The sequence below is a fragment of the Tyto alba genome, unplaced genomic scaffold (genome assembly GCF_018691265.1).
Source record: "Tyto alba isolate M040663 unplaced genomic scaffold, T.alba_DEE_v4.0 Super-Scaffold_6, whole genome shotgun sequence".
NCBI lineage: Eukaryota > Metazoa > Chordata > Aves > Strigiformes > Tytonidae > Tyto > Tyto alba.
In genome coordinates, this window is record NW_024881327.1 from 34,872,994 (window position 1) to 34,945,082 (window position 72,089).

Consider the following 72,089-nt stretch of genomic DNA (forward strand, 5'->3'; position numbering starts at 1 on the left):
AATTCTTGACTGAATCTTTGCAAGCAGTGATATTTCTAGAATTGAAAAATAAGATAAGTATCACTGAGAAATTTCTTGAATTCTGAGATTACATTTCTTATTTTAAGTTTCAGAACTCCTGAAAATCTGGGGAGTTAATTTTTCATCCATTGAAATGGCATTTTAAGAAAATCTATGTCACATTATCTGTTTAGAGACCTAGAAAAGCATGTGTATGGTGAAGCCAGCTCATTCCTAATCCCTATAGTACAGGTGGAAAGAGCATTGAGCCTGCTTTTCATTCACTTTTCCCCTTCTCTTTGCAAAGAGGAATAGTCAGCTTGAAATAGGGGATTTACCTTTCATTCTTAATACATGTATTTTCACATCCACTCGGAGATTAGCCAAAATATCAAAAGCACAAAAAAGCATTGAAGAACTTCTGAGGAAATAGTCATAAATATTGGGAAGCCCATACTCCCTCCCCTTCTTCCTTCTCAGCAAACCTCTTTGGAAACTTGCATTCTAGATCGCTACCTCAATATGGAAAATACCATGAAATCTAATAAAGATCCACAGAAAATAAAGACTGTTACAGAAATTACTGCAGAACAATAGATTTAAATATGACCCTGTTTAAAAAAATATTTCTTTCATTGATAGAAAGCATGTTACGTGTTGCTGACTATAAATTAAATATAATAAAAATTTATTTTCTCATCTTTTTCATGTAGTAGTGTCATTAACATCTGTAGGACAACCTAAATGGGTAAGGTAAGTTATATTTTTCCCCAATTTGATTTCTTCTCTCACTTCTTTTAATGCAGACACCTTTGAAGACTTTGTATAATCACTTCAAAAATTTAAACAGAACCTCAAGAGAGGTTGTGTAATTTTCAGTTCACTGAACCAGAGAATAGTCTCTCAAAGCTGTTTCAGTGTTGTCATTACTTCCACTTACAAAAGAAACAGTGACGAGTCAAAGTCGGAAACTAGAATAAATAAGCAAATACCTTCATAAAGGAAAGCTTTCAGAAAGTGCCGATTCAACATTTTTCTGTGTTCTAAAAAGTTTTACCTGTGATAGACAACTGGAACTTTAATTCCAATATCTGAAATACACTGCATGTCTTTCAATATATTTCTTCACTTTGGCACAATAATAAACAGACAATCTGATAAATCAGGCCTAAACTGCAGTTTCCAAGACTACATAAATTAATGATGTATCTAAGGAATCTGTAGGTTTGATGACTACTTGTGTGTATGCTTCCAAATAGGAATAAAACCAGACATTTTTTCCTTAGAGGATAAGGTCTTTTGAAATCTGTGTTTGACTGACCTGAAGGCTGCACGCATCCTGAAGGATGGTTTCACAACAGTTACATTAAAGAGGAGTTTATGTTTCAAGGAAATTATACTTTGACCACAAATTACTGACAAGCTGCAGTTATATTTGACTAAATCAAATTTGAAGCATCTTATTTTCTGTAGATGAGAAATCCTTGGAAATAGTTTGTGCAAGAAAAAAAAAAAAAAAAAAAAAAAAAAAAACCTCTTTGAATTATATATCCTATGAAAGTTTTACAATATTCTGTGTTTTTCTTTTTGCTGTGCACATTGTGAATGAGCGTTATTTCATATATTAATTCAAAGTAACTAATCAGGACTTTAAATCCAATGCTGTTATAAACCTGCATATACACATATATGTGTGTGTGTATACTCACATAACAAGCACTGCCCGTATGTTACGTGGAAATTTATGAAGTACTTTAAAGGTGTGAGGCTCATTCATGTTAGTGAATTCAGTGAAAATTCATTACACTAACAAATACAGCAAAGAATTAATTTAAGAAAACTTCTGACAGTACTCGTATTATCTTTCGGAAGATTTTCCTAGAAGTTTGTTTCCTTTTGTTAGAAATTCTTATTAATAACCACAGTATCTCTAAAATGCTTAACTAACATTTTTATAAGTCACATAGAATTTTACTTCTACATCAAACTTAGATCTATGATAGTAGTTATTAGATAAGCAAACTAAAATCTCTGAGGTATTAAAAGACCATAACATGAGGGAAATTGTCAACACATAAACTTCACCTAGTCCATCAGGGAGCCACCAAGCCAGACGGGGGCTGGACCACTTGCCCTGTAAGAAGAGGCTGAGGGAGGCAGGTTTGTTTAGCCTGGAGAAGAGACAGCTTTGGAAGGACCTAAGAGCAGCTCCCTAGCACCTATGTCAAGGTCATTGAGAATATAAAGACAGGTTTTTCATGGTGGTTCATGACAGGAAGATAAGTGGCAACAGGTGTAAGGTAAAATAAGAGTGGTTCAGTCAGGATATAAGAAAAAAAAATGTTATGAGGATATTTAATATTAGAACTGATTTCAATCAGTGTTGGCATCTCTTTTTTGGAGGTTTTCAAGGCATGGATAAAGTCATGTGAAACCTGGGCTGAACTCATTTGATGCTGCTTTGAGCAGATGATTGGATTAGAGACCTCCCAAGGGACCTTTTGAAATCGGGTATACCCTAACTATTCTGCTCCACAACTTGGTGTACCTGACAGTGCAATTTAAAATGTATTTTTTTTTTATCAGACTCATATAGAGTATGTAAGTGGAAGATCATTCTCTTCTCTTTTAGTAATTCTTACAAGCAAATGTAATGTTTTCTCATCCTCTCATTGCATGTGGGTATTTTAGATAACCTTTTTCCTAGTGTATTAATTATTCTATTACTGATCTTTAATTTCATTTTATTATGTCATACTAATATTTCAAATATTTATTCACCCTTTTCTGTTGTTTTTCCCATTGCTGTACAACAGTTGCTTAAATGAAGTTTCTCTTAAAATAAGGACTTGAAGTAAGAAGTTATCAACATAGGTTACCAGTGAAGGTACATTATTGCCTCTTTTGGGAGCTATACCATGGAAACATATTCATACTGAAAAAGGAAATAAATAGCAAAATGGGAAATTTTGCTAGTGAGTCAAAGCAATTGAGGTTAAAAAAAAGATAAACATTGGCTGCAAGTAGCTATACAAAGTTGTTTTATAGGAATGGTTATTCAGTAAAGAAGAACATGAATAATTTCAATAGATTGAAAACAATACACATAGTCAAAAAGATAACTGCTATACCTACCTTGTGAGGTAAATTATCTGATTCCACTCAATAAAGGCATCTTACATTAATATGAGCTGCTGTTTAAAAATATCACATTCATGTCAATAACAATAAAAATGAGAGGGAGAATATAAAGTATTATTAGCAAAAGATTTTAGAAACCCCACAATATTTAATTACATTGCCGTATAAGCTCATGGTACATCCACATCTTGAGTGCCTCATGCTGTTCTAATCATCCTATCTCAGAAAGGTACACCCTGTGAAAGTACACAGAAAGATGACAAGGATGATCAAAGACATGGAATGGTTTTCATACAAGAAAAGACAATAAACTAAGACCCTTCAGCCTGCAAAACAGACAGCGGAGATATATATGGTAGAGTTGCACAGCATTGTGAAGGGGTATGAAGAAATTGGTTAAGGAACAATTAGTCACTCTCTTTTAGATTCCAGGAAATAAGAGCATTCAATGAAATAATCAGGCAAAAGGACAAACCTTTCCACACACAGTAAAATTAAATTGTGGATCTCATTACTATCAATTGCTGTGGAGACCAAAAGTGTAAGTAGGTTCAATCTGTGATTAAGTAATTTAGTGAAAAGTCTACCAAGCTCTCTCAAATACAAGGAAGCAGATGCAACCTCTCAGTCAGGAAAAATGGCTAAGACATTACCCTGTCTATACATTGGTTCTCAAAACACCTTCTTACTGCTGCTGTGTTCTGTATTATCTTAGATATCCCTTCAGTGCCTTCATTTTGTTTAACTGTGTTTCTTTTCAAATACTATACTCAATAATATAAATCCAGCACTGGAAAACTCAGTACTATTGCTCTTGTTGTACTCTTGTGTGTGGGCTTGAAATCACTTTGACTATTTAAAACAGCTTGAATAATTTTAATACTGATTTTGGATATTGGTTATAGGTTTCTCATTGCCTTCAGCCCTTTCTCATTTCAGTATTCAAGGTTTCAAGGTACCTGTCCAAGTGCTTGTAGTAGAGTTCAGAGGTGTGTTGTTATATAGAATAATAAAAACACAGGGCTAGAAAATCTGCATAATAAATTTTAGTTCATCTCTTGTCACCAACAATAACTAAATAATTTCTGAGAGATGTTTGTAGTAAGGCTGTTAGAGGTACTGTATGAGGCTGCTTGGATGGGAAAGGTTGTCCCTGGATAAGGTTGAAAGGGACTGAAAATAAAAATGGATACATTTGTATTCCACCAATGTATCACTGAAACATTAGGAAGAAAGAAAAGATAGTTGAGATATAAAGCACAAGACACACAAAAATAGAGGTTTAGTGTTTCCAGTTCTCAGAGAAGGAAAGGATTTCATTTAACTTTTTATCTTCTAGTTGGATAATATTTATCAGAAACTACTTTTTTTTTTTTTTTTTCAGGTAACAGAATAGCAAAAGGTGTCAAGACTTTGCAGCTGCCTGGTGTAAACCTTCTCTTTAATATTTCATGGTTAACACTCAAAAGCAAAATTAATGTGTTTTTCTGCTAATGCTTTGAGATGGATTTACATACATTGTCACCTTGTTGGAATGATCATATAAAGGTCTATCACATTGAACAATAAACCTTGACAAGTGTTTGACACCAAACTTAACCTGTAATCAAGTTTAATGAAATAAGGTTATCAGTGCTGCCTATGAGCATTTATGCCATCTGTGGGGGTATAAAGCTACATTGGAATACATGTGTGTTAACAGCAGCCTACAACTAGGAGCAGGTACTTGGAAAAAACATAGGATTACAGGATAATTCAGTTTGGGAGGTACCTCAGGAGGTCTCTAGACCAACCTGCAATGAGAGCAGGACCAGTTCTAAGGTCAGACCAAGTTTTTCAGGGTTTGATCTAGTTGGGTCTTGAGAACCCCCAAGGATGGTGTCGTGGTTTGGGCCGGATCGGCAACCAACCACAACGCAGCTGGTCACCCTCCCTTCCCCCTCCCCACCTGGGAATGGGGGAGGAAATTAGAGGGGTGAAGGGAGACTCACAGGCTGAGATAAGAACAGTTTAATAATGGCAATAAAACGAGAACAATGACGATGATGGGGAAAAAAAAAAGAAATATATAAACAGGCAACGTACAGTGTAATTGCTCACCACCCACAAACCAACACCCAGCCCGTTCCCGGCCAGCGGCCCCGAGATACCAAGATCCCGCAATCGCAATCCCAGAAGCGAGAGAGAGCTCCTCCCCAACCACCCCTCCTCTATATAGTGAGTATGACGTGCCATGATATGGAATATTTCATTGGCCAATTAGGGTCTGGTGCTCTGGCCGTGCTCCCTCCCTGCTCCCTGTGCCCCTGCGCACGGGCAGGACATGGGGAGTCGGAGAGTCCTTGAAGTCTCGGTAGCAGCTGAAAACATCAGTGTGCCATCAGCATTCTTCCCATACCAAACCCAAAGCTAAATCCAAAACACAGCACTCATCTACTCCCTGAAAAGGAATATTAATTATATTTCAGCCCAAACCAGGACAGATGGAGACTGCACAACCTCTCTGGGAAGCCTCTTCCACTGCCAAAATGTCTCCTTTTGGAGAAAAAGGCTCTCCCTACATCCAGTCTAAAGTTCTCTCTTTTTATTTCGCATCCAACTTATCTCATATTCTTACCTGATGAATCATGTTAATGTAAACTGCAGTTGACATGTAAATAATGGAAAATCAGCTAAGAGTTTATCTGAATTTATAAAAGCATTTACCAAGGTTCCTTGTCAAATACTGCTAGAGACACTGAGAAAGTAAAAGACACAACATTAACACTTAGTTAATCTGTTGATACTCTTGGAACAGGTTATAAAGTGTGTATGAGACAAAAAGGAACTGGACAAATTTATGGAAACACATCAAGGGTTATTTTACATGACAATATTATCTCTATGCCTAAAATATTATCTCTTGTGCCTAAACCACAGATTATTGAATGCTCAGGGAGGTAAAACATCATCACGTGTTTATTCTGGTTTTGAACTCTTCTCTAATTTTCCATTTTTGGCTATTGTTGGAGACAGGATATTGAGTTGGTGTACAGCAAAACAGTCATATAACTATGAAATCATGACATTCTCTGTTTCATTACTGGGTACTGATCATCTGATCATTCTCAGTTAGTTCCTGGGATAAGCTTCAGAATAAACAAGAAGATTATCTTTCCTACAGGAGCAATAATACTTGGGGATATGGAGGGATAGACTAAGCCTGGAATTGCCTCTAATTACACCCCTTTTTCCTTCCTACCTTCCTAATAATTTCTTCTCCTTCAGCTCAGTCTTCACTCTCAAACAATCCACACCCTGACATGCCACACCCTATGTCATGCAGCTCATATTTATAGCATCATGCTATAAATTATCTAATTACATTAACTGTAATTACATTATAATTATATAAGAATCATTACATTATTCTGAATATTATGTTCACAGACCCAATACACATGACCCAGAGAAGATCTAATCAAATGCTAGACCATGTGGATGCGGTATGCTCTTCCTGGTGCAGCTATCCCTGAGTGGAGGTAAACTACACCGGCCCACTTGGCCTGCAGGGAAGGGATCACTTTCAGTCATGGACACATTAACAGTCCAAATGTATCCCATATGGATCTTTAGGCTAGCTCAGGAGAGTAATTTTGATCCTCTTTACATGAGTGTAATCTGGAATTACAAAATGCACAATGTGTGCACAAGCAGGAAGGCATCTGGCATCACCTACATGTGCTTGTTTGCTTGTTTTTTTCTTAACACTTCTGCTAATATCACATTAATCTCTACATCAGGCTTGCTTCCAAGTCCCAGGATATGTTTTGTGCTTGCATATACCATAGAACTACTATCTATGACAACCATGAAAGAGAATGAAAATAATGGTTATTCCAAATATCAGACAAAACAAGGAATTTTGTCAGCAGTGGAAAGATATTTTTGCTCGCCTTCACCAAAGTTTCTTTTATATTTGTGAGAGCCACTTGTCACTTCACTGTTACTGAAGAATCCTTAGGAATGCTTAGCAAAAGTGTCTTTATGCACACAAACTCAACCAGGAAATGAATGTTAATTAAAAGCACTTAAAAATTGCTTTGTACAACAAAAGCATTTCCTTTGCCATGTTACAGCCCTTGATATTGAAAAACACACACAGAAATGACACAGACACTTCAATTAGCACTGAAAGCTTTTCTCAATTGTTAGAAAAAGGGTATTGGTTTACAGATTTGCATCACATGTTTAAATGTCAGAAGCATAACTCTGAACTCAAAAAAATTACAAACAATTTTCCGCTAATGTGTAAACTATGCAAGTGACACAGGGTTTAGATACTCATGTTATTTCTTTTCTTTTTTTTCCTTACCAAGCACTTTCTATTACCACTTTCAACATTATCAGAGCTTATAAAGTGGTGTTTAGCTTGCTGTTGTTGTCATAAAAGAAATGGCTGCTGCAATCTTATGTATATGTGTAAATTTTATGTATATTTATACTGCAAGTGGAGGATCTAAATCAATACAAATTCAGAATTAATTTCATTTTATTTCTCTGTCAAATTACTGCTATAAGAAAAGCAACTGTGGTACAACCCAGCTAAATTAAAATGTCTTTTCTCTGCCTTTTCAACTACTTTTACAATGGTAAAAGCAGATTTTTCATTTTCTTTTCTTTTTTCCTTTGGTCATATCTAAGTTTTCTAGTTGGTTTCAACAGATTCAAGATTTATCTTTTGCTCTGCAACCAAGCCCCGCTATCTGAGGGGTCTCTGGAACATTATCATTCCAGTCTGTACTATCATAGACTGATGCATATTGAAAGAGTAATCTGTCGCTTTGAGAGTTGTGAGAAGGAATGATTCTCAGTCAGTGAAATGGACCCATTTTTGAGAAAGTAAGCTGTGTCACATATAGGTTGAGTCTCTAAGGGGTTAACAGTTTCTTGGCATGGTCAGAAACAGTCTTTGGGGCAGCCTTGTATAGGCTGGGGGCAGCCCTGACTCTACTGCTTCTTGTTCTAGGAATCTGAACCAAACAAGTTAGAGAACTTCTCCCAAGATAAATAAAAAGTTTAAAAACCACAGAGAAGACACCTCCCTGGAAAGAGTTTTCCTTTCTCCTGCCTCAAGCAAGACCTCTTCTGGTAATGTCAAATCTTCATTCTATGTTAACATGCCATGAGAATCTGCTCTGATCCAGAAAGATTATCAGGAAATAAAATGTTTCTCCCAAGGTAATCCACTTGTTTGAAGGGTAAATGAGGCTTACACCATCCCTCCCACATGAACTTTTATGTAGAGGGTGGCTATACAATGTCACCAGCATCTTGCTGGTCTTAGAGCTCACCAGTATGACCAGAGACCATGTACACTGGGTCACTCACATTTTTAATATGCCACCCTGTGTTCCTTTTGGAATAGCTATATTGTACACCAAAACAGTAAAATAGAAATCATTTAAAGAGGATGATTTAAACAGGAAATCTGGAAAGCCAGAGTGGAAAAACATATCTGTAGAAAGCAAACTAAATCTGTCAAACACTGGCAAAATGACATCTCAGAAAGAAATTGAGAGCAAGACCTCACTGTAGAACAGAATTGTTCTTCAGAGGGCTCCACAGAAAACATTAGGAACCCTGTTTGAATATAGCCTCCCAGTATTTGTTAAGACACCACTTCCTGCAGCTCCAGCCCAGGACCCCCCTGCCCAGCTTCTGGAGCGCAGCCCTCTGCCCCCGGTGTCTGCCCAGCCTGAGGGACGTGGCTGCCGCTTTCCTGTTTGCAGGTTCAACCTGTAGCGAAGCTGCACATGTGTCCCAGAGACAGACAGACAGACACACACACACAGAGACACACACACAGAGGCACACACAGAGGACACCGACATGGCTGGTCACACAGGCTGCCACAGACAAGGCGCTGCCTTCAACAGCACCTACGTACAAGACTCACATAAAACACAAGCCCAGACAGCCAAGTGTCCTCCTCCTCTTTAGCTAGCAGAGACAGGAGGTCACTACTGAAAGCACACACTCAACACTCACTAGGTTCACAAGGACACACACCTATGGATTCCCCAGTACTGGCACAGACCCTCTGTCCATCCAACACCCCTGCCCAGGTCCTCAGTCTTCTTACCTGATGCACAAGTCTCCCACTCACTGCCTGGCTTGGCGCTTACTTGCAAACAGACACGTGCACTTATGTGCTTATTCACAGGCACTCACACTCATGGCTTCCCCAAGCACCAACCCAAACCCTCTCCCTGCCAGATATCCCTGCCTGGGCCCAGGGCCTCTTACTTGCCGAATAATCCAGCTTGAGTTTTGCTAGTGAATGGTGCACACCCACACACATAGTTTAGGGGCGATACAGACACTTGCTCCCCCAGCAGCCAGCACCAAACAGCAGCTGGTTTTCAGGAGAGACACCATTCCTGTCCCAGTGGCTGAGACCAAGACCCCCATTCACTCCAGTGGGTGGCACAGAGACCCCACTGGCTCCAGTAGCTGATTCTACAGGCCAGGGGTGCCGACACCCCCACTCTGACTCCAGCTGCTGGCCCCAAATCCACTCACCCTCGTCCCCCTCGAAGCTGGCATCTAGTCCTTGCATCACTCACATACAGTGAGAGTACACAGAGAGATCATGAGGAAAGGATTTAGTCAGAAGATCAGGCAAAGTGTGGTGATCAGGTGCAGGGCTCAGTCAGATGAGCATACTGACCAGCTCTGTTTTACAAGGGACTGACCCCTTTCATACCTGTTTTTATTCCCCCCTTTTTTCTTTCTGATCCCCTTCCCCCTGAACATTCCTCCAGCAGTTTGTGCAGAACCACCAATGCCCTGCAACATCCTGAACTCTCAGGTTTGCAACCCTATCAGTTGCAAAGTCCCAATTTGACTACAGTTTCCTGATAGCCCATCAATTAGTGTGAATGACCAGATTTGTTTCTTGTCTTTGTTCCATTAGGTTTGTCTGTCATGTTTATGTCTCTGTATGTTTTGTTTATTGCTCCCCCCTTCTCCTTTTCATTGCATTTGACAAGGTCCTAGATCAGATAATCACACTGACATAAGCATTCCCATATTCCACATACCCTCACCAATTAATGTGACTGTCCAGATTTAGTTCTCCTTTATGCCTCCTTTATCATTTGTTGGCCACATTTGTGTCTCTGTATGTTCTTGCTCATGACTTCCTTCTTTTCTCATTACCTTTTTTTGCACTAAAAAGGTGATTAGACACCATTTAAGGAGCAGACTATCTCTTCCACATACCCTTAGAGTACTCAGTATTTTTAAGGAAATTTATAGCCACAAACATAAAGTCATTCCTGCACAAAAACTGATAGTGGATTTTACAACAGGAAGATGTCTACCATGTCTACATTAATTTGAGTTCATCATAGACTAGCTACATTTACATTCTGTAGAAGGAATTAGGCATTTCTAGGGTGTGATTTACCTGGTTTCAGAGAATCACTCCCTAAAAATGCCTAACTCTCTCCCTTGAATAAAGATGTCTTTGTAGAGTCAGATGAATCTTCAGGGTGTGGGTGGAATTCATAAGGACTGGCTAGATTGGATAACTGAAATGTATTAAATTGTGTTTTAATAAAAATAATACAAAGTTCTTCATCTAGGACCATAGAAGGCAGCCCACAAGCACAAAGTGGAAGTCTGGACTTTAGAGAATATTAATACAAAGAAATACGTCCTAACCTCTCATAAGACTGTGGCAGCAAAAGAACTAATGAGGACTACAAATGTGAAAAATTAAATAGTGCTTTTTACTATCTTTCATCTCTTCAATATTTGCTACAGAAACTGATATTGGACCAGTACACTCATTTCTGCTGTGCACGTATTTTAAAGGATGTGGAGGCAAGGACAGAAAACCAGTCAGAGAAGTGCCACAAAAACTAATGGAGAAATGGAAAGAAAGAATCAATCAAAAGGAAAGTGAGAGCTTATTTCACAAGGAAAACATAGCAACTTGTTAGTTAATTTGTTAATCTCTTCATTAAGAAAGGCATAACATGGCTGTAAACTGAAGTCTGATAAACTGTAATTCAAAACAAGGCTTCTATGTTTAAGACATAGTGATTTAAGTGATCTTTAAGTGATTTGCCTTTGGAACAAATTATCAAGAGAAAGTATGGATGTCCACAGTCTTTAAATTACACCTACTGGAAAGGATGTTTCAGAAAAGTACAACTCACTGGCCTTGCTATGAAGCAACAGAGCTGATCAATAATCTGTGGTGTACAGTGGGGTCAGGCTAGACACTTCTGTCCTTAAGCTCTATGAATCTATGAAAAATCACAAGAAAGTGTAAAAGCTTACTTCAGAAGTACCTGGTTAATCATTTAAAGAGAAAAAAAAAAAAAGCTCCGTAACTAACATGTAGCTCAAACATGGTAATAAAAAGTCAGTATAAAAGCAAAATTCTCCTTAAGACATTGACTATGACTTTCTGGTCATAAAGGAGGGACCTGCTATAACAGCAAAGTCTTTTTAACACTCTAGAATGACTTAAGATATTCCAAGGCTTAAAATGGTAATATACTTTGTTAAAGATCATCTAGATAAAGATGATAAAGCTATATAGGTTCTTCGAGTGTGTTGTGGTTTAGGCCTGATTGACAGCCAACCACAATGCAGCACCTCTCTCTCCCTTCCCCTCCGGCAATGAGAAGGGACAGAGAGCCAGGCTTGGGGTTCAAGATAGGACTGGGATGGGGGAAAATCCCCCTTTTATGATCACGAGCAAAAGGCAGACTCGTTAGGGGAAGAAAAAAAGAACATACATTTATTACAGACACTAACAACACCTAACGGAGTAGGACAGTGAGAAGCATTGCCACATCTTGAGAACACCTTCCCCCCACCCCTCCCTTCTTCCCGGGCTCAGCTCTGCTCCCAATATCTCCACCTCCTCCCCCAGTGGCGCAGGGGCAGGGAATGGGGGGTGCAGTCAGTGCTGCCACTTCCTTCATCTTCAGTGAGGGGAGTGTCCAAAACTTGTTACCCCCTGCTCCATCGTGGTCCCCCTCTCACAGGAAACAGTCCTCCACAAACTTTCTCTGACTTGAATTCCTCCCATGGGCCGCAGCATTCCCCACACTGCTCCGTCATGGTTCACTAACCTCCTCCGACTGGATTCTCTCCCACGGCTGCAGCCCTTCCCGAGCTGCTCCGGTGTGGGACACCCCCACATGCTGCAATCCTCCCAGCGCTGAATTACAGCAGCGGGGCTACCTTTTCTCACATGACCCCAGCCTTCTTTGGGCACAGCACCTGGATCATCCAGGCGAAACACAGGCCATAAATCAATGTCTGCTCCACCATAGATCTTCATGGGTGGCGGGGGGGGGGCCGCCCTGCCGTCTCACCACAGGATACAGGAGGGTCTCTGCTCCGGCACACCTCCCCCCTCCTTTCTTCCTCCGTTCCTCCACTGACCTTGGTGTTCATGCAGCTGCAGAAACTCCTCCTCACAAGTCTGACTGCACGTCACCACGTCCCTTCTTAAATACGTTATCGCAGAGGCGCAGCCGATTGGCTCAATTTCCCAAACAGAAGTGGAGCTGACGTGGAGCTGGGGGAGCTTCGAGAAGCTTCTCACAGGGGGCCGCCCGATAGCCCCCTCCCCTGCCACCAAAAAACTCCACCACTCACTCAACCCAGGACAGAGTGTGATATAAAATCATAGATTCTTGTTTCCTAAAACTTATTTTTCCAGAAGATCTACTGTGCTAAGAGAATGTTCGGTCACTAAGTAAGCTTTCTTTTCCCCAGAACATGAAGACACCAAATTACTATAAACATTGAAGGTTAGCATTGGAAACAAAGCAAAAATATACAAATTAGAGCTTAAATTTCATATGTATGTTTTCCAGAGTATTCTAAATTTTTGATTATACATGTTTTTGTCCAGCTAAATGGAAATTAATGCTTTCTATATAGGCCAAAGCTAGGACAGTCTGTGATGTCCTATCCAAAACACACTATTTGTTAAACACATTCAGTCCAGAAGACTGCTTCAAAATGTTTGTATCCAAGAAAAGTATAAAATAGTGCATTTTTTCTCCAGAGTGATGTGTAAGACAGTTTCTTCCTTCAAATATTTTGCTTCTTCCTACATATAGTTTTGAAATTTAAAGCATAGAACACCCCTCCTAGTTGGAAACATCAGAGATCCTTAAAATAGCAAATGCAAGAAACACTGAATAGTTTCAGTTGGTCTCTTTTTTTATTTTTTTTTTTTTTCTGACTGGATTATTACCTTACTGGGCCAATTAGCCCAGCAGGTGTTGCTACATGTTGTTCCCGAGGAGGCTTCCTGCTGGCAAATTGGTTTGAAATCAAGAATTGCATTTATAATCTTGACAATAATACCTACGAGAAACAGGCTACTGAAGGCTGGGTGAAAGGCAGATCATCTTTTCTTCCAAAGCTTAGGCATAAGAGTTTTCAAACTATGTTCCCTCTTATTTTTAGCAAAGAACTTCTGATACACGATACACCAGCCAGAAAAGTTAAGCCTCAGATAGTCTTTTTTTAACTATTGAATTTGCACATACGTCTGATAAATCTGAGAGTCAGGTTCATAGTTTTATGCCCTGCATAAACATTATGACCTCTATTATATACATGAATATGACAAAAAAGTATAGAGCTATTGGAGATACTGGTCATTGTATGGATTTTGAAATTAACTTGCTTCTTGTGACTTCTTTCTATTTATATAAATATTACACTTATAACTAAACTTTTTTAATATCTCTCTAGTTTTCTAGATGTTTAAATACATGCTTCTCTAGACAACCCCTGTCACCAACATATACTTAAACAAAATTTCTTCTGAAATAAATGAGATCTTCGCTTGTGCCTGTGTAGGAAGTAGGATAGTTAATATCCAACTGTACTGGATACTTAATGCAAAATATATATGAAGATTTGGGAAAACAAAATAAAATAAATTTACGCTAGAACAGGAATTTCAGTTCACTTCAATTCACAGCTCCTGTTTAAAGCCTTCAGTCTCTTAGAACAGGTAATTTCTGTAAACCCTAGACAAGGGACTTACCATCAGTAAGGGAGGAAGGAAAAACTATGTAGTTTGCCTTGCACTCTAATCATATCCGGATGGGCATAATAATCTTTTAGGTATGATTGATTTTCCCTAACTTTAAATGTCTACAGTCTAACTACCTTAGGATGTAAGATTAGATTCTTTTGACTAAGCATGCACTTGGCAATACAGTCACCAGCTCAGATGCAGAGAATTGCATTTAGTGTAAGAATTGCACTTTTAGGAACAATTTCCAGTTTATGCAGATTATGGTAATCTGGGCCAGTGTAAGGCAGTAACCAGTCCAGGATACTTACTTTCTTTTCCATTGCACTATGTGAAAATGGAACGCTGCAAGTAACATCTCATGAGGATGACAGAAGCACTTATCCTTTAGTCTGATACCATTTGATTAAATAATTTACTGACTTTGTATGGACAGATAACTCAAAATGAAATTTTCATATCAAAAAATCCAAAGATAGACAAAATTTCAACGGCAACAATGGCACTTGCTTCTCCTGTTGACTTCATCAGCAGTATTTCTTAGTAATTTTTAAAACAAGGTTACCTATGTATATACTAATTTTTCTTCCTTTTCATCTGTAGCCATCATCATAACAGTCTACAAGAACTCATAATTCTGTTGACTGAAATAATGCCAAAACGTTTTCATTGAAGAAATGTCAGTCTCATAGGTACTGATGGAAATAATAAACCTTCCTTAATATTGAAAGGAAATGAGATAACAATCTCACCATGAAGGATATAAAAGTACCAAGAAAAAGTAACTGGGAAAAAAAAAAAAAAAAAAAACAACAAACAAACAAACAAACAAACAAACAAATAATTCCTCTGATAGGATGGTGACATTGTGATGGGGTTTGAAGAAAACAATCACAATCACATCATTAAGTGAAATTAAGAGATGGACAATATACAGTGACTGTGAAATACATTCAAAATATCAAAGTAAATAAGCACTGCAAGAAAGAAGAGAAAATTTTGGGTAAATTTTATTTTCATTCCCTTAAAACCCAGTTTACAGACAGTACTCTAGGTTTCTAAAAGATGAACAATCCTGCAGAAGAAGAAGTTTGCAATATGAAGAGTCAATCCCATTGATTATCCAGATAGTATATTTTACATGCCTCATTTAATACGCTGCTCTAAAACAGTTCTCAAACTGTCAGACAAGTTAAAGTGCTCAGCAGCATCCGTTGCAAAATGCTAAAATTGCATGCATGAATTTGCATGGCTCCCTGAACTCAAATAGATCTATTTCAGTTCTTACCAGCTTTCCAGACACTGCATTTATGTAATTGAAATACTAAAACTAAAAGATCAATGTGCTTTAAACTCCTCTGAAAAGCACTGCTGAAAACTAAATCCAAAAATGAGGTCAGATCTGGTTACACATTCAGGCACTCCTGACTGCGTCTTTGCAGAACTAGAATGTCCTCACATATTTCTTTGTCGAATGAGATTTGCTATAAACAGAAACTAACGCTAAAGTTTGTGGAAACTAAACTCAAGAAGAGGAATCTTGCTGTTGACTCTACCTCTTGAATGGGGATAAGAGTGATACACAGACTCAAGAATTACAAAGCTCTCCAGGAGGGGAAGGTTAGGGCCTTGACTGTACCAGTACCACGCTCAGTCTCATTTGGGCCCCCCACACACACACCCTTTTCCCTTTGAGCCCATAGCTTTGTTTGAGCTCAGGTCTTGGCCCATATGTCTTGTCAAGCTACACTGTATGTATCCTGTGTCTGACCTTGTGCATCTTGACCTTGTCTTGATTATTTGACCTTCTGACTCAGCACTACTGACTCATCTGGTAACCCGTGGATTTTTGGCTGAGCCATGATACTGCCACCAGACCTGCTCTACTCTTTACGATTGGGACTGTGTCCCTGCCTTTCTGTCTCCCTTGGTTCTCATCTTGCCTTCGTTTGTGAAGATTCCTCTTGTTCCCTGGAATAAAGGCCATTACCTCTCAATTTGGAAGGAGTACACTGAAAGAGAAAACACCTTGTATGCAGATTTCAGCTGTAGTTTACTGATATTCTGGTCAGAGTGTTCTGAATAAAATGGAGCTAAAACTTAAATTTCAGAGGAAAAGACATAATTCCTTTTTTTCAGTGCAGAGTTGTAAGGCATACCTATCCCACAAGCCTGAAGACATCTGAAAAGACATCCTCTTCACTTTGCCAGAGGAAAAATTAGTTCAGCCATGGGGTAAAAGAAGTCTGGGAAACAGCTTCTGCACTTTTTGGAAGGTTGCACTCATGGCTGGGTTCCTGACAGAGTACCTATATACCTTGCATTCCGTGGGTGTGCAGCCAGCCTTGAGGTTTTCCTGGGTTAAGTTTGAAAGTAGCCAAGCTGAGAGTTTCACTTAAGGAAGCTCTGAAGAAACAGTTCTTTACATGCAATAGTCCAGAATTCCTATTTTCTTCTGCCAGTGAGAATCACAGTGATAAAATTTTAGTATAGCATGATAACTGAATGTAAGGAAGTGTCTACTGTTACTTGGTAATCAACTTGCTTGTTCATTTACAGCAAGAGGGAAAGGCTAAATTAAGTGGGAAAAACACTGAGACACAATAGGTAATAAGTCAACCTAATGGTTGAAAATCCTGTTTTTTGAAGTGTTTATGTATCATTCTTCCCCATAACCAAATAAAGTTGGTGTATTTTTGAACTCTGAAATCAGAATACATGAATAAAACAAGTGTTGCTTTGGGTTTTTTTTTTTTTTTTTAAACAGGGTTATTTTCTTCCCTTCTTTCTAAAAACTTCTGGATATTAGTTTAATAAAACTAGTTAAGATTGTGAAAAAAAAAAAAAAAAAACAAACAAACAATTTAATTTGAGACTTTATATAGTCCAATAAGTTGTCAAAAGAATTGTATTTCAAGGGTACTAAATATTTTATATTATTGTTGGTTTAAGACTACTATTCAAACAACTAAAATTATTTCTTTTTTTTTTTTTTTTAATAGATAACAAATTAAAATGAACAAAAAGTCAGTTTTTAACAGCAGAGACAGTTTCCATACTGGCCTAGGTATTTTAGCTATATTTACTGGGAGTACTTTTCTAGACATTAGCAAACAGAAAGTTTTATTTCATACGACAAGTTATATACCTTGCAGAAATCCTTGTAACATGCCCTCTGACCCCCAGGCCTACATGTCAGATTTGTGCATAGAGTCTGAGGTCTTCCTAAGCAAAGTCCTCATACACATGCAGACAGTGTTTCACACAACACTCCAAGGGAGACAGTGAAGAACTGGCTTCAGGAGCAGAGCTGGCACAAGAAGGCCGGTGCAATCAGCTCACTTAGATGCTTGTTTTGACAGATCGGCCCTGGCATGAACACTGGCTTCCTAGATAAATTAGCTCTTAGCCAATGTAGTGACATGTAGAAAAGGAATAATATAAGAGGTGACTTTATTGGCAAGGTATTGAGCAGTCTTCACTGCTATTTGACCCCCAGCACCTTTAGAAAAGGTGACTTCCAAACTGGGGAGAAGGGGAAGGAAAAAGAAAGAGCTATATTTGCTCTTCCTGGTAAATAAAGTTAACGGAACACAGATGTTCCATATGTTTGAGCAAATAATAATATAAACTGAAATACAATGCTTAAATTTACCTACTTCTTACTGGAAATGCTTTCTGTTTATTATGAAATATTTCATAATAGCATTTAATTTAATTGTAGCAATAAGAACCTTTTTTGATTTGTCTTTATTCTAAGAACAACATGATTTAATTTGCATCAGTGTTTTGCTGCAAACAGTAAATATTTGAACTTCATTTGGCTCCGCCCTGTGCCAAGAACTTGTTGGGTTTTTTTGTTCTAGTTTGATTACAAACAGGTCACATTTGAATCTGAAAACCAGAGTAACTAGATGGACTCAAAATTTCCTTCAAATAGAATCTGAGTTCAGATGAGATTTCTTCTATCAGATACATTCAAATTCTGGATTAGGTAATTACCAGATACTTTTCAGTACTTTTTTGACTCATATTTTTTCCATTTAATCACATTGACTTTAATTCTAAACCTGCTAAGCCTATATTCATGTTTAAGCATGGGAAAGTAATGATTTTCAGCTTTGGCTCTGAATCAGCATTCCTTTGCTATTCTACAATTTTTTTTTACTTTTAACAAATAGAATCATATATTGTTCTGATGAGGTTTTATTGCCAAGGAACAATAAGATGACAACTGCATCTCATTTCAGCTATTCATCAGAACCCCCTGAGGAGTTCTACAAGTTTAGCACAAAGTGAACTACAGCAATACATTCAAACGGATTTTTTTTCAGGGCTCAAACACAGCACTGAGTTAATGTGGCTTAATGAGTTACTATTCCTTAGCTGATCCATGTCATAAACAGTTAATAAAAGAAGTTTAAATTAGTGCATTTTACCTCCTAATTACAACAGCTTGACAGAGCGTGCACAGATCTGTTACTGACGTCCAACTAGTATGTGGCAATGACTTTATTACATTGTGGTAAACTATGAATATTGATTGAATTTAAATAAATGTTGAAGGCAGCACTATGGCAAAGTTGTGGACCCAAAGCATCTCTATTGAATCTGGTGAACAACAAGTCATATTAAAATGTTCTTTAGTTCTTTAGAATGTAATCAATATATTTTGTGTTAGGAGAGATGTTTGGGTGAGCTGGTAAGGATATAGAAGCAGCATGTAGTTTCCTTTTTTTCCAAGATGCTATTCCCCTGCTCAGTAGTTGAAGATGGGGAACAGGTACACAAACCTGTACATATGACAATTACTTCCAGCACAAAATTCACCCATGACCGAAATAAGGCTGTTAATCTCAATTAAAAGAGATTCACTAGAGAATCTGACCCTTTGGGTGCTGTACTGGGTTTTTTTAGAGTACTTGAACCCGAAATACTTCTGTTAGAATTAGGGATTCATGTCAAGAATCTGAAAAGTGAAACGTTCAAAGTCACAGTATGGTGAAATTTATCTCAGATATCTTCATTTTCTTGTCTTCATTAGCACATTTTGTTTTTTTCCCACTGTATACCCTTTTCTGCACACACATGTCCACCCGAACTCAGTGAAAATTGTAATCTCCTGATTCTAAAGCACGGGAGACTAACAGCTGTGCTCTGCACTCACACACAAAAAAGCAGCATATGACACAAATCTTTGGATGCATTTCACATTTACATGAAGTGATTATGAAGTATATATTTACTGTTAGTGCTTTAAAATCTTATCATCTGTCAACTTCTCTATATTGTGTCTTTTTCTACTGCTGCTTGTATCATAACTATTTTAAACTGATATTCCCATGTGAATAATTTTTTGTTCATTTTTCTAAACACCAGCCTGTTGGTGATTCCTGATGGTGAGACAAATAACTCAGTAAATATGCCACCTGTAAATCTGGGTGACATTAAGAAGTGAGTGGTAAGCAGCACAGATGAGATGCAACTATATGAAAGAGATTTGCTCTAACAAGCACCACAAAGTGTTTGCATTGCAGAAGCAGCACTGTTATTTGAAGGTATCCAGTGACTATCTTCATACGTCTTCTATGGATAAATCTTTCTCCAACCAGAAAAAAATCCCGACACTGTTAAAATCCTTTGAGTTTTCCCACAGGGATTTCTCCATCTCTGAACTGTTATTCCTATTCTGCTCCCATTGCTGAGCTATATCACACTGCCTGGTCTTCGCAACATCACTGAAGGTACTTGGCCATTGTGTCATTTGGTCTTTGCTACTGCTGGACTGATGTGTCTGGCTCATGCAAGTGTAAGGAACCTACTGGACTGGGTTTGTTTGCACTTTGTTTTTTGAATCTGAAGCCATGAGAAATGCTAGAACTGCATAAGGAGAGTAAAGAAGCTCAGTCCTTTGGGTCTGAGTGTGTGTCCAAGTGTCTGCTAACATGATAAATGGTCTCAAATTTAGACCTAAAGAGAATTTTGTATCTGTCAAGTGCCCCAACTTCCCTTCTGTTCCTTACATCTTTCATATGGGATCAAAAAGCTAGAGAAAAGATGGATTCAACATATTCACTAGGAATATGTTGGATGCCAGTATCTGGTAAAGGATAGGGGAAATAGGTCAACACACCTTTAACCCCAGTGTTACTCTGATCATTACTTCTTATTCATGATGCCTAATGTTCTTTTGGGCATGTACATATATTCTGCATATGATAGTGCTATTGCTATTATTAGTTTTGAGATAAGAAGCTTTTTTAGTTTGAGATGTTCTACCTTTTCCATGGTACTTCTTAAAAATCAGATCAGAAAGCCACAGAATTTAAATTACACCTGACTTCAGTAAAACGTTGTTTGGTACAGAGCAGCACACCCTACCAGTTAGTATTTAGTAAGACAGTAATAAAATGCTCTCTTCTTTAGTCCATGTTTATAATTGAAATGAAATACTATTTAAAGATAATTAATAACAGTATTTTGAGATAAAAGGGCAATTCAGAGGGGCAAAACTGCTGATCAACAGGCTTGAAAAGTATTAAACTGCTTCATATGGTGACTAATTAATTTCAAACAGTGCATTACTCAAAATAATGTTTCACAATCTAATAAATGCTTAGAAGCAAAGGTCCTCTCTGCTATTAGTAGCTTTATGGCACAGACAGATGGTTTTGCAAGTTCCTGGCACTCTATTTGTTATTTAATTTCTTCCCACTTGTAGTCTTGTCAGATTTCCAGACTATGCTAAATTAACAGAAAGAAAGGCACAAAAGAAATAACCTTGCATTCAAGACCACTGGCCCATCTCATTCAGTATCATATTTCTAATAGTGGCCTATGCCAGATGTTCCAAAAAGTGATAAAAAAAAAACACCTCTTATTTATGCCCACATTGCCAAAGCCATTTGGAAGCCAAAATCGCATTGATACTAACCTTTGTGAATTTAAGCTCCAAGGAATGAATTGCCTTGAGCATCCCAGATGACCTGAGATAGCAACAGAATAAAATAGATGGCTATTTCTAACCCATGGCAATGTCTAGTTGGCTTATTCGCTGGAGCATAAGGGATAATGTTTTTTCTGTGTTCATTTGTGAATTACCTTACCTACCATGTACAAGAAAGAATTATATCCTCTGCTCCTCTGTGCAAGAAATTATAAATAGGCATACTGGCATACAGAAACTCACTGCCTAGTTGGTGTGCTTTGTGCAGATACTACCTTCTGTTAGGATTCTCAGGTGCCTAGTAAAGTATGACATTATTGAAGCCTTTCCTCTGACTAATTTATTTGAAAATGGCCAACAGCTTCAGAAGTTACAAAAAGGGAGTATACTTTTTCATAATTCTCTCCCACATAGGTAGTGTGTACATGCCATTAATACTTCAAGCCTTAGAAAACTGAAATGAAGATAGATACATCCAATGCTTCAAACAGCGAGAGAGAATATTTCTCGTAGTGGATCATCACTTCATTTCTAGTTGATAATTTCTTAGGATCCTTTAATACCTTCCATCTGATCCAAGAGAATCATGGCTCTCTAATGTGTTCTTTTGTTCTCTGTTGTCTTCTGTTAGAATAACAAACTCTGGCAATATTTCACAATTCTGAAAGTCGAAGCTCTGCCACTGATGGATGGGGATAGGGTTTGCTTTAACATGCTTCACAATTTCTTAAAATTTGCAATAAAAATCTTACATTACTGCTATTATTTTACAAAACTGAGCATTCAAATTTTCTCAGCTCAGAAGGTCTAAAAGTACCAAATTTCTTTGCATCTTCTGTTTGTCACCTTCATTCATATTATTTATGATGCGAGATCACATGCAGGTTTTGGGCTTTTGTTTTTTTTTTCCCCCATAACATCCATTTTGTTCAGTGCCAAAGACAATGCATGAAGCAGAAGAATTAAGGATGAGTGAGCAAGTGTGGAATTTCCAGGTCTTGCACCTTGACATTACAACATAGATTAATTTATTTTACAGATTTGTTCTTCATTTTTCCTAACTTCTGTATAAAATGAACTCATACAAAGTAAAAAATAATAAAGACTAAAACCAAAGACATTAATGTTTTTAGCAGAGATATAGCTATTTCAAGGTATACATAAAAATTTCTGAGGTACAGCTCAGTGAACCATATGATTCATATTAACAATTACAGATCTTTTGATATGGGCCAAATAAACTTCTGAATGACAGAAAAAATCTTCAGTTGCAATCAGTTTAGCTTTTGTAATTAATTTGATAAATCAAGACCCAAGGAAAGCAAAAAACCTATATTTTCTGCACAGATTTACTCTCTACTTTTTATAGACGCTGTTTCAGAGATACTCCAATGTAAATAATCTAAGTATCTTTTGCTCCAGGAAGTAGAAATCTCAGATCTGGACATATCAGGCCAGATGTATTATAATGTTGTTAAGTAAATGATAAGATAGAAGACTACCTCCCAGTTGAATCTCAATGTCTGTTACAAATTAGATGCTCCAATGAACAGAGCATAATGACAGAAATTCTGACCAGCAGTGTCCCTATGATGTAGCAGTTACACTTCTGAGCTTATTAAAAAATGAAAAAAAAAAAATTAAGGAAAAATATACTAGTGAAAATGTGGTAGTATTGCTGAGAGATGGAGAAGAAGGAATAGACAAGGAAAAATAATAGCAAGAAATTAATTACATAGTCTTAAACTTAAAAAAACCCTGTGTCTTTCACTGAAAAAAAGCAACAGCATTTGAAATAATTTTCACATTCTCCCAGATCTCCCTTGCTATATTCTGAAGTGAAGCATGTTGGCCCTACATGCACTTTAGGTGCATGATCTGATAATGGATTTTCAGGGGTTTGTCTGCACAACAGGCATGTATAATTCCCATGTAAAATCTTACTCCAAGAAGAAGACAAAGACTTTTACAAGATGGAGGATGTTTTCACTAAGGATCTCATAAAATACCTCAGAAACAGGTAAAAGAAAAGGAGTGAAACAAAGTGAAAATAGAGTAAATAAAACTACCTACAATTCATCTGGGTTTTCTGTTCTTTCATCTCTTCTGCTTTCTGGTGAAAATGCAATACTCCTTTACCTCATTCCTTCATTTTATGACATCTCCTTTCCATGTGGAGATCCTCTATTGAGATCATTTGGCTAAAGAAAGTGTACAAAAGACCCATGCAGTCCAGACAAGATACAGAAGCAGTCTTAGTTTCAAGCCCTTGCTGGAAAAAAACCTAATAGTATCTTGAGCTGCATTAGACAAAGTATTGACGGATGTCTGAGGAAGGTAATCCTTCCTCTTTATTCAGCAATGATAAGACCACACGTGGAGACTGTGTCCAGTTTGGGTCTCCTCAGTACAAGGGAGACACAGTTACACAGAGGAGAGCCACTGAAGGGCCACTGAGATGATGAAGGACCTGGATCATCTCTCCTATGAGGAAAGGCTGAGAGAGCTGGAACTGTTCATCCTGGAGAAGAGAAAGCTCAGGGAGATCTTATCAGTGTATACAAATACATGAAGGAAAAGTGCAAAGAAGATGGAGCCAAGTTCTTTTCAGTGATGCCCAGTGACAGAACAAGACACAATAGGAATAAACAGAAACACAGAATGTTCCCTCTGAATGTCAGGAAACACATTTTTCACTGTGACAGTGACTAAGCAATAGAACAGGTTGCCCAGAGGTATCATGGAATCTCCATCCTTGGAGATATTCAAAAGCCATCTGGTCCTAGGCAACTGGCTGTAGGGTGGCCCTGCTTGAGCAAGGAGGGGTTTTGACAAGGTGACCTCCAGAGGTCCCTTCCAATCTCAACCATTCTGTGATTCTGTGAAGCCGTCAAAAACTATGTATCAAATTTCTCAAAACAATTTTGTTCTCAAAACATGTTTTTAAGCACTGTTGCCCTTTTTCCTAGGTTTTCTTGTTCACTTATTTCTATTATCCTCAATTGAAACCTCAAAAACTTTCTGATTGTTGAATTAAAGCTTAAATTTTAAGGAAGTTCTATGGAATCATACAAATAATGCAGCCACTGAAAACTAAATATTTTTAATTTTTTATAGTATGTTATATCATGAGAAAAGAGCTTTAGATTACTTGCAGAAAATTAAGGACCATATTAGTGTGGAAAATTAGGAAGTGCTGTCTGCAGGTGTAGCTGCTTTAACTGGATTTGTGCACAACATGGACAAAGGCTCTAAATCAAACCCATGAGCTGATCACAGATAATCATTTTATCAAAGATTATTGATGCTTTGCCTTCTTGCATGTTATCCTGGGATAATAACATCCTTAAGGCATTTTTATTAGAAAGTTTCAGACTCATTTTGGCAGTTTTTTAAGTCTAGTCTCACTGTCCCTATATGCAAAAAATTAACTTGTTACAAAATACAAGCCCAGTTCTTGTCACTCATATAATGATAAAATATCCTACATTCATCTTTGATTAAATATATGCAACTCCTCAGTTCTGGTGATTTTCACAACATCATAGGGATATTGCTTATTATGGTCAGCTGACACACACGTATCTTCATGTCGATTTTGGTTGCTGGCAACTGAGGATGTTACACAATACGTGCTACCACATCTTGTGAATTATCAGTCCACATTAAAGTTAGGTTCCAGAAAGCAGAAAAAGACTTGTGGTGAATGCTATTTGAGCAGCACTAAAATATGGAAATATTAGTGAAAAGAGGTATTTAAAATAGCAATACTTCATTTAACAATTATAGAAAGACCAGAAGAGGAGGGCAAACTGATTTCATACTATATCTAGTATATAGAGAGTCTCTCTTACTATCATGTATAGAAGACAGTGAGTGAGATCATGGGGCTCAGCAAAAGCGTTGCACATACCTGATGGAGACCCAGTTACATAATTTAGAGTGCACGTGTCTTGGGTTGAGTGAATGGTGGAGTTTTTTTGGTGGCAGGGGAGGGGGATATAGGGACGACCCCCTGTGAGAAGCTTCTCGAAGCTCCCCCAGCTCCACGTCAGCTCCACTTCTGTTTGGAAACTGAGCACTTCTGCTTGGAAACTGCACCTCTGCGATAACATATTTAAGAAGGGACGTGGTGACGTGCAGTCAGACTTGTGAGGGAGAGTTTCTGCAGCTGCATGAACACCAAGGTCAGTGGAGGAACGGAGGAAGAAAGGAGGGGGGAGGTGTGCTGGAGCAGAGACCCCCCTGTATCCTGTGGTGAGACGGCAGGGCGGCCCCCCCTGCCACCCATGAAGATCTACGGTGGAGCAGACATTGATTTTCAGCCTGTTGTTCCTGCTCGGCTGATCAAGGTTCTGTGCCTGAAGAAGGCTGGGGTCTTGTGGGAAAAGGTAGACCCACTGCTGTAATTCAGCACTGGGAGGATTGCAGCATGCGGGGGTGTCCAGCGCTGGAGCAGCTCGGGAAGGGCTGCAGCCGTGGGAGGGAACCCAGTCAGAGAAAGTTAGTGACCCATGACAGAGCAGTGTGGGGAATGCTGCGGCCCATAGGAGGAACTCATGTTGGAGAAAGTTTGTGGAGGACTGTCTCCTGTGAGAGGGGGACCACGATGGAGCAGGGGGAAGAAGTTTCAGAAACTCCCCTCACCGAAGATAAAGGAAGTGGCAGCACTGACTGCACCCCCCATTCCCTGCCCCTGCGCCACTGGGGGAGGAGGTGGAGATATTGGGAGCAGAGCTGAGCCCGGAAGAAGGGAGGGGTGGGGGGAAGGTGTTCTCAAGATGTGGCAATGCTTCTCACTGTCCTACTCTGTTATGTGTCGTTAGTGTCTGTAATAAATGTATGGGGTTTTTATTTCCCCTAACGAGTCTGCCTTTTGCTCGTGACCATAAAGGAGGATTTTTTCCCCATTCCAGTCCTATCTCAAACCCCAAGCCTGGCTCTCTGTCCCTTCTTATTGCCGGAGGAGAAGGGAGAGAGAGCTGCTGCGTGGTGGTTGGCTGACGACCAGGCCCAAGCCACGACAACATGAGCTGCCAAAAGACTGATTTCAGGAAACAACTTTACTAACAGTGGGTTTTCTTCCTGTACAATTCTCTCAATGAAAATTGCAAGAGACAGTGCATTTCCTTGTTACTTATATTACTTTACTGAATCATTCAGAACTGGGAACACGTCTGCCTTTGTGCATTTATCTGTTTTTTTTTTTTTTTTTTCTCATTTTATTATTTTTACTTTTACTGTTTCTTTTTGCTGTATTTTTCATAATTGTTGGGTTGCAGTGTCAGGGTTTTGGCTGTTAATCATTTTGGGGGTTGTTTCATTTTGGGTTTTTATTTGTCTTTTTTCCCTTGTATTTGCTTGTCTCATATTTTCTTCCTCATTAACACCATTCCTTCAGAAAATTAGTATTGGGCTCAGCTTCATGATTATGAGTAGTATTTGCAAAAAGAAACTGAGTAGTTAGAATTCTTTATCCATCCTTTGCATATACATAATGCTTAGAGACGTAGATAATTAGAATATAGATAAATATTTTCAATATAATTAGTGATAATGAGGGTATGTCTATTATAATCAGGTAGGAGGAGACAGAGAATGTCTCTAATAGACTTCTTTACCTGGCTAGATTTTCTGGTTTCAACTGTCTATTTTCCAGTTAAAGGAATACAGAATGTTTTTATTATTGTTGTTACTGTAGATAAATAGGTTTTTCATAGTCTCCAAACACTATTTACTTTTGTATTGAGAATTTGACATGTCCCCAGAAGTGTAGTTTATGATCAGTTTTCTCTATTACAGTTACAATAAAATTCTAGGCAAGTCACCATCTTGTCAGTCAGAAGCAGCATAGCTTTCAATGATACACAAAGAGTAGTTAGTTTCATGAAAAGTACTGTCAGAAAATACTTACCATTTGTAAAATAGCTACAACTTTGAAACAGAAAGCTTACATCAAACTCAACTATGAATTGTCAGGTCAGGAAATAAATAAATAAATATATATATATACAGCAAACACCTATCTACAATTCAACCAAATATGAACTACTCATAATCATTCCACACACACAAGTATGTATAACTGATAATGCTAGTTAAATCAGTAGGGTTTGTTTAAATTAGATCATAACTATTGATATAATTTTTAGGCAACAGATACGGTCAATTACCTCAGTTCCAATTTCCTTTGATTATGAAAGGATATAAGGCAGGCTGACCCCTGTCTACAATACTAAAACGATTTGTTGGTAATAGGATTCATGTCTCCTGTTTAGAGAAATGAATATGCCTGTTTTCCCTGAAGAAAAAACAGCATACCTTTTAGCTACCTTTGGCTGTATTTTTATCACTATTGCTTATCAAATTCTTCCTCTTTTCATTTGAACATTCATTGATACATAGAACAACTGATCAGAAGAAAAAAACTCATTGGAACTAGTATGGAAAAAATAACTTTAAGGTGTTAATACAAGAGAAAAGTCTTGATTTTCTTTAATATCTGGAAAGATCCATTCTGCAAAGTTGGAATTGAAGAACTTAGACCAAACACCTTCAATACCCAGAACTGGGTCAACATAAATAGAAGGAATGATGAAAAATATTTTACTTAGCAACATAGCATGTTTATTTCAGAAAAAGTATGGCAAAATCCCACATCACTTAAAGTATTTTGCATTTATGTCCTCATATGTATAGGATGAGGACACAGCTGGTGTAAACTGGATTAGGTCCCTGAATTCCAGAACTGTTAAGTCAAATAGTCTTACTTGTGAATTATTTCTTCATTTCCATCCTGACAAACTAAGATACATTTAGTTGATAATCAGAAAAGAGATACTGGAAATAAAGCGTAACATCACTTTCAAAGTATCTCCTCATTAGAACTAAAAAAAAAAAAAAAAATGATGGCTTTCTTATTAAGGATTAGTTCTGATTTGTGGCAAGGTGTTTTGCTGTATGTTCCTGGCATACTTTAAGTCTCCACAGTACTGAAAGTCAAAGTAATTCACTGTAAGCTTTTGTTAAGGTTTATATAATGCTAAAAAGAATATTGAAAATTAGGGTGGGCCATTACCACTATAATGAACCCAGTTGTATAGAGTGACTTCTCAAGGACAAGTGAAATATATTTTGGTTCAGTGGATTTACAATGGTAAAAGACTATTTGCCACCCTTTATCATGCACCATTTAAAAGTGAGAATCCAAGACAAAGAAAAATATATACATTTTTCATAGTCAAAATACTAGCTTTGAGTGGAGAAAGTGATTGCTGAAGAATAAGGTGATATGCTGCATGATGTATGAGTGTCTTAAACAACAAAAGATCACTTAACAGGTGTGCCAGGCTTTGAATCAAGACTTGTGTTTTGCAAGTGGAGCAGGAGTATGTAATATATTTTTTAGCTTTCATTTTTTCTCCTTTGTGCAGGCATTTAGGGGTGATGAAAGAAAGAAACATGATATCACTGGCTCAAGTAAGCCATTGTGTGAGTAGTTAAGAAAAGTTTTTCATTTCATTTCTGTAGAACTTTTTTCTATTCTCTATCAAACTCAGGCATTTAGTTTTTCTATGTTCAAAGTGGGTAGCTTCAAAATAGTGTATTGTTATTTCTTTTGCAGAGTATTGTAATAATATGGATCAAAAAGATTAAATGATATCAAGTAAAACATGGGAGAAAACTAAAACCTTCTAGAAAAAAAATGTCCCATGTATTTACACATGAGGAAAGAATCCACAGAAATGGCTGAGAAAGGGATAACAGAGCACAAGAACAGTAGACATTAGGTCAAGGATAAGATCAAAACCATTCATATCAGAGCAGTGATAGGCTAACTTTAAGTGATTCTGAAAATAATTTTTAATTTTTTTCTTCTTTTTCCTCTAGAAAGACTCAATCCACTGAGCAGATTTTTAATCACCAAAGTGACTAATTGACCATTTGACTGAGATACAGATATAATCTGGAGCACCTCTGTTACCTCTGGGTGGTTCTCTTTCACAAACTAGGCTGAATTCACCTCTGTGCTGTTAGCCTCAGGAGACATGCCCAGGGCTACCTGGTGTATCAGATGGATGCATAGCATAAAGTATCCTTCCAGGCCAGCTCAGAAGTGCATCTCCTGAGTGGTGCATCGGGGACTGTGCTGCCATTTCTGCCTTGTGGCTCCAGACTTGTCAAGGTGTCTGTGACACCTATGAAAACAAAAACATGTTTTCTGACACTAAAAAGACCAGAGCAAAACAGCTAGAAAATTGAAGCTTCTCAAACCATGAGTACAAATTGAAAAATTCTCAGCTTTTAGATACTGGGTTTTTGTGATACAAGCCTGTTCTGCTGTAACTGGTGTGTTTATATACATGCCAGTCTTGGACTAAATTAAACTCAACATTACATTTTGGTGCTGGGTGATTTTCCAAGCATTTGATTGGCACCCAATGGTAGCATTAGGGTCTGTTAAGACATAGAATGAAGCTCAGTCTTTTGCTAGTCTTACTTTCACTGAAATTTAGGATATGTCATAAAGACAATTTATGAGGAAGGAACACAAGAAAAAGATTGTGATCACATTTATGATTTTCCTTGTCATATAGTTATAGCATATGTTGGGGCACTCACAGACAGTTTTACTCCCAGATGTTATCAATGCCACAGTCAGGGAGATTGCTTTTTAATAATACCTTTCCCAGATGTCAGGCCCAATATTGGAAAGGAGTATTGAGATTAGCCAGTAACATCCTTTCAAAAATGTAGAACTGCCATTTGGCAGTAGGCATATGTCCAGTTCACCAGCACTTTGACTTATGGCTGCCTCAAGCCTTCTAGCCAATTAAGGAAGATGTAAAAGGCTAATCAACTGTAATTTGTGATCTTGTTTACTGTCAGGGAAAAAAAAAATATTTTCTTGTTTGTGTGGGTTTTTTTTAGTTCTTCCACAGCAGAATACAAGCTTTTATTCTAGAAGAATAAAAGACATGACTTGCTAACATACTGGCCCTGTATGACATTTCCAAGGAAACATAGTCTGCAGGTTGAGCTAGGATAATCCTGGCAGCTAGTGCATACAATTCAGCAACAGTCACCATCCAAGAGTAGGAAGGGCTGCTGTGTCCTGGGGTCTTGCAGTTGGCATGCTGCCACACTCACTCCTTGCCAAAGAGATAAAAGCATACACCGATGCTTCTGCCATCTTCTCTATCTATATCCAGTACTCCCTACATCCTTTTCTTATATAGACATGACGATATTTTATATATGCATCCACACACATGTCATTTTATAGAGGTATTCTTTAGTCTGTAATTGAAAGCATTCTAAAAACAGCCAACAGACACTATTTGAAGCTCCATTTTGAACCATTTCAGCTATCACATAGCCAAAGTGCCTGTTTTACTAATCTGTGTTGTTTTATGCCTTGCAAGCAGGTTTGGCAATGCTACTTGAATGCTTTTCTGAAAAAGATTTCCTTTCTTGTAACCTTCACCTATACTCATTGCTTAGGTTTATAACCAGGCCACTGGATACCTCCCTGCTTCTTGACAAGCTGCAGTAATAGCAAAAAATTTCAAGCCTCTGACTTGAAAATAAACTGTCAGTGCACAGAGTTGCTGGTAGGGAGAGCTGGTGACAGAAAACCCCAGGGTATGAGTGAAAGCAGCCTTGTACTGTGACAACTGCAGATTCCAGCCTATCAATTACATTGACCTTAACATCAAAGCACCTGCAGGTGCTTTGGTTCATTCAATTATTTGCTCACACAAACTCATAGGTATGCAGCTGCAGTAACAGCTGGAAGTCCAAACTCATCTCTTTACCAAGAAGGGGAGAGCCATACTGACTCGCCAATGTGTGGTGGGTTGACCCTGGCTGAATGTCAAGTGCCCACCCAAGCTGCTTTATCAATTGCCTACTCAGCTGGAAAGGGAAGAGAAAATATAATAAAAGGGTCATGGGTTGAGTTAAGAGCAGAAAGACATCGCTCAACAATTACTGTCGTGGGCAAAACAGACTTGAGTCAGGGAAATTAGTTTAGTTCATTACCAGAATAGGGTAATGAGAAATAAAAATTAAATCTTAAAAACACCTTCCTCCAACTCCTCCTTTCTTCTCAGGCTTAACTTCACTCCCAATTTCTCTGCCTCCTCCCCTGCAGCGATGCAGGGGGACGAGGAATGGAGGTTACAATCAGTTCATCATACCTTCTTTCTGCTGCTCCTTCCTCCTCAGGGGGAGGACTCCCTCACAGTCTTCCCTGCTCCAGTGTGGGGTCTCTTCCAGGGGGTGCAGTCTTTTGGGAACAGACTGCTCCAGTGTGGGTCCCCCACAGAATCACAAGCCCTCCCAGAAACCTGGTTCAGCATGGGCTTCTCTCTGAATGTGTGCACAGGACCTGCCAGGAGCCTGCTCCAGCATGGGCTCTCCATGGGGTCACATCTTCCTTCAGACATCAAACTGCTCCAGCATGGGGTCCTCCACAGGCTGCAGGTGGGTATCTGCTCCAGCGTGGATCTCCATAGGCAGCAAGGGTACAGCTTGCCTGACAGACTGCAGGGGAATATCTGCTCCAACACCTGGAACACCACCTCTGCCTCCTTCTTCACTGACCTTGGCATCTGCAGAGTTGTTTCTCTCACATATCCTCACTCCTCTCTCCAGCTGCAGTTGCACAGCTTTTTTTTCCCCCTTCTTAAATATGTTATCCAAGAGGCGTTACCACCTTCACTGATGGGCTTGGCCTTGGCCAGCGGCGGATCCCTCTTGGAGCCGGCTGACCCTGGCTCTATCGGACATAAGGGAAGCTTCTAGCAGCTTCTTACAGAAGCCACCCTTGTAGCCCCCCTGTGACCAAAACCTTGCCATGCAGACTCAGTATACAATGACTTTTTTGTAAGCCGTAATAAAGTCCCTCAAAGGTTCTATGTTTCAGATATATATATAATCCTGTAGGATTGGATGTGGCCTGAGTTATACAACCTATTGTTGGTGCTAGTGTGTGCTGGTGACCTTGGACAGACACTTAGTGCCTGAGTTTAACAGTTCTTTCAGATTCAGCAGAACCACTAGTCTCCAGAGCTTATCCATACTGCTGAGACATTCAAGCAATACCTCTCGGCAAATACCTTCACGCCCATTGGCCTGCTATTTTCTGACAAGTATTTCTCCATACACACCTGTAGGTACTTGTGGGGCCTGTTCATAACAGCTCATGCAGAATAGGCCTTTGTGACATGTCTAAGTCAGCATACATACCTGAGAACACACTGTGCAATACTCCCACTTAGTGTACATTATTATAAAGCTTTCACAGGTTTTCCAAAGCCTCCTAGCATATTCACCTTCAGACACTTAAAAACCCTAAAAACCAAGGATAACCATCAATAAGAAGCAAGGACATCAGTAACATTAGGTTGCATCTATTTCCTCCTCATCAGTCCTTCTCAGTGCTCAGTGTTCTATATAATAACCTCCATATGTTATTCTGGACAACATTTTAATAACAACAATGAATCCCAAATATTTTGTTAAGTGTTTCAGAAGCAGTGCTATCATTTTTGTATCCAATCTTAAATCCCACCTTATCTTATTATTAACAAAGACTAGACACTTTCACATATCTTCTTTCCTAACTATGTGCAAGGTGTTGGCAACACATTTCATATTGCAAAAATAACTGCACTGTGGTAGAAGTTCTGTACTCTGAGACTTGCACTGCAGGTCTCTATATTGGTCACTTTATGTCCTGCTGAAGATGGAGATTGTAGTTGTGAAAAGATGTTGACGATTTCCACATTCTGCAAGTCTGTTTGTAGAGATTGTGTGTGATGCAGTTTACTTCTTGACACTAGCTTCTTCACTCTGTTCAGTATTCTCACATTGTGCTGTACCTCTTCACAAAAACTGTCAAACAGCACAGCTGGAGTTAATAAACTGAGGAAGGATGCCCATTACCAGTTACAGACATCCCTGTTGTTTGATGCTTTCAGTATTTCATTATCTCTGCATCATCACTGGTAGTCCTGCAACTGAAAAGCCATCAAAATAACACAGCTTGAAATGATAAATGAAAGCAACAGAACAACTGCAGCACAGAGCATGCACTTCTGTGGGCTTTTCTAGGTGAACAGAGATTTGTATCTGTGCTGTGGCAGTCTTATACTACCACACAAAAGGTTTATCCAGATATGTTTGTTGGCTTAAAGCAGTTGGACTCATTTCACATAGACAATTTTCTGTGCTAGGAAACCTAAGAAATTACATTTGATTGTTCTTCCTCAGAAACAGATTTTAGAAAGGTACGAGATTTCATGTCTTCCCTTTCGTTAAGAAAATAAAGGAAAATACAACAACGTCCAGAAAAGTCCATATCAAACACAAATAAAATTACTGTGAAATCATCGTCATTTTAATTGTAACTAGTGAAATTAATTGGTACATTCACTCCTGAGTTGAGGTTAGGTATGTGACTGAGGAAGGTACCAAATTCTCAATGAAGAGTTAACATAATGGATCAAAATTCTCTGACCCAGTTTAACAATTAGCTGGAGGTGACGTGATGTGAAATTTAAATGTACACTCCAGAGCAAGGAATTCTTTCATCCTTTTCACAGAAATTCTTTCATCCTTAATAAACATGGCTAAATTTAAAACTGGAATGTATATTTCATTTTATTGTTATAAATATCATCTGTTTAGAGCCAACAGCATACTTCCAGCAACTAAAAGCGTATTGCCCTAACCATTTGTCAGATCTGCAATGTATTCATATAGCTGCTGTATATAATTAAAGATGTAAAGCAGAAGACTGAAATTGATAATTAGCTCTCAAAATTTTGAACTAGTGTCTGGGAATTAAGCCACACAGTTCCCATTATAGTCTACAGAAATCACACAGCTAAAATTCTTTCACTGCTTAGGAGATCAGGAGCCAGCTTCTAAAGTATTCTTATTCATGGGAGAGTAATTTGCACTTTCTGATTTCATATGGATCAATGTCTTTTCATTATGTATTCTTCTGTTTCAATTTGTGTGTTTTTCCAAGAACCTAAAAGTTATTTATTGTGATTTCAGGTGTTCAACCTAGGAAGAAAATTAACTCTGTTTCAGCCAAAACCAGGACAAACCTTGAAAAGATCGGTCATCACAGCTCTTTAATGATAAACATTAAAAAAAAAAAAATAAAAAAAAAATCAAAATTCACTTTAAAATAAATTCAAAGTGAAAAACAGGCAAACAGACAAAAACCTCAAACCAAAAAATCCACAGTTCTGATTAAAAAAAAATACCGTTTTATTAGTATTGGAAAACATTCTCTTTTGGGGTATTTTGTTAATGTGTACGTTATCAAGTGCAGACAAGAAGATGGTTTTCTAGTTTTAGACTCTTGTTAACACAGAGAAGGGAATTTCAGAGTTTCTCAGAGCTTTGTGAAGACTCAGCTTTCTTTGACATTTGGTGAGCAGTCTCATACATTTCCACTTCAGAAAATATAATTATAATTTAAATGTATGGGGAAATAAAAAAAAAGAACATCTTTTTCTTCTCAAAATTTTACATTTGAGCACATGCAGTATGCATTCAGGGCCTAGCTAAAAACTTACTCCTATCACTGTTTTCTAGGTTTTTTTCCCTAACAAGGCTTTGCCCACATGCATATAATATAATGGTATATGATAACTCAGGAAGTATGCATAAGCCTAAGTGTACAGACCTTGTTATGTTTCTACCTGAACTTAACTTTCTTTTTTTTTTTTTTTAGAAAAAATAAAGTGTAAAAGAAGATTCAGTAGTTAGATATTGACTAGTTTGATGTTGAAATGCTATTCAGAACTTTAAGAACACTTGGAATGAATGCAAGATAGAATCAACATTTTGCCTTCCTGGTCAAATATATGTAAACAAATTAATTAAATAGTCCCATACAATTTTATTCATATTTTATTTGTGTGCTTAGATATTGAGCATATATTTTAAAACTTGGTTTTCAGTAAATGTTTTATCAACATTTCAGTGTTAACAGTTGGATGTTTCTTATAAGGAAAAAAAAAAAAAAAAAAAAAGAAAAAAGCAACAGATTTTTTAACTTATAGCCAGACTTCCAGAAACAGAGGAAAATTATGCCCTTTCTCATACTGAAAAATACTTCTTTACCATTGACAAACAACTGCTCTTTGAACACATCCTTTTATATTATATACACCTCAGATTTCCCTACTCAGAAAGTCAATGAACTGACTTGTGTGAGACTGCCTTCAAGCTGCACACAGACACCTTTTTTTTTTCGTTTTCACAAAGTTAATTTGAGGTAATTATTTTTCTTGTACCTGAACTGATTGCTGAAATACATTTTCTCTCCCTACTCCACCCCCAATCACTTTTTTTGTTAATCCCCTGCAGGTATTTAGAATTAGCTTTCATGTTGTGCATTAGTCCTACTTTCCCCAGGCTTTGCAAATTCTCTTTTCTTAATAAACTTTTCTTATCATTTTTGTTATCCTTTTTTTTGGATTCTTTCCAAGTCAGCAAAATCTTTTTTTTTTTTTTTTGTATTATGGAGCCCAAAACAGTGTAAAGCACTCAAATACAGTCTCACCAATTCTGCACTGAGATAAAAAATTAATTACCTGCCCCCCTTCTCCTGACCTAATTCCTCTCATTATACTGTACATGCTCAATATGGTATTTGGTGTTTTGCAGCATATAACTCTGTATTCTTCTTCAGAGTTTATGGTTTGTTCTGAGCCTGGTCTTTTCCTGTAGCCATGGAAATTTCCAAATTAGTCTTTCTCTATGTTACACACTAGGCTCTTTCACACTTAATATTTAACATGACTAAAGATCAATTTTGTTGTATTTAGACCCTGATCATAGTAAGGCACATTGGGGTCTTCTATATAGTCTAAGATTAGAATAGGCAGAAAAATTATGGTTTAGTTGGATGCAGCAAATTCTTATGGTTCTGTAGTTATACTGAAAATGCAGATATCTCTTTTCTGTTGGAGCACACTACGAGGGCTATTTTGGAGAAGAATCACTTGTGCTTCCCTAAGAAGTAAGGCTGTAACTCAATTTTTCTATTTCAATATATATACTGGGCTATGTTCTCCTATATTTTATATATCATGCCATCAGATCAAGCCTTGTTTTCCTGAGTTTTGGTAATTATTCTTACTTCTTCACCTTTAAATTTTATTTTATCTTTATAGAAACAAGAAGATTTGTTACATAAATTCCCTTTAATCATATGGATTATGTCACATTGGTCATGAAAGCTGAAAGAATGGCACTGTACTAAAGGAACATGGGTATCCTTCTATCTTGTTAGTTAGACATTAAGCAGCAGTGTAAATGCTTTCTGTTCACATGTTGCTACTCATATAGCCTTCAGAACCTTAACCAATGTACAGGTATTTTATCACAGCATTGTGTAGCAGACAAAACCTTATGTTTGCACACTTAAAGGAAAAATCAGATGTTTGGCTCAATAACAATTGTGAACTTGACCCAATGACTCAACTCATTTATAGCCAGGTATGAGGAAAACGCTTAAAATATTCTTACATAGATCAGTCCATCACTCTTTTACTATCTCCAGTTAACATATTCTATTCACATGTGTTAGCAGTGTAAAAGTATCTAAATAGACAAACAGATTTAATTTGGGATAGGAAAATAGAACCAAAGGGTGTCACAGTCACTCTTATGGCATAGAACTTGTTGCCTAAAAAGCAGTTTATTGTACAACTTCATAGTGATTCCTAGGTGTCCTGGTTGGGGCTGGACTAGAGTTCCCATTGGTCTGGCAGCAGGAGGAGCTGCAGCACCCTGAGACCCCAGGGGCTCCCCAGGTCCCAGTGCCCTCACCTGTGTGCGGGGGCGGGGGGAGCACAGCTGGAGGGCTGGGCCCCGATTGGCCGATAGTCCATGTCATGTGACACTGTGCTCACTATATAAAGGCAGGAGTGGGCCAGGAGAGGCTGCCATTTCTGGGAGTGTTGCTGTGGTGCTTTTGTGTTTGGGATGTCCAGCTGGGAGCAGGTGGGTGTTCGTTGGTGGGTGGGTGGGTGGGTGGTGAGCAGCTGTATGGTACATTACCTGTTGATACTGCTGTCAGTGTATTATTCTGTTACTGCTATTAAACTGTTTTTATCTCAACCCGCGAGTCTCCCTTTGCCCCTCTGATTCCCTCCCCATTCCCAATTGGGGGGAGGGTGGGTGAGCGATTGCGTGGCATTCAGCTGCTGAGTAGGCTCAAGCGATGACACTAGGCAAACAGCAAAGCATGCCTGATGAGTAACATTGTATCAGAAATGCTGATATCCTTAACTTGTAAAGGATGCATAGCCACATCGTTCCATAAGATCTGATGAAATTCCAATGATGAGCACTGCAGACAGGTACTTTCTAACCCAGGAGTCATCAAAGCCTACAGATTTTATTAGCTCAGTTTTATATTGATGCTGTTGCTTATGACCTTACAGTCATATCTCAAGTAACACAGGCCTCTAGAAGGTTGAGTAAGTAGACTCAGCTCTAAGTTATCTAAGCTTTCTTGCATTTTAGTCAACAGAAAGGGAGAAACACCTCTCAAAGGGCAGCTCATTTTTTCATAGACTCTTATGCTACTGTTGATGAACTGTTTCTGAGAAGAAACTTTCTCTGATAATTCAAGAGGAAGCCTAGATAGACTAATCTGACCCAGATTCCTTAGTTTCAGAGAGTGAAGGAGGTGTGAGATGAGTGACACCAAAAGTCACTCCTAGGAACAGTGTGAACTGTTGCTGACCAAAAACCAGTAAACCATGCAAACAGTTGTGTGATTTCACCTTGTTTGGATGTTGGCTCAGTTGTGTTAACAATGTGACTATTGCCAATTACAGAAGTTAATCTGAGCAGTTGATGACCCTGTCAGAACTGCTGATGAACTCTGCTGAGTACTGATCAGTCAGCAGACAGACACCAACATGCAAGCTCATGGCTGAAGATCAGTTCATTATGGTAATGTCAGCCTCCCTGGCCACAGATAAGAAGTACATCACTGATGAAGACAGAGACATTGAAAGTCACCTGCATTAATCTTCTGATAAGTGGAGTGCTCTTATTCACATCAGTTTTCTTCTGATGTGGTATTTTGCTACTTTGAAAGCTTAGCAACAGTGGACAGTAATATTACTTCTTGTCTGCAATGAAACACTAAGTTGGGATGATGTTTCTGTGAGTGCATCCTCAATACAGAAGGGTATATTTGTACAGATTTAGCCTGGTAGCTGGTGGTCCTTGACTGTTTTAATTTCAAACACACTACTCTACATTGAAATGCCACACCTATTTGTTTATTTACTTACTACTTTGGAGTAGTACCACTAGAAGTAGATGGACAAATTCTTTGAATGGATTCCTAAAGCAATGTATTTCTTTATAGATTAAAAATTCTGTCCCTTTTTATTAGGCGATTAATATATGTAGAAGAATATAGAGGTATGTGAAAGCAATAATTAAGCTTAGAACACAGTATTTTTTGACATTGCTCTTGACAGGCCTTGTGATACTGTTACTATGGTTTTAGGTTTTTATCTCATCTCTGATAAAGTTTTCTGATAAGGACACCTGCAAGATAACAAGTATGAACTGTTCTTCATAAGACATCTGGTAAAATGATGAATGGATACATGACAACTTAAGGTGACCTCTTGAATTCTGACATTCAGAAAAATAACCTGGGATAGGAACAAATTTAACATTCAACTCCTATAATCCTAAAGTTTTTGTAACTGAAACAGAAGCGTAGAGCCCAAATCTGCAAAAATTATTTTAAATTTGACAGTCACAGAAGAAGTTAAAATCCCTTCTAGCTTCCACTTTGGGAATATCTTTCTGATTATAGACGCAAGAAGTAAAATATGTAGGAATAATTATATACATATGTAAATGTGTATGTGAAATAAACTTTATAAGCTAGAATCATTACTAATCATTGTTTAGCCTTTTATTGTGAGAAGTTATAGCAATAGCAGTAAGTAAGTTTCTCAGACTTTGAGGAATTTACAGTACCCCCACTTTAATCTTTCAAGTAGTCTCAGGAGGAAGATATCTAGTCCATCTCTCCCAGGCTATAAAGAATCATAAAATCTAAAATTGGGAAAGATATACTGTATCATTAGTCCAACTTTCTGCCAGAACAGAGTACATCACTGTATTACATTTATGATGTTTTCTCCACATGTAACTTTAGTTTGACAAATTTATCTGAGGAAATTATTTTATTATTTTATTGACTTGATCAGTAACTTTCAGTAAGCCTTCTCCATCTCTTTTTTTTTATGACCCTGCTTGGCATTGCTCCCTCAAATATTCATAGACCTGTGATTATAACTCCTTCTAGCTTCTATTTGGCCAAGATTGTGTATTTAACTCTTCTAATCTTTTTTTTTTTTTTTTCAGACCTCAGTACTTTAAATTCTCCAATCAATAACCATATTGTAAACCTCTCCTTTCTTTTGGTCAGACAAGGAATTTAGTCAGAAACTACCTGGACTGAAAACACTTTCACATCTTTTCCTGCTCAAATCTGGCGTAACAGAGAACAGAATCTATTTCCTGCAGCATGACAGAAACGAATGTTCTGTACAGAAACTGTTCTGTATGATATCTGGATTATGACATTCAAAGTTATGTTCCTCAAAGGAAAGATACTCCACCTTATGTAGTTTACTCAGCTCTACTTTTGTTATCTTCTGGTGTGTCCATGAAGATGTTAAATGAGATCTGAACAACAATGTTTTTTGTGGATTATTAGTAATACTATTGGCCAAAGTAAAAAAAAATCTAATCAGAGATCAATATTAACCAAATATAATTCCATTAATTATTATTCTTTTTAAAATTTATTTCATGCTCTCATTATACTCACTGCTATAAATACCACATTTCTTGTGCTTTCTTAAAATATATTTAAAATTCACCCTTGATTTAATAGGTTAGAACTTTACAGAAGTCAGAGGAATTAAACAGTGCTTGTTATGTCTACAGCATTAACCCTAATTTCTGTAGTAAATTGTTGAATTTTCTTTTATATCGGGTTAATTTCATATGGTTTCTTGTTTATGAACTTTTGCTGCCTGCAATATTTCTCAAGGTGCTAAAGGATTTATTGAAGTATTTGAGATCTCATACATAGTACTTAATAGACTTGTAAAAAATAATTTGATAAATAACCCAATCTACTAAAATCACATATATGACATTTAATAGTTCTGATTATGATGTTATATTAGTAAATTGACTTATACAATTTGGTCATGTTAATTGCTTCATGTATCTAACATTTAAAAGATGCATTCTTTCCCATGATTTTGTGTTTTACAAATTTTTCTGTATGCTCTCAATTTATTATCAACCACTAATAGTTTTACTTGTCAAAATAAATGGCATATGAAATACACTTAAAAAACGAAGTGTCATACTCAAAATTACTGCTTGTAACTGTCCATCTGCCTGAAACACAGTTATAGACTATGGAACAGATAGTGTAGAAGTTCAGTGTTAGGGACCATAAGTAAACTTCAGTTTACAGGAAACTAAACAAGTGAGAAAAAATCAATATTTAATATTTAAGTGCTAAGAAAATTCCAGTCATGTTCTGAGACCCAGCCAAAGGGAATCACTAGGTACGTTGATGATCCTCTGCTTCCCCTCCAAGTTTTACGCACAATAGAGTTTTATAAACAATTTTATTCAATAAGTATATACAAGAAAAAAGTATACAGAAATAAAACAAAAGCAATGTAATCTGGATTCAATTTTAACTTCAGTTATAATGTAGTTAATAGTTTAGAGATTATATACTTAAGTTCAATTATAGCTTTTGAACATATTTTATTTTGCTTCTGATTTTTTTTCTTCCTTTCTGTGTGTCAACTTGATCATACAAGAAAACAATTTGATCACAGCTGTAATCACATATCAGACATCAAATGTCGATTCTACATCTTCAGAACAGTGTAATAAAATATTGTGGAATTAATATGGTCATACATAGCAGTAAGAGATATTGATACAAGGCTTTACAATTCAAAGTGTCTATCAGGGCACTATATGGCTCTTCTCAGTATGGCATTAGAACACCTCAGACACCTGGTGCTTTATCAGCTCCTACAACAGCTTCCTAAAGAAACCCTCAAGGGAGAGAATGCCTACAGTATGAAAATGCTTTATAGACTCAGGTTCCTGGCCCCTGCCAGCATCATTAATAGCACCAATTTTCAGCTGAATTGAGAAATGCAAAATGCAATTAATCCTTTCCTTCACACGAAATTAATAGTTTATGCGTGCAAAAATTTGCTTTAAACTTTCAAGCCAGTGATGATGAGCACATACAATTTTATCTTCAGGATTTGACTTAAAACCAAAAATGCAAAGGAGTTTAAAATCAAACAGAATCAAAATCCTTCATTCCATCCATGTCGCCCTGTATTATTTCCCCAGTCAGTATTTCAAATGTGAGCCATATCCAGTTTGAAGAGTCATATTGTGTTAAGTTACTGTATGTAACACAATATGAACAGTGTAATAGGCATGAAGCATCAAAGAAATAGTATATCTGCTGAAAGCTAATGCAATTTTCATTTGATGATAAGTGCAATGAATTTTAACCTGTTACTATGAGGCTTGTTGATACTTTCGTGTTATTAATGCTCTGAAAAATGAATTACATTGTTATGTGCATTTGAGTACAATTATAATGTGCTTCAGCTCCAGTGGGAATGATGAAACTTCCTAAAAATAATCATGTAATTTCCTTTTCTTCCTGCATTGTCCTCTCCCTGTCGGTGTGCCATTATGTTACAAGAACTTTAGGTACTTGAGCTCAATAAAAGCAGAAACAAATTAATGAAACTTTACCACAGTGTGGGATTTGAATTTAGTTATTATGGGTCCACTGAATTATTAAGCAACTCATCTGTCCAGTATCTGGGAAAGAACGTTTTGATTAAAAGCTCTATTGAAAGATGGTTTTAATAAATTGTAATTCATTAAAACTCACAGAGTTAGGTACATTGGTGATTTACAATTATAAGTCTGTTTTATGTTTCTATATTTATGTTTCTACATCATCAAAGTAAATAATTTAAATATATTTATACCTATGATGAGGATATGAGAGTATGTAACACATGGATGTATAGGTTTGTGTGTATTTTTATAGGCACATGTAATACACACACACATATATATGCAGAAGGGTGGAGAAGAAAGATGAGATGACTATAAATATGGCCATGGTTTTATTAACGTAATGTGGACAGATATTGCTAAAGCAGATTGTACCCTACCCTTCAGCAAACTGATAAGTAGGAACGAAAGGTCCTATTTAGGAAATTTTCCATGAGGGTGGACATGTATACTGGCAGGTAGATGAGAAGAAAATAATGAGCTCTTGCATCTGTTTCCAAGTAGCCATTGATCAACACCAGTGGGAATGAACTCTAAAGAACCTATGTTGTTGCTCATATCACCTTTAGGTAGTCTTGGCTACACCTAACTAGATGAGGAGTATACCCAACAGCTGATAAAAGCCTAACTATTATTGATCAGTATAGCTCTTCAGAACTGTAGATTTTAAATACCTTTAAACAGGTGATGATGAGGCCACTAAAGCGGAAAAAAAACCTCTTGCAATTAACACATCAATTCATGTTTAAATGTTACCCTGACCTGCCCAGTGAGGTCCTGTTTAAGCAGTTTCATACTCTTTTGAACTTTATAGTCATCTTTTTTTAGTAGACCATTCAGTTTCAACTCAATCTGGGAAATTTCTGATAACATTGGATAAAGACAAAGATCATAAAAATGCTTTAATTGGTTCATCAGTAAATATTGCTAAAAGCACTTTTGGCTTTGGTGATTTCTCTATGGAGTTGGCTGGGATGATGCCTTGGTAGATTTCCTACTTCAGATTTGGAGAATAGCAAACACTCACATTTATTTTTCCTATTCAAGAGCTCCACTAACAAATTCTCTTGCAGTTTCCCCTCCCTCACTCCTATTTTGTTTTGTTTGGTTGGGTTTTTTGTTTTGGTTTGTTTTTTTGACAGTAAAACAAGAATGCAGCAATATTTAAATGTGTAGTATCACAAATATTCAGAGCAATTTTGGTGCCTTGACTAAATATGTGTAAAAAGATGAGCCACTTCACTCTAGAAAGGCAGGGATGGGATTTCCAGAAAATAGATTTTTATTCAGTACCTATAGGATAGAAATGATACTGATTACCAAAGACACAGTCTGCACAACTTTGTTGGTGATGTATTTTCTACTGAGTAAATTTAACTGACCTCTGTCAATACATCTCAATGTCACAAAGTTCTGCAAGATATATTTAGACCTCAGAATGGCATATATGCTTTTTCTTTCTCCCTCTCTCACTGCTTCTCTCTTATTGCCATATATAGTTTGAGCATCCTTCTCCAAGGTTGAGCTGAAAGCAGGGATCCACATCCATGCAGTCCAAACACTATCCAGTTTACAGCACTATGTTAGACAAACATCTGTCAAGGACAACATAATTCATTTCTAACTGGAGTAATTCATCTTGGGAGTCAACTGAGCCACTGTGAAGAACTTATTTAGTGTTTGTTGTCTGCCCTGCAGCAGTTAGACTTTTATTTCTGGGTACAATTCACTATGTTGTTTATCCTGCATATAGCCTCAAGTCACCTAAGACTCAGATCAGAAACACAGCTGGTATTGAAATCTCTAGGACAGAAAGCTTTTTTCAGTACGACTATGGTTTCTATATGACCTATTTCACCATGGCTTGAAAGGTTGTGTGAAATATACTCATTAGAGGAACCTGAAGTTGGCATTTTTCAATAGCTCCACAGCCAACTTAAATCAACCTAAATCAGGCAGCCATTACAAAGGGTAATTGTCCATAATTACTTTCATCTGCTCAGCAGGTCATCCTTGCTATTCCCTTCCATTAGCTTTACTTATTTTGAGCTACGGTATGAATCATATATCAAAAAAAAGCCATCTGCTGGGCTATATGGCCACTCTAGCTGTCAAGAACTGGAAGGGAAACATGCGTATAGGTAAGAGAGGAAAAAACTGGCGTAAGTATACATCTTTCATTAAGCATAATCCAGTTCAAAAGTAGGCCATCATGATGATCTACTCATATTTTTCCCAGTGCCTGCTTAGTACTAGATATAAAATGTAAGTAGCTGCAGAACAAGCTAGATCAGAAAAGTGAGTCAAACAAACAGACACAAAGAATTAAGAAGGGCAGGATCATATGAGGAGGGATGACAGGAAGGAAAGCAAAACCACCTGTGTTAGCAGTCCTCAATTAGATTAGATTAAACCTAACACAAAACTTCCCCCTTTGATCAGTCTAACATGATTTGAAGCCTCAGGGCTAAAAGTTTGATTATGTCTTGATTTCACAGTTTCTTTGCATTGAAGTCAGCTGTGAAGACAGTAATTGTAATGGATTTAATTTATTTCCTATTAACATGATTTGCAGTGAGCACCAATGGAAGGTGTCATTCAAGTTATCAGCGATACACATAGTCACAGGTGATAGCAAGCAACAGATGCATTAGAGAAATGTGCTGAAGATAGAGGTGGAATAAATGCCTTCTGATCATTGTTTCCTAAAATTCCTGACTTAATCTCAGTTGTTCAATATAGCCTTAAGTACTGAGGTATGAGATTTTTTTCTATCATTTTTCTGGTCACTGAGATGTGGTGACAGTAAGTTTTAAAGTCCAATTTGAGTTTACTACCTTCTTATTTAAACAAATGTCTCACATTTCTGAAGTATAGGGCATGCAGAATAGCTGTTCCTGATGATCTGTTTTTTCACTCCCTGGATTTTTGTTTATGCTTTTACCATATCAACTATTACTTACCTCCTTCCTAACATGGAAGTTTGAGGTTTTTCCCCATTCTACTTATATGAGAGATTTGCCTGTATTCCCCTTTCATCATTCATCAGTGATGAAACATTGTTCTTGAAATGGGATGAACAGTGTGTTATGACCTGGATTGGGAGCCAGGGGAGTTGTAAAGGTTCTGTGATCCCCTCAGGTTAAATTAAGATGAAATGACACCAAATGACAAGTTAAAATATTTTACTTCCAGTAGAAACAACTTAAACTTGGAAAAGGATAGTAAGCAATGTGGTCTCTTACTGATAAATCTATAAGAAAGGAAAGAAAATAGAAGGAAAGGAGAAAAAGAGAGTCAAAGTATCTGGATCTTCACCCCAGGTTCCAGTTGTCTCAGGTACGGTAATCTTGGGTGGTGGGTGCACACCCAGCAAAGTTCTCTGACACCTTTTAAGTTCATCTTATCATAATAGACAAAGAGAGGCAGATCTACTGCTGGGTATTTATCTCTCTTATTGGTCTTTTAGCCTGAACATATAGTTTCACTTGGGCTATGGTTTCCTTCCTTTGAGTCTTATCTAGGAATTTGGCAATACAGCCCCAAGGAAGTGGAGCTGTGCATCCTTCAATATACTCCATGTTTTCTTGGGCTAATCACAAAGGCCCCAACTTGTCCTTGCAGCTTTCTGTGTTGATGAATATTTGAGGCATTAACTCCTTCAGTTCCTTACACAGTGTTACACCAAGCATTCAGGATCAAAATATAGCACTGACTTTCTTGAAGGGATTACATTGTTTCCCTATGTACTGAGTCTTTTCCTTATGAATCATCAGGATTTAAAGTATTTTTAAATGTAAATGTAGATTAAGTAAAGTTCTTTATTGAAGCATCTATAGGATAAACTCATCAATTTCTAGTAAGGCTCTTTCCATAGACTTCATTGCAGTTCAGATTTGGATTTTGGTTGGCAGGCCAACAATTCATAACATCTGGTAAAATTCTGTAGTAATTCTGATTGCCAGTGTTGAGAGTTTTACTCTAAAGTTAATGCCATTTTCTTATAATAGAAATCACATTCAATATAGACAACAGAGGCTTCAAACAAGCTATTGAATGTAACTAGAAAAAAATGTTTCAAATTATGTAGTACATACACCATGTAATACATGGAAATTATATGCATTCTTCCAGTGCTGGATGTAAAATCAATCCTTTTGTCAAGTGCTCCTATTGTAGACTGCCATGTTGGAGACCTATATTCAAACAAAGGACTTGGAGGGTTGGGCACTTAGCTTCCAGGGAGAGGAACCTTCTGTCATTCAATAACTCTCCTCAGTTGCAGACGACAAATGAGCTACTGTAGGTAAGACACTTCAGAGAAGCTTCTGAAAGCCCTTTTGATGAAGTCTCACATCTGAGGTTAATGACAATACCTAAGGTGTGAGAGTCATGTAATAAGCGTAAATCTGACTTGGAAAATTAAAAACAAAGAGCAGGAAAGAAAGAAAAAAGTAGCACTAGTTTGAAGAGAATGGCATTATAGTCAGAAGGAGTAAATAATGAGGAGCAATGTGGTATGATACATGATGACTTAGATGATTTAAATACTAAAGGATGAAAGCTAGTTCAAAGAAGCTAAATAGAGAGCAGTGACAGGTTTCTAGGGAAAAAAGGATATCAAACAATTGGGTGTGTCATTAAATATAAGAAATCAAAAGGTAAAAAGAGTCTAAAAGATAGTTCTCTGTGCAGCATTAAATATGAATGATAAGTAATAAGATGAGAAAAGAAAAATCTATGTCTAACATTAAAAACAAAGAAACATTACCAACTATGCCTAAGTAGGGCAAAAAGGAGTCAGGTACAATTTATTAATACAAACAAAATCTAGAAGAAACAGACTAAGAAGTGAACAAAGGAAAAAGAATTCACTTTCAGTTAAAAAAATCTGGAAGGTTATTCACTCATAGGAGATAGGAGTGCAACAAAGATATACATTTTGCATTGTACAATTAGAAGCTCTACTAGGCTGTAGCTTTTACTCACTGTACCAATGGCTCAGCTAAACTATCACAGCTGTGACCTCAAACGTCATGCCTAGAGCTTGCTTTGCCCATGTACCTATTTAGAGGAGAAATTAGAGGCCCACATAATGATTCTATAAGAAAAGCCAAAGGAAAAGAGACTGGATTTGCAGAAATACTTGAGGCACCAAAAGCTAACAAATTAGAAGCATCCCAAAATCTCACAGTAACATCTCATAAACACCTATGAAAATCTGGACCATAAGCGATGCTAGCAGAATTCTTTGCACTATGAATTCTAATAAATGAAGCCCATTAACAGTAAATCCAATCAGCATTAAATTCCACTGCTCCTGCTATTATTAATTATTACATAACAACATTAAGAAATTGACATTTCATTTTTTCTCCTTTTCAACACAGATAGTCTACTCTTTCAGTAAGAGAATGACACTGTCATAGCTGGAGTTCTGAGGTTCTTCTTTTTTATGGTTTTGAGCCCACGTGAGTTTGTCCATGATGAATATTTTCTGGATTATCATTTATGATATTACCATAAGGAATTCACTTGGGACTTAATTTTGGCATAAATGGTGGGTGATTAAGAAAAGCAATGGGTTATGGGTATTTTTTTTTTTACTTATGAAGTTGGAACTTTTCTTGCTGTTCTCTTTCTAAATTAGAAATACAGAGCACATTCAAAATTTAAGCATTCAGAGGTGAAAAAATTCTGTCTGGAGTAACTCTTAGGAATATGATAACTACTACCTCCCTGTCTAGCCTCTCCTTTAGTCCATTTTTATATATCACTTTCTAAATGGACAGTGCAGCTCAGAAACTGTGATTTGTTCAGTTTTCTGGAGGCAGAATGATTCACTGAAGCTTTAGTTTGGTGCTTTAGTTCAGTGCAGCAAGCTATGTGAGACTGCTGGTGGCCACATTTTAGCATCCTTGTTCCACGTTACTGTGCAAAGTTAAGCTGCAGTATGCCTATATTGATAGTTCAGTCTAAGATTTTGATGGGTGTAATGCAAGGCACACTACTAACTGCAGGATTATATCTTGCCCCAGTCAAGAACGTGGGAGTATTATAAATTCTAACTGAATAGAACATATGAATTACTTATAGTGGACAAAAGCAATATGATTTTCTCTAGGAAAAAAAAAAAAAAAAAAAAGCAGAACTATTTTTTTTAACTTAAAAGGTAAATAAAATTCCCTCTGCCACCCCCCCTTACAAAAATAGCTTTTCAGACTTCTTTAACTGTTAAAACTGAAATTTCCAATGCCAAAGAATTAAGAATCAACATTGTTTGGGGTGGGCCTTTGGAGATTTCTTTCTTTTTTTTTTTTTTTTTTTTAATCTGAAAAGCCTATAAATCAATACAAATGAATCTGCCATATAAAAATGTTTAATAACCTCACTAAAGTCCAGTCCTTACCAAGTCAAGGTATTGAAGTTAGAAAAAGCCTAGTATGAAGATGAGAGAAGCAGGCAAAATATCTTAGAGACTCAAGGGAAGGAAAGAATAAAGAAAGAATAGCAATCTGTTAAAGTGGCTATAACTGTTGTTCTTGACAACACCTCCATCTTCCAAGAGTGGATGTAGATGAAGGAGAATGGTAATTGATCACCAATTCCATCTTGGATTATCTTGGATCATCCAATTTCCTATTGCTCCCTGATAGAGTAGAGGTGTTGTTTACTATGGAAAGGAGACGGATGCCCTAAGATATACTAAAAATAAGATGTTTTCAAATAAAAGGTCATTTTAGATATGTTCTGTAGTGAATGGGGAGCAGAAGAAGGCAAAGTAGAAAAAGCAGGTGTTCACAAAGCCCAGTTCTCCAGGACTGTACTACACTTCTACATTGTCTTATGCAGCTCAGTGTCTTTTACAGAGCTGTGATTTGTTAAGAGTCCAGAAGAAGGGATCCAACAAGCATACTGCATAACAAGCAACAGCACAATGGACACTTTCAACTTCTGAGAATGAGAGCTCTGTGGGATGAAAACAAAAGAGATTTTATGACACCAGAGAAAAAGAAGAAAGAATATTTTTTAGCAGGTATGGAGCAGAGCCAGAGTCGCATCTCTGGGCTAACTGTACCTATATATGTATAGCATAGATGAGAATTCTTTGAAGTCAGGACATCTTTAGTTATCACCAGAACAGATACTGGAACCTCTGCTTGTATCTATGTTAGTAAATTAAACTGTGCAATGCTGTGTAATTTTTAGCATGGTGCCTGGCATATTTTTTTGTCTTATCCAATTAACATTTTCTGTTGAATAAATATACTTCATTTATACTATCAAACCATGTTCACAAACCTGTCCTACCTGCCATGTCCTTACAAACAGATTGATCTCATTACTTGCTATGAAATTAACTATGGTTATTGTATCTTGCCCATACGAGTATTGCAAAACTGAATTTTCTTTGCCTGACCATCTTGGTGGTATAAAGCATCAACCAAAATTATGACTTATAACCCTGTAAAACTTTCTTCTATTATTTTTAGTCATTAAAAAAAAAAAAAAAAAAAAAAAAAAAAAGCATAGCTGACACAGTAATCATCTGATCATCTGTAATGATTCACTTTGGCAAAAATCTTTTTAATGTCGTGTTTCCTTTGGCATTCATGTCTCAAAAGCATAAAGTAAGGTGCTGAAGAGTAATACCTGCAGCTATTTCATTTCACACTTTGTGCTAATACCTTTGATTTTCAAAATGTGACTGAGCTTCCCTTAGGTAGCAGTTGTAATTCCAGGTCTATATAGACTCCCTGAATTCTATTTAAAATCCCTTAAAAATATAGTATTCACCTGTTTTCTGGGTTTAGTACTTTCCAACTCACCTTTATATTGTGTATAAAGTAATTTTAGAATTTCAGTACACTTAAGTGTCATTACCTTTTTTTGTTATCTCTCAACAAAAAGGTTCTGCTTCCCTTCCTACTCTTATTTTTTTTAGTCTTTCTGAAATGACACAATTGTTCTACATCATGATCAGTGCTGTGCTGACTGGTTATCTTTTGTCTGACCATACATATTTTCTAATTTTATTCAAATAACACCTGTATTTTGAGAAAACATGATTATTTAAATTTTTTTTCTCCATATAATAGGTAAAAGGAGCTGATAATGATACACAGTCTAGTCTAATATCTGTTCTAAAGTTAAATCAATCATTATATTCCCTCTGCATGAACATCAAAACTCTCATTTCAAAGGAGGTAAATTTTAATCTTCTAAATCTAGCAGATTCGGATGTAATCATCCAGATGTGATCTAACACTTTAGATAAATCTGAAGAGACCTAGACCATCATCATGTTATTCTCAGCATTTTCTCAGAGATACACATGTAATTCCTTGTTCTATTTTTTCTATATTGCATCTAAATCCGGTTTATTAATTTGACAGAAAGTTTTATACAATATGTATAACCTTTTCAGAATGATTCATGACAACATTTTGAGATGACAAGAGGAAATGAGATATCCCTAGAGGGAAAGATATCCCCAGATTTTTTAATGAATAAGAATCATGAGGAACTGTCAAGGTCTCACACCCTCTTCCAGGTATCAAATCATGTTGAACAGTTTGGTTGCATACTCAGAAAAGTGTATATCTTGTATTTTAAATCAATTCTGCTTATGATGTATGTTCTTATACAATTTTTTTGTTCTTCACTTCCCTTTCTTCCCAGATAACTTAAACATGGGAAGAGTTTCACCACAGCATCAAAAAATCACAGAACGGCTGAGGTGGAAAGGTACCTCTGGAGATGATCTAGTCCAGCTCCCAACTTATGGCAGGGTCAGATACAGTAGGCTGATCAGGACTATGTCTAGCTGGATTTTGAATATCTTAATGAAGAGTTCACAACCTTTCTGGGCAACCTGTGCCAGCATCTGACCGCTCTCACAGTAGAAGTGGTTTTCTGATGTTTAAATGAAATTTCCTGTACCTTAGTTTGTGCCCATTGCCTCTTGTCCTTTCATTGGCTACCACTGAGAAGAGTCTAGCTCATGTTTATACTGTTCAAACAGGAATATACACACATTGACAGTATTCCCCCCGGGCATTCTCTTCTCCCGGCTGAATAGTCCCAGCTCTCTCAGCCTTTCCTCATATAACAGAGACTCCCATTCCTTAATCATCTTTGTGGCCTTTTGCTGGACTTGCTCCAGGCTGTCTGTTTCTCTCCTAAAAAGGAGAGCACAGAAAAGGAGACAGCATTTCAAATGTGTCTCAGCAGTGCTTAGTAGAGGAGAAGGGTGACCTTCCTTGACCAGCTGGTAACACTCCTACCTGTGCAGCCCAGGAGGCTGCTGGCCTTCATTGCTGGAAGGGCACATAAGTTAAGATATCTAAAGATATGTCCTGTCATAATAACCTATCTTACAGATAGGAAACGGAGAATGATATCTTTTAAATATGCTTAGCTATATGTAACTAACTGATTTAAATGGGAATGTGGCATAGTTCAGAGAATGTGGACCAGCAGAAGTTTGTTTATAGTAATGCAGGAAGTTATAGCAGTTGAAAAAAGAGTCAGATCACCAAAAATACCTATTCCTAGACTCATCTTCCTACTTCACTAGATATATTTGACATTAATATAATAGATTACAAGCTACTGACATTATAATAAGTATCTAAAGTTGACATTAATTTAGATGTACTTTTAATCTTGGTAAATCTGAAAGTAGAGGCATGATTAATTCCAAGTGAAATAAAATACCAAGAAAAACAACACTACTATTTTTCAAGCAAACTGTTTACATACAGAGCTATGCAGCAGCAGGAGCTCTAACCGAGGAAACACAAAATACAAAAGCTGTCACCTCCTTAAACATTTTTCTTCAGTCTTGATTTCACAGAAGAAACTACATAAGATTAAGGTAATAATTTCTTTATTAACTTATAAGAAAAACATTTTCAGAAACATTGCCTGTATTAGGAAGCTTGGTCTAAAACTGAAAGGTACCACCACAAAAATATACTGCAGTGAGAAAAATAATCAGCAAATTTTTGTACTGCATAATCCAAAGGAAGGTACAAATGACAAACAAAAAAAAAAAAATTAAAATCTGTATTGTATTAGCAATGTATTTTCTATATTAACCACAATGTTAACATATTAATTAATTTTATGTTTACTAATAGAAAAGATCATTGCTAGCATAATTCACGAATCTCAGAAAAGTTATTGATATGATATGGCTACTCTAATGAAGCATTCATATGTCACTCAAAACAGAATTATTTAATACAGAAGTACTCACATGCTGTAGTGAGTTTTGAAGATTGACTGATTCGTTTTAAAATATTCACTGTCTATATAGGCAAAAAATATATATGTAATATATATATATTTAGTTATAATTGTGGGCAACTTATACCATCACAGTTTTTGTCTGAAGGCTTGATCCACTGAGGTTTTGGCCTTTGAATCCCACTAGAGAGAAGGCAGTTTTCTCAACAGAGAATAGGGTGTTGAGATGAAGAGAAGCTGCAAGGTCAGGCACAACTCTAGTGTTCGAAAGAGTGATGATTCAGAACAATTTCAGAAGTCACAAGCTAGAGGACTGCATAACTAATTAAAATTGCATATTGTAATGTCTGACTTTAACTAAAGTAAGCAATTTCAAGGTTCAACAGCTTTTGTAAATCCTTGGGTGTGCTATTGGAAGTACAGAGGTGTAAAATAAACATCGTATCCTATTCCTGTGATCGTACATGCAATACAATAAAGGAAGGACAAAACCAATAAATTAGAAGAAAAATGTGAAAAGCAATGATCGAGTAACATTCAGGAGATCCAATGGGTTTTGTAACCACAACAGTAGTAAAAGAAAGGAAGTAATGTAGGTCTCACTTATATTATTTGCTACCTCTTTTATCTTTCTTTCCTTCCTGGAAGAAACGTAATCTACCTCATCTCTTCAGTCCCTGGAGGTGGGTGGCAGTGCTGCAGTTCCATGGGAGATAGCAGGACAATGTTTTCAGTCTGCTCTGCTCCTGGCCTTTTCCTACTCCACCATGAATTCAGTCAGCAACAAACATACCAGTTTTTACGTAACTTTGGTTTAGGATCTGGAAGATAATTAGATGGAGTAAAAGCACGAAGAATGTGACAAGAAGATTTCCAATCTATGCCATGACAAAAGTGACCTGGAACTACTCAGGTTAATTTTCAAGTTGAATTTGTTAGTCTTGTATGTAAATGGTGAGAATCCATTCCTAAACTATTAATTAGCTTGGTCCAAAATACTAGTCTGTCTTGATTAAGCCAATTCCATATGGATCAAAACAGTTTTGCTACCTGAATTTCAGTCTAAATGGAATCATTTATGACTAGGAGTATGTTATTAACAAGATCCCTTTAATGAAGTTGATGATTTTCTCAAAAACTAAAGAAAGGGTAAAGAGTAGTGCCTACAAACAGAATCCTGTAACTTCCTCATTTTTTGTGAAATTACCTAGTTTTAACCATAAAAGGTTTTTTTGACATTCTTACCAATATGAGCCACTATCATTTACCTATTGTGTTATGATAGCATAATGGCATATTTTTAATACCACACTCCTTCAATCTCTTTCAAAATCATCACGTGACAAACCAAAGATGCAGATATGTAGGATGTTTTCCAATTGTCTGTATTTCCACAGTCAGAACTGGAGACCTGATATATTACTACCACTAAAAAAAACAATTTGCACTTTGACAAAATTCAGTAGAAAATAACTATTTTCTCTCCAGCAAAAGTGGGGCAGTGGAATGCGATAGAGTTTGCAGGGTGCTGAGTCTCCATCTTTCTGTGTATTTTCTATTGAATAATAGAAAGTTCATGGATATCTTCACAGTATCCATCTAGGGCAGGAGCATAGCCAAAATCCGTTTCATTTGGTTGCAAATCTTCTGTATAGGATTTACGGTTCTTCTGACAAACTGAGGAGGCTGAGTTAACTCACAGTCTGAACTGATTCTCTGTCTGCACATTTTCATCACCACTGAGAGAACACAGTTGCACTTCTGACTTACCGCCTTCTTGTTTTCTTAAGCAAAACGGTTCATTTGAGGAAGAGTGAGAAGGAATTGTTATTGTGAAAGGAATATCTTATGTTCGTTAAAGCTTTGAAAATTCAACTTGGCTTGATTGAAAAATTAATCAAATCACCCTTGAGATACTGTTAAAATCCAATACATCTGTGCTATGCACCTAATTATTTTGATAAAGCTACTGTTTTAATAAGATACTTCCCCTTTTTTTATATGTTGTGTTCAGCTGCAAAAAAATACACACATTTATAATGCCAGCATAGATCCTAACTTAAGGTGATCTCATAAGCACAAATTGGAAGCAAGTATAAAAAAAATTCTTTGTAACTAAAAGCTCTACAATTATTTGCAAAAATGTTTTCAAAATGAAACTGGGAAACCACTGAAAAGCTGATTTTATATATCCATTATCTTCAGACCTTGTAGATTTTAGGAAGAACATGCATTACACTTTGGGAACTGCCTGACTCAAGTGATTTTTATCATTGTTCATCCTGGAGGAAATATTCTGATCCATTGCATTATCTGTTAAAATCGGTCACCTTCATTGCAGACAACTCACCATGACAGTATTGCAATACCACAATTTTGTGTGATGATACAGGTCATGTCAAATCTGCAAAAGATATATTTTAAAATAATTGTATGACTTATTTACACTTCAAACTCTTCAGAACATTCCCTGTTTCCTAAAGCAAAGGGAAAATATAATAATAATAATAATAATAATAATAATAATAATAATAATAATAATAATAATAATAATAATAATAATAATAATAATAATAATAATAATAAATAATAATGCAATCTCATTGTGTCATTCACCAAATTTGGAATAAAAAATATTTATATTAAAAAAAAATTGTAATTCATAGTGAAGGAGAAAATCACTAGCTTTAGTAACAGGTAATAATGTTTGAAAGAATTACTGAAAGGAAAAGGTTATGCACTTGAAATTTCCAGCCAATCTGAATAAAATAGAGAAAGAGATTGCAGATGATGCTAAGAGAGGGGGAAGAAAATAGATTAACAATGATGACTGAAAAGATTTATCTGAAAAGGGACATATTTCCAAAGAAAGACATACTATAACCTGTCTTCCTATTAAAGTGGAAGAATACAAAAAAAAAATATATAAATATGCAACTATCATAATAGCAGAAAGTATTATTGTATACTAAGGTGATAATATTCTCCCTTTTTCTGTTTCTTCAACATGGTTTTGTCTTTTACATGATAGATGAAGAGAAAGGCAGATAAACAGATAATTTTGTTTCACTGTGTCTTGTTGCTGACACTCAAGTGAATATGTTCCAAAAGAAGGTAATTTTTTTCAGAGAGAACAAGCCTATAAAAAGAAGCCGTAAAAGAGGAAAGCAAAGAAGTTTATGTTAAAAGAGGATTCCTTTCCACTTTCAGAAAACATTCGTTCTTTGTTTATATTCTGTGCATTCTAGAAGCGAATTGTAATTTTCTATAAAGCAATTAGGAAGAGATATTTTTAGAGGACACATAGGATTTTATTTTTTTCTCTTGAAAAACATGGTCTGGGCATTGTATAGTGGAACAATAAACAATATAGGAACTAGATCACTGAATCTGAACAAAGCACGGACCTTAGAGCCAAAACCTAACAATCCATGTTTTGCCTTTTTTTTTTTTTTTAATTATTATTATTTTCCTTTCCCACTGTTTGTTTAAGCCTTCCATTATATAATTTATTTTTTGGATCGTAAGCGTCTGGTTTGGGGTTTGGGGACTCGTCATGTACCTAGCACAGTGGGACACCTAGTAAGTTGAGTTTCCAAATATAATGAAAAAAAAAAAAATCAAGAAGACCTAATTTCTGAACAAAAAAATATGTTGGCACCCTGCAGTTAGTCAGAACTAAACTCACCAGTGCCTTAGAGTAATTTTTGAAAATAGAAATTGATCACTTCTTAAAATAAAATGGGTTTGAATTGAAGATTACAATAAACTATACCACTGACTGCCATTAAGCAGCATTTGCAACAACTAGCATCCAACATATTTAGCCTTTCACAATAATTCTATAACAACATATTAAATACTGCTAAGGAATGGAGGCAAGCACTAGAAATCCATCATCTATATTAATATTAGAAAGGTCCATGGTACAGGTTTGTTCTTGTCTCCTACTATTCACCTGAAAAACCCAGACTGCAGCATGTAAGCACAGGGTTTTGGTGGCTAAGAGAGCTTAATGATAAGTATGTGACAACAGGTCTTTGATACTGTGGCCAAAAAAACCAGACTCCGGCATTAATTAGTTCACTAGCAGAGGAGCAGCCTTTGTGTTTGCATCCAGCTAATAATTTTCTCTGTTACCTCTATATGAATAGCTAGGATCATTCTGGTGCATTTTTTTTTTTCTTTTTAAAAATTTTTTCATCTAAGTTTCATGTTTTATTTGCCTAGACTACTCCAAAAGTAATATGCAGCCTTCACAAGGACTATATATTTGATGTTTGAATTATAGCTACACAATAGAGTGCACGGCTTAATTTTTATTCCTTTACTTGATAAATATTTACAAATTTCAGATAAGAATCTTCACTGCATGTATTTAAGACAATAGTTTTCACCTGTACGGAGTGAAATGTATTTTCTGATGAAAATTCATGAGATGAAATGTCACCTTCTGAAAGCTTGTGAAAAACGACCTGCGAGGGTGAATCTTTCTGTCTGAATTCAAGTCTACACAGTTCCACCGGTGTACCCAGCCCATTTCCAGTGACACAAGAAATGTACAGTGATATGTGTACCTTCCCTGAACCTATTACATGCTGCACCTGCACCTCTGCACTGGCTTTTTTGCTGCTGGGAGCAAGGGCTCAGAGCACAGAACAAGCAAAATGCCTGAATACTGTACTTGTCATCTTAAAAACATTTACTTGTAGTTTCTCTGTGATATCTGAGCTCGTTTTCTGTGTTTCCACAAGGAATCTAAAATCTCCCAGATGTTGCTTTGTGGCAAAGTCTAGAAGTAATTTTTATTCTATTTTAGGTCATGGTGCCTCTTAAAAAGGTGATTAGGTTTTTGTTCTAATGGCAGGTATATCGATGCTCTTGGTTTCTCAAGTTAATGGCAAATAACTAATGGGTTTGCAGAATAGACTGCAAAACACAATGCACACACTACTTCACCAAGTCTGTCGGTTTGAATTCTAGATGCAGAAGTGCTATTGCAGAAATGTTGTTGTGCTAAACCTTTTGCTTCTGATAGCCTTTGAATTAAATTTTTTGTGTCAGATCATGAAAGGACATGAATGCTGGAACTTTGAATGTTCGCTTTTGTTTTTCTACTTCTTTCATGAAGATAAAAGTCCTTCTTTTTGACATAGACAACAACATTAGGGGCTGTATTTGTTCTCCTTCTCTCTCTTCTATCAAAAAGATATTGATTACCTTATAATGGTATTTCTTCTCAGGTTATAGAAGAACAAAGCTTATTCTGTTATTCCAACTTTCTTGGAACTGCTGTTTGTAGTTTACATTTGCCTGCAACATTTTAGTCAAACAGCTAGCACTCCTCTTACTTACTTCAAAGGTATGAGATGAGCAGTTACCATTACATCAAGGCTTTATATTCTGCCACATTTTATCTGCAATAGTCACACAGCTTATTCTCTTAAGTCAAATTCAGTTATCTTTATTCAAATTTTATGACTAAAATAATGGACTAAAGAGTCCATAATTTGGCCAGATGTTATTGTTAAAAACAGCTTTATTGTGATATTGTAGGGAAAGAATTCTGGGTGTGATATTACCCTTAACTGCTTCCATATTCTAATTTATTTTTCTTTCTGAAGGCAGATGTACATGCACATTTATACAGACACACATGTATGTGCACACACACAACTAAGACAAATATGTTCAAGATAGTCTTGAATAATGAACTGTTCCAATACAGACAAGTGTCCTATTTGTACCTCAAAAGAGGCTTTTAATTAGAATATATTTACCTTCAACATATATGGTAGTAAATCGAAAATGGAATTGCATGTTGCAAAAAACTACAGTGTTTATCTCACTGTTTGTGAAGGAAGGATGCAAAGACGTTGTGCAATACTTCAGCCTGACTGTTCTGTGCATGGCCAGGTCCATGGAAACAAGAAAGGCATTGCCATAAATCAGAAATACTATGAGGGAAGAGGAAAAAAATGGTAGCAGTAACAAAACCAAACAATAGTTTATGCAATGGCATTACAGGGTGGTTATGAATCACTGTTATTCTTGTTGACTCTAAGTAAATAAATTAACAATCATTTAGGGTGAAACAAATACAGACAAAAGGGAGATAGATCACCTAGAGAGCATGGCTTTTCCTTTTCAGATTGATGGAGCTTGACCATTTCATCAGCTCTCTCCATTAAAGCAGGGTTGTTTAAGTTGTAAACCACAAATCCTCATTTGGAAGAGCCAAAAACTGCTTGCTGCAACTCAGTTGCACCAACCAGGGTTTAGGTCAGGATGGATAAAGGTTTGGAGGGCAAAGGAGTCTGAGGAGGGAATACATATGCATTAAAAAAGATGTGAGCTTTGATTCTTCCCATCTTCAGTGAGGAATACATGGTGAGTTTTTGGAACCCTTGGCCCTTCATTGCTTTCTCTGTGCCTCTTTCTTGAAGTCTAAGGAAGTACATAACTGGACTGCAGGCCAGGAAAGAGAAGTAGTAATGGTTTAACTTGAAATTATTTCTTTTTTTTTCTTTTTTTTTTTTTTTTTTTTTTACAGACATCTATTTGCTTTTTTTACAAATGCTGCTTTATCTTACAGATGAACACATTAGAAATAGATTGATTTTTTTTATTCTGAACTATTACAGTCTAATACTGTACACACAGAAACACACACACACTCATGTAAGTGTGCATTTATAAGAATAGGTACATGTAAATACATCTAATTCCATAGAAAATGAAAGTAAGATGGAGATTCCTATGTGGATTACTTAATTATGCAACATCTGATAATTATTATAAGAAACATTTTCAGTCCATGTACTACTGCAAAATTGTTCAGAAAAAGCTGTTATTTACCATAGAAAGCATTCAGGAAAAGCAGAAAATAAATCAATTGACAGTGATTGTATTGTATTCAACGATGACAGTCTTACTCCATCTGAACACTGCCAGGTTCCTTCCCTCCCCCAAGCAAATCATATGTTTTTATTCAATTTAAAAAAAAAAAAAAAAAAAAAAGCGCTTATTTCTGTATTCCTGTAACAGTAAACATGAAGTTTCATTCTTCTTTAAAGCATACAGTAGGAAGATTTCTCAACAGAAAGGAAAAGTCTATCTTTAACATATTCCTCATGTGTGGATTTCAGTATATTTAGATTCATACAGACTCAAATGATGGATTCTTTTATTTTATTTGAAATCTTTTCCTTAAAGCAAGCATTTGTGTTTTTAACTTTAGGTAACATTCTAAGCATTAGCATTTGTGTGCATTTCCTTCAGCCTACCTCATCATTTTCTTGTTTCATGCCTAGGGCTTAGCAGTTGGAGTTTAAAAACAGCCAGCTTTAATGTCTATGACTGACATGTAATTTCTGCTTACTTTAAAGCTTTTTTTTCGCTAACTTTGTCTTTTTTAATACTCTTTCCTGTCCATAATCACAAAGATACATAATCTCTTTTGTGGCTTAATAAATATTGTCAGTCTTTTAAAGCTCAACATAGTGTGTATTCTTCAAAGATAGTTATTAAACGTATAAAAAGAAGCTTGTTAAATTTGTAGGTTCATTTTTGTTATTATTATTCCTACTGCTTATATTTAAATGAGGAAAGATAATCCATGAAAGAGGTTAAACTGTCAAAAATACTGCCATATCTGTAATTAAGTATAAAATTCTTGGGTTTAAATAACATTATGGTTATGACACAAACCAACAAAATCCTCTAAATTTGAAATTACTTGCTCTATCTTCCATTAACACTATTGTTTTGTTTAGAAACTCAAATCCATGTGAATGCAAAGGATGTATTTAGCTCATAGCTATGACACTATTATCTCAGATTTTTAAAAGTGAACAATAGCAAGTAACATTCCTGTTTAATATATATGTTATATCTTAGCACCTTAGATTACATGTTTAATGACATGCATATATCTTAGTTTTGCAGAAGTATTACTGAGAACAGTTAAAGGACTGCGGAACATAGCTATGCATTCAGCTCTGCTTCTCATTATCTGATCAAGTAAATTATTCTGAAAAATACAGTGAAAGCAGTATGCTTTTCACACTAAGAAGAAACATTTCATTGCAACTGGAGAGATAGATTTTCCTCACCCCCAGAAGTTTATTGTTGAGATTTTTTTTTAAGAAAAATGTTTTGTGGTGCATTTTAAAATTTTCTGTAAATAGAAGACACGCGTAGCTGAATTATTTATTACATACCTTTTGCCATTATTCAGTTAGAGTTGCTGGCAAAGCTCATTTGTTATTTGCCAACATATATAAATTTTAGATTAATATTAACATGATTTTAATGAATCTGTTAAAATTTTGCCTGCCATGATCCTTACCACCTCAATGCATGTCAGAATATTTGTGAGTACTGAGTCATATCTGCTGAGACATACACATGTAAAGACAAGCAAAATACATAAAGCCAGCATCTGTGAGCTTCATAACTCATCCCTCCCACACTGCAGTTAGCTAATAATGGGTCTTCAGGTCGTAAACTGCAACCATTTGATTTGAGGACTGCATATATCCTTTCTTCTATTTCCTACACAATCCATTTGCTTAATATATGTTTATGTCTTATGTTTTTCTAATTGTAAATTATTTCACACAAGTTACTTATATTAGTCTGTATTCTGACTGATAAGGGATCATTTAATATGAAAATCTGGGGCAAAGCATTTCAAACAAGGAAGTGATAGAAGAGAAAAAAGAAGAGCGGCAAATATTCCAACTGAACATTGGAAAGGAAAATTATTAGAAAGCACTTAATATCTACCAAGATTTCCCCAAAAGCCCATGCCTCCTTCACTGAGTATTTGAATGACGTTGTTCAGGACAGGGAAACAATGATGCCAGACCTGCTAACACAGTAAAATGCCCCTTCCAAATTACATTTCCTTTACTGCATGAGGTGTCCCATCTTCTTTCTGACTTACCACCTTTTTAAAAACAGAGTAGAAATAAACCTTCAGAAATTTAACTTTAAATTAAAATTAATCATTGTTAAGGCATTTCATGTATAGTACCATGCACTAGTCAAACTGGTTATATCCTACAAAACTAATTCTCTGTGTTAGGCTTTGCTTTTCTTTTAAAGTAGCTGCAGGTCTTATAATGATGTATATTGAGAACATATTGCTCATTTGTTAGAATGCAATAGAATACAGTCCTGTAAGTAGTGACCATCAAAAAAAAAAACATTTCCACAAGCCTCTGTACTTATCACTGTGTTTAATATATTATATCCATGTCAAATTGTAGCAAATTTCAAAGTAAAATAAAAATGTTCAGGAGTAGGAAAAAAGAAAATTAATTTAATTTAAAGTCAATCTTAAATTATAAAGTTACCAAACAGCATAAAATAACATCAATTATCTTTTTCACAACTTCAATACATTTTTTAATCCCTGAAGAACCTTCCAACTCACACTTCAGAGCAAACATTTGTACTACAAACTGAAAAAGTACAGAAAGAGCTGTTTTCCTTACTACACTGATTCATCACTTTGAAGGCCAGAGAAAATATCACTGCTACTGTGTTTTCATATCTAGCCAGAGAATTTAAGCTGCTTCTATAAGTCTTAATAATCTGTTTAAATCTGTTTAACTGGCATTTTAGCAGCAACACTAAACCTAGGCACAATGTTGGTCTCTTCATCCCGCAAAGATTAATAGGAAGGCTCATCTTGAAGCACATGCACAATAATGCTGACTCTAGGCTGTTCATGCACATCAAGATAGGATCATCTATAATTTTTGTCATATGTTTTGCTCAGGCATAAGGACAACTTTACTATCTGAAGTTCAACGCTCTGATTCAGGAAAAAAATAGATTGGGATGCTAGTGCTGTCCAAAAATCTTCTTACAAACACATGGTAAGGTGGGTGCAGATGTACTTAGGTGTCTTTCAGCTGAAGTTTAGGCCTACCAAAACATCTTGCTCTGAAGCATCTACTGTAGTCCTTCTGAAGTCACACTTATTAAAGTACCTCTAACCTGACTATGAATTAAAGTAAGTTTTGATAATGATATCTAAAGTCCTGAATAATTTGTCTTGGTTGTCTGAGGTACTGTTTCTTTTTCTGTTAAGGTTACAATTAAAATATATTGAGTCTCTTTCATTTCTCTTTTTTAAGTAATTTTCCTGAAACAGTAGCATGCTAGCTATAGAATGAATTTATTCCTTAACACAACTTTTGAAACTCTACTGATAAAGAGTTCACAAGTATTTTGAAAATTCAAGACAAGCTGGAAAACTGAGAAATAAAAACACAGATGTAGCAATCTTCAAAAAAGGTCATGAAAACAGCTTCTGTCAGTTACTAGGCAGAAGCAGAACGACTGTATTACTAATCCCATAGCATGACCTGCAGCATGAGGCAGAAAAATCAGAGCACATCAAAATGAATAAGACAAGATATAATAAGCAGCTTTGACTTCATACAGTAAAATTATTTATGGAGGTATGAAACATATTGTACTGAATATTTTTAATCCAATGTACACATAAGGGTTGGGTACTTACGTTTCAAAAAAAAAAATTCTCTGATTACTCTTTTGATGTGCAAAAAAAAAAAAATTGATGCACAGTGGATGAAATCACAAAACTACAGAGGTCTGATGCAGTCTTAAATAAGTGGAGAAGGCTCCATCTTTATCTCGTTTCACTGTTAGAAAATGTACTGTATTTGGTCTTAAATCTGCTCTAAAATACCTCCATTAGTTCTTTGGGAAAAAAAAAATAAAAAATTCACTTTTCATATTACATTGCTAATTTAGTCTTAGAAAAACTAAATCTTTTTTCTTCCATTATAATGCAAGAGTTAAATATTACTTACTTACGCAATGAGTCTAGAATCAAGTAAATAACTCCTGTTACTGCTACCTCAAAAAATAAAACACTTTTAATATCTGGTATTATAGAGCTCCTGCTGTGTTCCTCTGAGGCTTTTTCATACCAGATATTGAACTAAACTCTATTATGAAATCAAAGTAAATAACATCCCAGCTGTTATTTGTTGTCCCCCCAAAACAAGAAGTTATTGTAGCAGAAAAATAATTTTATTTTAAATAATGGAAGATATAAGCTTAGGAAAAGTGAAATAAAGTTCACTGACCTTTTTCCTTAATTTTCATTATTTTTCTGATTTTTGTTAAATATCAATGGTAAGACAAATGTAATTTAATTACATTCCCTGAAATAGTTTGAATCTTCCAGAAATAAAGAAAAACTTACAAAGCTCAGAAAAGTGAAATGTTCACTTTGTCTAAAGATCATTTCCATATTTAATCAGATTACAGGGATGATTTTTAAAATATCATAGATTTTTCAGACTGACAAGTTCCTTCACATTAGAACATGTTCCTTATTAGAGTGAAGAATCTTGTGTTTTCCTTTCATGCAGCTTCTCTTCTATAAATTTGACATTATTCAGTACCAGCTGCCAAAGCAGTATGAGGGCTTTATTTGGAAGGAAGATGAGAACTGATGTAACAAGTTTGCTTTTGCCATCTGCATTGCCTGAATAAGTCCCAAAAAGTTCCAGTTTCCTCTCCTTTGCACTTTGGTTCTCAAGGCATCAAAACCACACAGCTTATAGATGGGGAAAAAAAGCCCTAACATCTATTGAGACCAAAGAAATGAAACCCATTTGAAAAAACAAAATTCCTACTGACAGGATGACCCTTACAGGTTAATCTAAGTGTGGATTTTTTACTATTGAGGAAATGTTTCTCTTTCCTTCCTTTTTCCCAAGAAGCAGTCATTTTATTAAAATAGAAATGTTTGTTAGCCAAATGAAGGCAAACGAAATGATGGATTTCTCAAATTTTGGCTTTCAGAAAGTGAGGGAGGGGCTAGTCTATGTATATAAAAAGCTAATACATTCCTGATTCCCTGAAAACTGATCATAATAACAATATATATACCTTCTGTTCAAATTATACCTTAAGCAATTTCAATTTGAGCATCAGTATCTTTAAGAATTAGTTCTTTATATCCTGTCTTATAACTTTCATAGTTTGACAACAAGTTTTCAAAAGTACATATCAAACAGGAATAAGAAAGATGAGAGTAACAAGTCATACAAATATGTGAAAAGAAGTTTGATACTTTTGCCTTCACGATAATGGGCACCAGTTGACATTTTAAACAATTATTTGATTGGTGGAATGAAGCATTTGAAACATAAGGTAATTCACTGTGCTAATGAACATATTAATAAAACAGTTGAGGAAATTTTATGTTTAGATTCATATTTACCTTAGTGTTTATGTGTCTCCAAATGAAATTATCTTAGTGTTTCAGCTTTCAAAGTGTTGATTTTCTCTTCAGGGAGAAAACTTTGTTTTAAAAAATCCAAAATTTCCTTGTGTCTGGAACCTGCAAAGCTTTTTTTTTTTTTTTCCCCATAAGAGAAGTTGTCTACATTAAAACATGTTGATGGACTATTATCAGCTGCTTTATCCTATATAACCCAAGAGTACATTCTTTTATTACAGAATCATAAATGTTGATACCATTCACCTACAGAACAATATGAAAGTAATAAAATGCAGCTACTCTTTCTTTTTTTAGCTATTTCCAGGAGACCATAATAAGCAGAAAACCAGCATTAATAAGTTTTAATACCCTTTTTTATTCTATATTCAAATAAAATTTATCTTAATAGAGGAATATTTTATTTACCTTTTTTCCCAGCTATTTTTTGTAAAGAAAGATTTTTGGAAGCAGACCTCTCATGAGTTCTCCAAAATTAGTGTATGAAATGTGGAGCTGGATATAAGTGAGGGTTTCTCCCATTCACTGTATTTTTAATAGTCAATTCTTCTCAAACTCTCTGAAGAATGATCTATCAAATCGAATAGCTGATGCACTTTAAACACTTAGCTCCAAAAGATAGATGACATTTTTTTCATTAGTTTAAAATTTATATGCTAGAGTATCTGTCACAATAATAATAAAATCTGACAGTGCAGATCGTATGGGTATTTCACACAGCAGAGGTAATGTGTTCTTTGGAAGATAAAATGACAATTTGTTCAAATCATAGATTTTTAAATTTTAGACAAACAAGGTAGCTCTCACTCTATGTATCTCATTCTTTCAGAATAATTTCATTGCTAACGATACTATGGCAGGATTCAGACCACTCACATTCTGTCTCTGTGGGAGCCTGACGGATTGTAGATGTCCAAGAAAATGATCCGGAAAGCCTGCTCTGCAGTTCTGTTTACCCCAGAGACACCAAAGCTTCACTAGGTGTTGCTCTGCATAGTCTGTGAGGTCCCATGATCTCTAAACACCAGCTTTAGCCTATGCTCAAAATCATCCTCCGTCAGCAAAGGGAGGTCTCTGGCTTCTGCAATCTTATCTGGGGGGTCCAGCATGGTATGAATACTAAATACCTTCTCCTCTTTCATAGTGACAGGGTCTTATTCAGTGCAAAGCTCAGCAGTCATAATCATTTTTATTCAAAAAAAAACCCCATGTCGATGGAAGAAGAGAAAGGTGGTAATCCTCTGAATAACATCTAATAGTAAGGTCAGGCTGCCAGGAACTGGAAGATCTGTTATCTCTGCCTGAGGGAACTTAACTATAGCTCCTAATTCCGGTTGCTACCTCACCAAATAATTATTATTATTGTGTAACCAGGAAAACAAGAATCCTGGAGACAGTACTAAAACAAAGATGAAAAGGTCTCTGACTCCATTATCTAGAATTTAAGACTCTTAGTTGTCATTAAATTCTGACAGGCCGATTAGCTCTACAGCTATACCTTAATGCAGCATATTCCCCCTAGAACCTAAGCTGAAATCTGTGTACAGCACTTGCATCCATTTACTAAAGCTGGCTTGTTTGGACCTATTTATTTTTCAACAGAGCGATGCACTGCACAATTTAAACACATGTGAACATCACAATTTCCTTATTTCCTATATTTCCAAAATTAGTTCAGTTCTCCAGCGAACTGTCTTTAAAACAAGATTAAACACTACAGTAAATTTATGTTTTTAAAATTATTAAATGAGAGAAAGATAAAGCTCTTTACAGAGTAAACGCGAGTCTTTGTTGTTATTTTCCTTCCTAGGACTTGCACTAGTCTTGTCAGTTTTCACTGTGCACAATAACAAAAAGGTTTAAGGGCAGACCCTCAGGTAAAGAAACACATTTTCTTATGAACAGAATTAATCACAGATATCTTTAACACTAACCGGTAGTATTTACACCACCATTTAAATTTTATAAAAGAGACAAAAAACCCAGGAAATTTTGGAAAGAAAATAAAACCAGATGATTAGTGTTTGCATTGGATGCCATTTGCAGCAGAAACATCTGAGGTCATCTCTTAAAGCCTTTACATTCAGAGCATGCAACATAAGTTTTATTTCTGTGCAAGAACTAACAGGGTACCTGTGACAGTTCCTGTTTCAACCTCCACGAAGGAAGGCCACTGTAACAAACTAAATCACTATATAGTCATTGTTTTCTGTTTTCATTTCAGAATCCATACCTTCTACACAAGCTTTTAGAGTAAGGAATTAAAATCCAAACACAATAGGGTCCTTGAATACTGGAATGAGGATTCATACTTTTCTTTTAACTTCTAATCTATTCTTTTATTCCAAATTATTTGTATGAAAAGATGGTCACTAACATTCCTCCATGTCACCTCTTTAGTTTCAGGGTTATCCAAATAAATGTAGAGGATTCAATACTATATTCATTCACTATTTGACTAGCCAGTATTACATAGATAATGTTTTGAAATCCTCTAAGAACTCATTCTGAAAAAAAAAAAAAAAAAAAAATTATTTCAGGACCTTCCTTATGCAAAATCTTTGCAAGTTTTCAAGCAATTTGTCTATTAAGGGAAAGATTTTATAAAATTCAGAAGGACTAAGCTTTTCCCTTCAATTTGCAGTTTATTGGTCAGGAACAGTAGGAACAATACTGTAAATTGTAAAATATCTGTTAGGGTTCCTATCTAAACTAAATGCTTATGTATCTAAATATCTAAAATATCCCTGTCTTTGAGGTAACTTTTTAATAATTTTAAAGTAAAGTCTCATTTGCTAGTTCTTCTTCCTGCTGTACCTCTCACATCTACTTCCAGCTAGATATCTGTATCTATAGCACCATTTCATCCACACAGGAAATGGTATTGATGCCAACTCTTAGTGTAAATATATAAGTGCAATTTCTGATTTAAAAGTGGTTGAAATTAAAGAAATCCTTGCATTTCAACCAAAGAATTTTCCTAGTTACTGGGTGGAGGGGGGCAGGGGGAGGTGTTGAAATATGTCCCCATGGTCTATCCTACTCTGTGGCTGCTATTAATTTTATCTGGATTTGTGCTATTTCTTATCTCTGGAAAGGTCTATTGCTCTACTTAAATCAAAACATCTTCCCCAACTGGTTAGTTTTCCCTAAGGTTTTGCTAAACGTGTTCCAGAGAAGTTTGTTATCTCGAGCCAAACGATTGATACCACTCTTGTCAAAAAAATGCATGATTGTTGGGCAATAATTTTAACTCCACAGCAAGGTATTTTATGGATATGAAATAAGCCCCTGCTGTGCTCTAAAATTCACAGGATGAGAGTCTCAGCTCCTGTAAACCCAGATGTACTTTTGAAAATGATGGTTCTGTGCTATCTTAAATCACTTACAGGTCTATCCCAATATGACAAAGACAGAGAAATCTTCAAGGGAGAGGTACTCATCAACTCTGTTTGAAAGACCTTTCCAAATATTTATAAATACCTTTTTGCTTTGCTTTTCAACTAAGATCAGCACATGACTTAAATCAACTGGACTTCAGTAAACTTCACATCTGTATCTGTAGTGGTCTGTTAAGCTGTTAAGACTTGTGAAGTTTTGTAGAGTTTCAGATATGTTGCTTTTGCTGACAGTGGCTGTTCCAGTCTGCAGTAGCTCCATATATAAGAATAACTCAGGCTTGTGAGAATTAAGTAGAAGAGTAGATTTTAATATTGTTGTACACAGTCTTTAAGAGAATTGAATTGTCAAAATATGACCACATCTTTAATATTTATCGAAGGGCCCAAACATTCCCAGTGCTAATGTTATATACTAACCTTCAGGAATGGATGTTTCAGTGTTCTAAATGGCCATCTAAATCCCTAAATCACTCAAATGAGAAGAATTCCATGTTTACACAGACCATTTAAAACACCATAGAGTGACTGGGAGGACACCTAGACCAGGCCTCAGTATATGCAGGAGAAAAGGATATGGTTGACATCCTGCCCCTGTCTGGACTTAAAACTCGATGAGACTGGGATTCGTTTTTTTGCCCCCATTATTTTCAAACCCATAGTGATGGTGGCTAGAACTCTTTTTTTTTTTTTTTTTTTTTATACAATGAATTCATTGTACCTTTATGTGCTCTTCCAAGGTATTAATAATGTGTATTTTAGACCCTTCTCAGGTTCAGAGGGATTTCAAAATATCAACTCAAATATCTCAGGAAAGATGTTTTGTCCTGCAAAATTATGGTCTGTTTGAACAGCAGGCAACTCATGAGGCAGAGAGATGTTTCTTAATCTGTACAGTGGAGACTGGACCACCAGGCAGAAAGGATATATAAGCGACAGTCTAAGCAGTCAGCAGATGTACAAGAGAAAATTGAATGTTGCCAGACATTAAGGTATTCTGAGACAGCAAGGGAGAACGAGGTTCTGTTGCGTACATTGGGGATCGCTTATTAATCTTCTGCATTAAAAATCAGTAGATAAAATGCACAAGTGGTCCAGAACTCCAGATTCTTTGTCCTCCAGGATTATCAAACACTCAGAGTAGAAGGTTTTTAATCTTACAACTACATTTTATGTCAAAACATATGTCCTTGGAGCTTTCTTTGACTGCAGCAGCATTAGAAAACTGATGAGGACTTGGACACAGGGTGTAGGATTGGTTGTCCATACTCCTTGTATAGAAAAATAGCAATCTTCCAGAAAATGTTAAGGAATGGCTCAGGGAATAGCGTGGGCTGAGGAATTTTCCTAGTAAGGGGAATTTTCCCAGTATTCATGATGGCAACCCTGTTTGGGAGAGTGAGAGGGACAGTATTTATTCGAATTATTATAACCTGAGCCATATGAGTTTTAAAGGTGCAAAAGAGTATTGTTTCATGACTTTCCATACCTAAGTAGATAAGCAAGGTTGTGGAGGTAGTAGTGATGCATGTAAGAATCTAATTTTCCCATAAATTATCCTTCAATTATGTAAGTGTCTGTGTCTCAAAAATACCTTAGCATTTTGTCTCAGAGGTACATATACTATAATTTTTTAAGCCTACTATTAATAGAACCTCCTCAGTAGCAATGAGAAGACTTTTATACAGAGTGCCTGTGGTTTTAAAGTTTTCATTAATTATTACCTCATTTTCAATACATTTTAAAATAGTTTTTTCTATAAGATTTCCTACAATTCACATTTTTTTACTCCATTTTTATATACATTATACAAATAATAAGTTGAGTTTGAATTTTTTCTTCTATTGTTTTGAAAATACAGGTAACCATATAGGTCATGATCCCTGGGTTTAATTAGGTGACCATACTGAAAACATTTTATAAAAAGCTTAGATAAATAAAACAAGGTCAAAGCGCTAACTCATTTTCCAGAGGAGAAACATCCTCCGTGTAATTTTTGCTATCAGGGTGCTTAGGTTGCAATAACTTGTACCAAAAGGAGTCACAACAGAACACTGTGAAGTAGGAGAAATATTTTACAAATGTGAGATCCAATTTTAAAGGAGAAAAAATCTAATTTGCCTGTAATTTTTCTATTTGGAAATGTTTGTTTATGATTTATCTTACTGTTGCAGCTGGAATCAATAGTGAAGGTAAACTGCTGAAAAAGCAGTTTACTAACCCAGTTTATTCCCATTAGATACCACTGCCTTATAATGAGTAATGGGAAAACAAGTCTCATTTTTTATGCATGATGTATCTATTTATGTAGCCTTTACAGCCCCAAATATATATATGTATCTACATCTCTGAATTCTGAGCCCATTGTTTTAATTTTTATTAAACTAAGTTTTTATACTTAAAATGGATGTCAGTAATGGTTTTCATAGTCATGAAAAATGCTTGAAATATGGCCTAAAATTACTAAACCTTACATTCAAATATCATCTTTAAAAATTAAGTTTCATGCTTTCTTTGTAGGACAAGGATAACCTCAATTGGATGGGCTTAAGTAAACATTTCATCATGCAAAATATTGCTAAATTTTCTATTAAGCTATCAAATCAAAAAAGAAACACAGGAAATCTCAGAGTGAACTGCCCCTTGGAATACCTTCGCTGTTGTAATCATTCAAGGTTTGAGAACTTTCTAAACTAGAACATATGCCTCTACCATTTTGTTTATTACTTACCTGTGTACTCATCCTCCCTAAATTTGTCTAATCCTTTTTTGAATTCTGGCAGCATTGGAGGCCTTTTCTCCTTTTGACATTCACCATCTCCCAGGATAATGAGTTCTACAGTTTTAACACTAAGGTTAAAAGTTGTTCAGAAATGTGCACAACGTTAAATATGAAGACATTTTTTGATTTAGAAGTGCAAGAACTGTCACGAAGGTCAATGAAAAGACTATTGCACATGTTTATTTTCAGTGATGAAGGGCAAGATGCTCAGACAAGACTTGGGGAGAGAATGCAGGACAGAGTGGTCAACATTAAATGTTTCAAAATAGAGAATGATCTGGAGAAAATATAAAATTGTATAGGATGACTCAAAAGCTTTACTTACATTTCAACAAACTTGCTGAACCAGTCTGTCATGCAGGCTCTCTAAATGTCCTTGTCATAATTCCAGCCTGAAGGCTGGAATATCGCCCACAGGGCACGTGTTTACACCTCTTAACTCCCCCCAGGCTCTTATGCAAGTCAGTTATGTAAAGATTTAAAGGAAAGCCTATTTATACTCCTTCTCACACCACTCGTTCACAACTGAGAATATTTTGTCACACAAGATAGAGTCACAGAGTTGGGTGGCAACAGGATGAGGAAGGTAACAAAAAAATACCGGCAGTTGGGAATGGTTCAGCTGAGATCCAGAGTAAGTGCAGGCTATGAAGAGACAGTATGTCAGAAGGCTGCCAAAAATGGCAGGATCTTACAGAGGAAAGGTCTGTCTCACACAGTCTGCCTGGGGGACATGTCAAGCAGCAAAAAGAATGTGAAGGAAGGGGCAGTGTGATAAGTTCACATTGCTTCTTCTGTTCTAAAAGTAGAATGGTATTCCCCAAGAGATAAATGCATTATTCAGAAGCCATTTCAGGCATTGTCCAAGGCTGGACTTGAGGATGTATATAGAAGTACACATACAGAAGAAACCATTTCATTGTTAGTTGCTTACTTTTACAGAATACATTAATAGAGGGTGTGGAGGTTTTTCAGCATTGCTAATTTCAGTGGCATTTTTTGAAAATGAGATGTTGGAGCTATCACTCACCTCAGCCTTTTTTGTGAGGGTGGGGGGAAGGTGTTGGAGGGAAAAGGGAGAAAAAAACACTTTTGCTTCCCTTCAAGTAGAGGAGGAAAAAGAAAATTGAAATTGTAAACTGACTTACAAAATACCAATGCTCTATGCTGTCACTTTTGTTTGGTATTCAGTCCAAAAATAAATTGAGATGCGGGCTCTAAGATGCAATGGAATAGAAAAATATTTTATT